This window comes from Aplidium turbinatum, chromosome 15 (genome assembly GCF_918807975.1).
Source record: "Aplidium turbinatum chromosome 15, kaAplTurb1.1, whole genome shotgun sequence".
NCBI lineage: Eukaryota > Metazoa > Chordata > Ascidiacea > Aplousobranchia > Polyclinidae > Aplidium > Aplidium turbinatum.
The window spans coordinates 18380640-18452457 of record NC_137486.1 but is presented as its reverse complement, the minus strand read 5'-3'; the positions used below and the strand labels follow the sequence as shown (position 1 = coordinate 18452457).

Genomic DNA, 71818 nt, shown 5'->3' with positions numbered 1-71818 from the left:
ACCGCATAACACTCACGATGGTAAGCGTGTTACCTGTCAGAACCAGGGGCGTATCCTTGGGAGGGCAATCGCCCCCCCAAAATTTTTTCTTTCCCCTGAAAAAAAAACTATATATTTTAAGTTTTTAACACCATTGTAATTCAAGTTGAATAACGTTTGCCTCCCCCCCCCCTAAAATTTTCTTTCTTGCTACGTCACTAGTAAGAACCGTTCTATCACGTACGGCGACCGTGAAAAATCATTCGTTGGGGGTGAAGAAAAGTAGACATACAATATATTAACAGCCACTTTTATCCATAAAAATTGTATATTAATATGAAGGTGAAGGAAGCCATAGTGGTTGCTGAAACTACAGCGTTGCTACTGCTGTATCCTCTAACACTGTCTGCTGCCATTTTGTAATGTTTTTGTATGTCATAGTAAATAGTAATGTCAAAACACATTATTATTGCATTGTGGTCAAATAGCGTTGAATCATTCACAAACTCGCTCCTAAAAAAACGTTAGTGAGAATGTTTGAACCATTGTTTTATTCTTACTTCGGTAGTAAACCAACCACTTTCTTATCAATTTTACATCTAATAACGTTGAAACGACATAAAAGTGGCAACTTTTGCTGCTCGGGTCTATTCCATATCGTGACATGTCAATGACAATTTATGTTGTCTTGAAGGAGTTGTAGAACGAGCGCGAAACGTCAGACGTGACTCTCGCGACCTCAAGGTGAAGGAGTACTTCTACGGACCCAGGAAGATGTATTTTCCTCACGCGTTTGACGTCAAGTTCAGTGAAGTGGAGATCTTCAAGATCGGAGCCCCGGCTTTGCCAGACTCATGCCTGCCATTAGGTAATCGTCTGACGAATGCACGATAACGAATTACTCGAGATGAGTGACTATGTTTTAAATTGATCATTTTCTTTGTAAAAAAAATGCTGTGCTTCGGCAAGCACAACCCGACAAGCGTAATTGTTGTTAGTTAGGGCAATATATGACAAAATATGACCTTACCCCAAAAAAATTGCAACAAAAGGTTTTTCAACTGATTTGATTAGTATTGGGTGTCAGTATTGACATATTCAAAATCTTAAGCGATCCAACTTCCGGAAAGTGGTTATTTTCAAGATGGCCGCCAAACCGTTAAAATAACGGTAAATTGACCATAACTCGGTCATCATATGACCAAAACATGGAGTTTTGGTGTCTATATCTAGGTTTTTATACCCTGTGAAGTCAATGAGACCATTCTCAGAATTTTTGAATTATCTGATAGCGTATAAATTGAATATGGCAATCCAAGATGGCCGCCAAACCAATAAAATAACAGTAAATTGACCATAACTCGGTCATCATATGACCAAAATATGTAGTTTTGGTGTCTATATCTAGGTTTTTATACCCTGTGAAGTCAATGAGACAATTCTCAGAATTGTTGAATTATCTGATAGCCTGTAAATTCAATATGACAATCCAAGATGGCTGCCAAACCAATAAAATAACAGTAAATTGACCATAACTCGGTCATCATATGACCAAAACATGGAGTTTTGGTGTCTATATCTAGGTTTTTATACCCTGTGAAGTCAATGAGACCATTCTCAGAATTGTTGAATTATCTGATAGCCTATAAATTGAATATGGCAATCCAAGATGGCCGCCAAACCAATAAAATAACAGTAAATTGACCATAACTCGGTCATCATATGACCAAAATATGTAGTTTTGGTGTCTATTGTAGTGAAACCATCTACAATTCCTCTATTAAGAAGTTTATTACGCTAAAATGCAACTAGGTTGTTCTGACGACATAAACTGCAAACTGAATTGAGACTGAAAATAAACACCAGTACAAAACGACAAAGGAACTTAAGGCAACGTAACAAAGCAATCAGCAACGAAGCAATCAGCAACAACGTAAATTACAATGCAACTTAAAGCAATAACACGTCATTCACCCCTTCCATAGATTATCAATAGGGATCAACAAAAATTAAAGGCGCTAATACATTAAATACATTTAATTAATTTACAAATCTGTTTGGCGGTCGCCTTGAACGAGATGAGCGCCGGGGCATGGGGCGCTCGCTGGAATCAGTCGGTATATGAGTTTCCGATGACGGGGCAGGTGCATCTTCATTGACAGACTCATTATTAGTTGTTATTTGTTCGGGAAATTCCACAGATGGATTGTTTATCCCTTCGTTTGGACTCCCGGGATCCGGCAAACTAAGAGTCGACTCGTCAAGGCCACCACGAGCAGTTGGAGCGATGTCACGAATTGACACTGTGGTTTCGCGTCCGTTCGCGAAACGAACGTGCGCGTAGTTCGGAGTTGCATGAGTCATTTCCACTTCTTCGACAAGCGGTTCATACTTGCTAGCACGAACGTGTCGTCTCAATAAAACCTTTTGAGGACATTTAACCCAAGTAGGTATGGAAAGACCTAGACTTGAACGACGCTGAAAATTAAAAAAATCGCTCGTGTGGCGTCACGTTTGTTGCAGTACATAATAAAGAGCGCATAGAATGTAAAACATCAGGTAGAACACACTCCCATTTAGAAATAGGAAGATCTCGAGTTTTCAAAGCAAGTTTTACAGAAGTCCAAATTACGTCGTTGTATCTTTCGCATTGGCCATTAGCCCGTGGATTGTATATAGAGGTTCTGCTGGTAGGAATACGCAAACTGTACATGTAAGACACAAAATCCTTAGACATAAACGATGCACCTCTATCCGAATGCACATAACCACATTTACCAAACATTGCAAAAAGACTAGACATGCACGAGATTACAGTTTCAGTGTCTACTTTACTACAAGGAAAGGCGAAAGGAAATCGAGAGTACTCATCTACTACAGTCAGAATGTATTTGTTATTCGTAGCAGAAGGTAAAGGTCCTTTGAAATCGATGCTTAAGCGCTCCATAGGTTGCGTAGCTTTTATCAATGGAATTTCAATTGGCTTGTAGAACTTAGGTTTCAACTCAGCACAAATTTCACAAGCGGATGTCATTTTACGGATGTCATCAATAGAATAAGGCAAATTCTTTGTTTTAACATAATGATGCATGCGAGTTACTCCAGGGTGGCATAAGGCCGCATGAATTTCATACAACGAATTGTCCATCATAGTTGCACAATACACTCTAGATAAAGTGTCGGGAGCAGTATTATACTTCCCTGCTCGATAAACAATTTCATAATCGTACTGTGATAGTTCCAGTCGCCATCTCAAAATTTTTGCGTTTTTTACCTTGCCATGGTTGTTGCTGTTGTACATGAATGCCACCGATTTTTGATCTGTGACAAGTTTGAATCGGCGTCCCGCTAGAAAATGACTCCATTTTCGAATGGCTTCGATAATTGCCGTCGCTTCTTTCTCTATGCTTGAGTGAACTTTTTCACTTTTGTTGAGTGTCCTGGAAAAAAAAGCAACGGGTCGCCCGTTCTGATTTAAAGTGGCTGAAATGACAATGTCAGATGCGTCAGTTTCTACAGTAAATGAAATTTCTTCATCTATCACCCCAAGCGTAACTTGAGCCAATTCAGCTTTCAACGTCGCGAAAGAGTTTAGGGCTGCATCATTCAGAGGAAAGGTAGTGTTTCGAATTAGAGGCTGAATCTTGTCAGAATAACGCGAAATCCATTGCGCATAATACGCAAATAAACCGACAATCCTCTGCTGTTGTTTACTACTTTTTGGAGGCGGAATTTTTAGTAAAGATTCCACTCTGTCGGGGTTAGGACTTAAAGTACCTTTAGAGATTCTATATCCAAGCAAGTCGATTGTATCTGCCGAATAAGTACTTTTTGCTTCATTGAAAGTTAGATTACATTCTCGAGCTACTGCAAGAAATTTTGATAAATTTTGATCGTGCTCTTCTTGGGTTTTCCCGCAAATGGTAATATTGTCAAGATAAGCGTACGTACCTTTGCACTCGTAGTCTTTGATAATGTTGTCCATTATCCGTTGAAAACCAGGTACTGCATTCGTTAGACCAAACGGCGTTCTCTTCCATTGCCACAAGCTTCCATCGGCTTCGAAAGCAGTGTAATTTCGATCTTGCAGAGGAACTTCTACCTGGTGGTACGCACTTTTTAAATCTAGCGTTGTATAGATGCTGTTCCTAGCAACATTGTTCACTACGTCTGACATAAGAGGTAAAGGATACGCGTCCAAACAAGTGAATTTGTTTATGGTTTGGCTAAAATCGATGACCATACGCTTTTTGTGATTTTCTTGAGTGACCACAAGAGGTTGTGCTCGCCATGGCGAACGACTCGGCTCGATTAAACCTTCCTTATAAAGTCGCTGCACCTCTGAAGAGATAAAACTTCTATCGGCTTGAGAATACTTTCTAGGCTTTGTAGCAATCGGATGGCACTCCTTCCTTAAGTGTTTGAAAAGCTGTATTGAAGTAGACGTTTTAATAGCTTCTAATGCTCCGATCTGTAACGTTGGCATAGGCCCTCCAAATTGAATGTTCACGCTTTTGTGCTGTTTCATAAAAGTTTGTCCGATAATTAGGTCGGTGAGCAAATTTTTCAAAACAGTGACTCCTACATTATCATACTCTTGTCCAAAAAGCGCGACTTTTACGTTACAGATTCCTAAACTTTGCGATGAACATCCTTTCACGGCTAAACCAATGCGGCATTCACTTTCTTCAAGATTTAGTTTTAGACGCTTTCTTAAACGGTCGCTCATGTGACAAAGGGTAGAGCCAGTGTCGATGAGAGCATTGGCTTGAACTCCGTTAACTGTAACAGGGACGTTGACCTTTGCGTGGGTGTCGAAAGATTCGGTTGTCATATTCATAATGACATCTCGTGGAGTAGAAGCAGATGAATAAATAGGTTTTCGATTTACCCTGGAAAGACGACAAACTTTTGAGAAATGACCTTTTTTAGAACATTTGAAACAAATAACTTCACGAGCAGGGCAATATCTTCTACTATGTCGCCTATTTCCGCAATAGTTACACTTTTCAACCAACGCGGCGCTAACATCTGAGCTTTCTTCCTTATCTGAAGAATCTTCAATTTTAAAGGTAGGACGTGTTTCAAAAGCTGTTGCGCCACAATCAAGTGAAGACGGAGTCTGGCTCGCAGTCATTTCGACACGATTGCAAAACGTTTGGGCATCATCTAAGGATCGAGCTTTATCAAAAGTTTGTTGTAGCGAAGCATTTTTGTCCTCTAGCAAGCGTTGTTTAATGTGATTTGACGAAATCCCAGCGATAAACGAGTCACGTATAGCTTCCTCTTTATGCGCAACTGCCGATACGGCCCGAAAGTCACAGGAGAGGCTCAATCGCTTTAAGGTCTGCATGTACTCGTCTAGTGATTCATCTGGCTTCTGCTTCCTAGTTTTTAAAACAAATCGAGAAAACATGGGGTTAGAAACCTTTTCAAAAAGGCGCTTCAGTTGTTCGATAGCTTCATCATAATTTGTTGTCTCGCACACCAGTTCATATATTGAAGCGTCTATATGATTTATAAGCCAATTCAACTTGTCTTCAGCTGAAACTTCTCCGAGCTTTTCTAGATAAATTGTAAAAGACTTGTACCAATGCACTCATTGTCGTTTAGCGTCTTTACTTTGCGGGTCCGCAGCTAAGAGTCTAGGGCGCAAGTCTTTTAGATCCATACTTTATTAGCGTAATAAAATGTAGTGAAACCATCTACAATTCCTCTATTAAGAAGTTTATTACGCTAAAATGCAACTAGGTTGTTCTGACGACATAAACTGCAAACTGAATTGAGACTGAAAATAAACACCAGTAAAAACGACAAAGGAACTTAAGGCAACGTAACAAAGCAATCAGCAACGAAGCAATCAGCAACAACGTAAATTACAATGCAACTTAAAGCAATAACACGTCATCTATATCTAGGTTTTTATACCCTGTGAAGTCAATGAGACAATTCTCAAAATTGTTGAATTATCTGATAGCCTGTAAATTGAATATGGCAATCCAAGATGGCTGCCAAATCAATAAAATAACAGTAAATTGACCATTACTCGGTCATCATATGACTAAAACATGTAGTTTTGGTGTCTATATCTAGGTTTTTATACCCTGTGAAGTCAATGAGACAATTCTCAGAATTGTTGAATTATCTGATAGCCTGTAAATTCAATATGGCAATCCAAGATGGCTGCCAAACCAATAAAATAACAGTAAATTGACCATAACTCGGTGATCATATGACCAAAACATGTAGTTTTGGTGTCTATATCTAGGTTTTTATACCCTGTGAAGTCAATGAGACCATTCTCAGAATTTTTGAATTATCTGATAGCCTATAAATTCAATATGGCAATCCAAGATGGCTGCCAAGCCAATAAAATAACAGTAAATTTACCATAACTCGGTCATCCTATGACCAAAACATGCAGTTTTGGTGTCTATATCTAGGTTTTTATACCCTGTGAAGTCAATGAGACCATTCTCAGAATTTTTAAATTATCTGATAGCCTATAAATTCAATATGGCAATCCAAGATGGCTGCCAAAACAATTAATAATGAACAATAACAATGTATTGGTAATGGTTATTAAAAAACCCGGTGAATTTCTATATATATTTGAGTAAACTAAGTAAGCATAAAGAGTTCATACGATGTGGTTATGTACAGTAGACTCTTGACATAATCAGCATAAAGAAAGCATATGGATCAAGTATTACTAATGCTCATCGCTGTCACTCTTGATGTCATCGTCTGTAATTATGTGATTGCTGTATGGGTTGACACATGAACCAGTTTGGCATGGTCCACATCCAGCATGGCATGGTAGCCCATATTTCCGGCAACTACAGTGAAGTGGACACGATATCAAAGATCCTTGACGTTTAATCACAACCGGTGAATGCATGAATGAAGAGGAGCTGTGAGCAATGAGCATAGGCTATATCTGGCCCGGTGATTGCCTTCAGTTTGTTGATGTCGTGTATCTTGGTTGAGTAAGCTTTGTCGGAGCGAAAGTAAAGGTCTTTAATGTGTGGGTCAGTGTTAGCATAGCATAGTAACAATATTAAAAGAGCCGTGTCTTCACCAATTAAAGTCGTGCCATGTCGATGAGGGCTGTCCATCTGCCGTCTTGGCGATGTCAACATCTGCATCACCTGGTGCGCTGATCACATTGCAGCTTTTATTCCTCAGTTGAGCAGAAATTAGAGAAATTAATCCTTCCTTGTTGGAAGCTCGAGACAAAAACTGCTCCTTCTTTCCAATGAACTTGGTGTCTGCAGTAAAGTGAACAACCCGGTGGACGTTCATGCCGCGTCTTTGATGGGTATTGTCTTTGATAGACGGACCACCATATGCATCAAAGACCACCGTTGCTAAGCGATAATGACGAATGGTATAATCTGCATACGACTGTACAATAGACCCACAGCTGTCTCCAGCTTCCCATAGCACTCGATGCAACAAGAACCCCCCATCAAGAACGTAGTGATCGGTTTTCGGGGCAGATTTTTTCACTACTTCATAATCGCCTGACGTCACACTGCTGGCATGTTCTGTGATGGCGGGAGCTATTTGAGACTTATCGGCTTCTCGGAAAAAATGTCTAGCTTCAAACAAGGCGGGTTGGCATGTACTGAGCTCGTGCTTTATCACTTCCTGCATGGAGAGATCACCTGTTTGATTAAGGATCTTGGAAACAAAGCTATGATCGTTATGTTTGGCAACGATGGCAGTAGTAACCTGGAAACACAGCGCTGCAATACATTGGTCAAGAAAATTACAACATTCAAGTCCTTTGTTCACCCTGAACATTTTCCACCTACACCATCCTCTACCAAATTCCACTGCCTCAGAGTTTACTACCAGATTATGGTCTGGATGGGTAAGCTACTGACGATCGTGTGGATGCTCTAGACTGGGGATGGAAAGTAGACAATAATCAGATGGTTCCAATCATGACGGACATGAAAGCTGCCCCGGACAACCTACTGAAAATGATACACTGCAATTGCGAATCGTGTCCACCTCACTGCAGTTGCCGGAGGTATGGGCTACCATGTCATGCTGAATGTGGACCATGCCAAACTGGTTCATGTGTCAACCCATACAGCAATCACATAATTACAGGCGATGACAAGGAGAGTGACAGCAATGAGATTTAGTAATACTTGACTCATGTGCTTTATTTACGCTGATTATGTCAAGAGTCTACTGATGTACATGACCACATCGTATGAACTCTTTACGCTTGCTTAGTTTTCCCAAATATGTATAGAAATTCACCGGGTTTTTAATAACCAATACATTGTTATTGTTCATTTTTAATTGTTTTGCCAGCCATCTTGGATTGCCATATTGAATTTACAGGCTATCAGATAATTCAACAATTCTGAGAATGGTCTCATTGACTTCACAGGGTATAAAAACCTAGATATAGACACCAAAACTACATGTTTTGGTCATATGATGACCGAGTTATGGTCAATTTACTGTTATTTTATTGGTTTGGCGGCCATCTTGGATTGCTATATATTGAATTTATAGGCTCTCAGATAATTCAACAATTATGAGAATGGTCTCATTGACTTCACAGGGTACAAACACCTAGGTATAGACACCAAAACTACATGTTTTGGTCATATTATGATCGTGTAATGGTCAATTTACTGTTATTTTGTTGATTTGGCGGCCATCTTGGATTGCCATATTCAATTTATACGCTATCAGATAATTCAACAACTCTGAAAATGGTCTCATTGACTTCACAGGGTACAAACACCTAGATATAGACACCAAAACTCCATGTTTTGGTCATATGATGACCGAGTTATGGTCAATTTCCTGTTATTTTAATGGTTTGGCGGCCATCTTGAAAATAACCACTTTCCGGAAGTTGGATCGCTTAAGAGTTTGAATATGTCAATACTGATACCCAAAACTAATCAAATCAGTTGAAAAACCTTTTGTTGCAATTTTTTTGGGGTCAAACCATATATTGCCCTAACTATGTACCTGATATTGGCAGATAATTCTCAATTGATTATTGTTTCTTTACCCAATTGTTCTTGAAGATATGCTACTGTACGTACATTTGTAAGAATGCAAAACTACATATTGCATGTTATGGCTTAACACGCTTAACATTGTTATATACTTTATGTCAAAACAGAGAAAAAAGGTAATACTGTAATTAAGAATCAGCGAGAGATATTTCGTTACTTTTTCGCTTGTAGGGATGGAGCAAGAAGATACTCACACAAAGTTGGTCCCGGTAACGCCTGGCATAGACATGGCTCATCACATCCTAAGTCTAAGCATGGCTGAGTCCTTAGCGGAGAACCTGGTTGAAACCAATGTTGCCGGCTTTGTGGTTGTGACCAATGTCGACGCAGAGAAGCAGGTACTTTCTAAGAAATGGTCAATGAAAACTTGTTTTTGAATACGAACACGTGATTTCTTACCGAAAACTGTGTCAGACTTGATTTTAAGTTATTCACATGTGCACTCATTCGTTTGGCTTAGCAGATAGAGTTTCTGCTGTTCTACAGATGAATGGTGATTTTGATATTCTGACTTAGACCAAAAACGAACAACTACACCCAAATTGAAAAAAGGAACGAGTCAATTTGACAAGTTTGCGATTCCAATTTGCTTTCAGCTATAAGTTTTGTATGTTTGATTTGTTTATATTTTTCAGATTTTCAGTGTCCTGTCTCCTGCGCCTCGCCCGCTGCCGCGAAGATATTTCCTCATCATGGATATTCGCTTTATCGACATCAACAAATAATTTTCTAGCGCCCCTGACGTCATGTTTTGGAAGGATAATTCAACACTGTCCCTGGTTTTGCGCCTTGAACTTAGGCCCACGGTGCCGAGGAGAAGTATTTCTTTTCTGCTGCAGAATCAAGAAGTGGTTCTGACAAAGGAAAAAGGGGATATAAAAGAACGTTGTAAACTCATACTTTTGCAGTCTTGTTTGCACGCAAGCTGTAGGCCTACAGCTGCTGTGGTTGGAATGCTTGAAGCCATGCAGTTACCACTGTGATGTCACTTGTAACCATCCGTCGTGCCGGAGTAATTTTGATGTGGCTCATATTTGCTTGTCTTGCACAAGCATTAGTAATAATTTTAAGTGTAAAGGCATTGCGGAGACTTATTTCTGGTGAATGACAGTAGTTTTTCATTTCATTAAAACGTACAATGCAGTGCTGCCTTTAGGCGTAAGCGACTTCTGCATTTGAAAGTTTCGTTAATCGAAATCATCCAACGCTTTGTTGCAATGTACATCATTGCGCTGACAACTGAGTTTGTTATTTTTTTTGATCATTTTCATAAACACGAGATGTGGTAGTATCTCATTACCTATTTTAGCAATGCCAAGAAATAGGGGTCTGGTCAAATGACTTTATTTTCTTACTTTCCCCTACGACCCGTTTTCCCAACCTATTTACAAGCGTCATGATATCTGAACAGCCCCAAAGCTATAAGCGTGACGTCATTGCCAGCCAATATGCCTAAATCCTTCATATAAACTAGTGAAGTGCTCTCCTTAAAAAGCTTCGATAGATTTCAGCTGTTATTCCAATGGTGTAATGCAGGCGCCCCCTAAGTTTTTTTCTTGTATAACCCCTGGCCTTGAGATCAATCTTGATTGAAAACCTTATTTGAGAATTTTTTTTCATTTGAGTCTCACCAATGCAAACTAGTCTACGTCGGATTACTGACGTTGCGACCGTAGTTTGATGACCGTTGGTGCAAAGCTGTGTCACGCAGCTTCACAAGAAACCGGTTCTCTTCATCGGCTATGCTTCCATGCACACTCATAAAAAAAGGACCCAGTTGTGACATTATATCGTTTTCTTTTACAATAAAAACACAAGTTTACATGAAACATATTTTTTTGTCTTTTTTTTCCTGAAAGAAGACAGCAGTAAGGTTTTATTCCGATAAAAGTAGGCTTCTGTATTGCTAAAATGTAAGAACTGCTGTTCTGTTTGTATCGCAGCGTGGTCCACAGCAGACGTAAGAAATGGTTCCTCTTGCCACCGCGAAGCAGTAAGGTAATTTTTGACAAGCAAGTCCGACGTGAGCACGTAAATCTCATTTGCTGACTTGGCTGTAGCTGAAATGTATTTGCTGACTTGTCGCATGCCGAGTAGTTCGACGACCTTTTGGCCCAGGCCTGGGAAGTTAAAGAAAGGCCTCTATGGTACTTTATCCACTGTGCATTTTTTACTGATATCTTGTTTTACTTGCCCCGAGTTAGTCTTCCAACAGCCCACTTGAAAAAACACCTTTCAAGCTTTTATTTGCATTGGAAAATTGAACATAGAAAGCTTAATCCTGCACTTTTCTCCCAAGTAAGCAGGTCAAGTCACCAGGAATGACAACGTGCAGTTTCGCATGTAATTGATGTGTTGTTTGTAAGTTATCATTTTTCTGAATGAAGAGGCGTGTCAAGTAGAGATCTTTTATTGCGGAGAATGTTGTCTTGGGATTGAACAGTTCATTTGAAGACTTGGAGTTGGTTTTGAATCTTTATCCTCGTACTGACAAAGCCTTGACCCTTGATACGTTATTGCTGGTAGTTTCACATACTTGTAGACAATGCTGTATTCGTAAAAAAAGCACAGGGTATACTGTCTCAGATTTGATAAAATGATAAATACACAACTTGCAAAATACTAATCTTTCTTCTACCATAACATGAACTATCAATATTGAACGAGAGGTACAAAATTGTTTATTTTTTATGAATAGGCGTACATTCCAAACAGCCTGCCGAGAAGAATCTACATCGGTGGTTTGGCAGCCAGGATCTTACACATTTTTTAGCAGTAAATTGAGCCACAGGTGGTCCATTGCAATTAAGTTTAGTAAACGTCCAACAGCCCACATTATCAATAAGCAAAGACGCTCTTGAACCTGTGATAATATCGTTCAATAAACTGAAACCACGTTCACATTCTGCTGTAGAACAAGGAAAGTTGAAATAGCTGTCAAGAGAGGCTTCAAACTATTGGGCACAATTTCAACTTTTTCACTAAAGTCTCTTAACCCTTGGATTGACTGTATTTCATCAATGTCAAAGCGTCTACAAATTCTTCTCACCTCTGCTTCTCCATGACGCAAATTTCCTTCTATCATTTTTTCAGGTTGCAAAGTTAGCAATATCAACCAGCAGCTGACCATTGTTAGTGTCGGCATTAGCACAAAGTCTCATTTGCATTCTGCATTTGCATCCTGTCTGTTGTAGATTCTAGTTATGGTGCCATTTTATTTGCATTGTCTATATTTTGTACCGTATACTTTTCTCGCAACAGACAAAATAAAAGGTTTCTCTCTCTCTCTCTCTCTAACAATGCTCTGAATGAAATGATTGAATGATAAAACTCTCAGAACGGGTTCATGGTACACCCATGTACCATTGTACACCCGTATACCATTGGTCCTCAAAGGGTTAAGTAGCCTAGTTAGTTACATAGTTAGTAGTTGTCAAGAATCAGTAGCCTAAGGATAGCATAGGCACTCTAGCCTATATGGAAAACCAGAGGGTATACTATAATCGCTCGAAAAAGCAGAGAGTAGGCTATACTGCGTATACCGCCGCCGTATAGGCTATCCTACGAATACAGCCACTGCTTGTAGATACATAGAATGTAGAGGCTTTTGACGCAGGGGTGGTTACCGAGATTGACAGAGTGAAATTTCCGATTGTTAAAGACTTTGTTGCCGGGGAATTGTTCCATCCATTTGGTGCCGCTGAATGGAGAACAGTCCTTAGAATGCGTTGCTCAAGCGCACACCTCGAGACTCGACCAGCGCCGCAGCCGCCGCTTGGTCTTGAAGCTTCTTCGTTTACGAGGTCACGCGCTAATCAACTGACCTATCAGGTATCATAGAATAGAGACCTGCCCTTGTATAAGTACAAGCACACACTTTGAATGTTGAGCCAGCGTTGCTGAATCTTATTTTTTCTCAAGCCAAGTCGAAAATTCACTCACCGTATTATTTGTGCTGCTGTTGCTATTTTAAAACATAACGCTTATCGTCAAGCAATATAGGCCAACGCAATAAATCCCCTTCTCAAAAGTTTTGTATGAATGATATATGAACACGTTTTGACAATCCACCAGCAATGAAAGTCATTCATAAATAAAACTTTATTTTTCTGGCGTTGGCAACACTTTTAGTAATACAAGATGATGCAATAAAGGCGCCTAAAATAGGCCTCTGTGACCATTAGCGATTTAACGTCACTGGTCACATGACGTATTTGGTCGATGAAGCGTGTGAAAGGGTGTCTGTTGACGACATGATTTTCATACAGCGAGTCTGGAACTGTTACCCACACGAAGAATGCTGTTTTTCCGTATTACTGAACTTGAGGAAGATCCAAACAATTGTTTTTGTGGCTAAAACAACTTCGGCGAAATGCTCATTATCACCTTATTAACATTTAAATACCCAGAAGCTTCTATGGTATCAGTTCTTTTTGTCTCAACACTCAATGAATAATGAGATTTGGTTAGGTCTAATATGTTTGGTAAAGCTGATCGTTTTATGTAGTTTTGGAACTTAATTATGAGGTGGTAGGAAACCAGTACAGGGTTATACCAATTAGATATTATGTAGTGATCCATGAATTAAAATCAATGGTCAGGTAAACATTCTACGTCAAGAATTGAAGAAGCCTGTTTGACTTCAGTCTGTATTTCTCTTGTGATTATGTTAAAAATGATAGCTTTAAAAGTACAGGTGTAACTTGTAAGTATGGGTATGGTAGTTTTTATGTTATAATGTATTTTCACTAAAGTAAACTTGTGCAGTAGATCACTTCATATTGGCCGAAAGTTCAGAAAAGTTATTTCATTTTTTGTGTTTGCTTATGTTTTGTTACGGAAAGTAGTTTTATATGGATGCAACCTAATTCGTACCCTGAACAAATCGTACCCTCATTCCGTACCATAAAAGAATCAAGAAAAAAAATTAAAAAAGCCAAAATAGCACACGGATCGGAGTTTCCGCTTAACCCTACCCCTAACTTTAAATTTTTGCGGAAACACCTTTAGCGACTTCGACTTTGTTGTGATCTTCGGCTTTGTGCTATTTTTTCTCTCGATCTTTTCAGGGTACGAATTAGGTTGCACCCGTTTTATACGGTATATGATTTTCTTAGTTACTACAATTAATTACAAGATTTAGTTAATAACTTTCTGATTAGCAGATTAAATAGCAACTTCTATAAGTGGAAACTTATTTATAGGTTTTTGGCGTTTGCCAGCTAGTACTGTATAATACGGTACTTAAGCTGTAGCCTACTAAGCCTTTATCTGATGCTGTTGTGAATATTGTGTATGCCTAGTGTCAATGTTAGTTTAATTAAATGTTATATTTAGTTTGCATTATATCATTTTTAGATACAAGAAATACACATACACATTTTCGGAAAACTTTATTTTACGTGTTCAATGTTACTGTGACTTATAATTATGTCGACAAACTGTCAAACAACTCAAGAAGACGTACAGCTTATGTTATCTTTTGGTGAGTATGATGTTGCATTTTATATTGTTAAATAACACAAAGACTTCAAATTCTAATCTAAACTACAGTATAAGAATTTATAACAGTATCTGACAGGTAAAGTGATGCCAAATTGTTATCATAAAGTGGTATTCAGTTACTGTTTGTTTATGAAAATTATATATAACAAATATGTTTAAGTTGGATCATCATCATAATCCATCGTCGGTTTGTTCCCCACTAGTGGGGGTGGCCGATTGTTTCCGCGCAGCAATTGTTTTAATCCCTTTTCTCCATTTCACCCTGTCCCTTGCATCTTCCTCCTTCAGTCCGACTTTTTTAAATTCATCCTTCACTTGTTGTTTCCACGTTCTTCTTGGACGTCCGCGTTTCCTCTTCCCATCCACCTTTAGATCTAGTGCCTTTCTAAGAAAACTTCCTTCCTCCCTCCTTATCACATGTCCATACCATCTTACTCCATTTGCCCTTGCCAGTTGGTCTATGGTCTCTCTCATCTCTAGCATATCCAACAATTCTTCAGTCCTTTTTTCCCTTCTCGTTTTCACCCCACACATTGCTCTCACCATTGACCTTTCCGTTCTTCTCAGGATTGCCAGTTCACTCTCTCTCAATATCCATGTCTCGCTACCATATAGCATTGCAGGCCGCACACAGCTCCGATATACTTTCCCTTTCATCCTTAGTGAGAATTTTCTGCCATACAACATTTCCCCACATTCCCTGAACTTTGCCCAGCCCAATCTTGCCCTTGTTGTCACCGCTGCTTCACATCCACCACTTCCATTTATCCGATCACCCAGATAACAGAAGTCTGTCACTGTTTCGATGCCATGGCAGAACTCATCATCATGGCCTTCCACTTCATTCCTTCCTTTACTGCATTTCCCACAAACAAAACACTTCGCCAATCTTGTTGCGGCTCTCTTGACATTAGCACATCTTGCATGTACCCACTCTTGCATGTACCCACTCTTGCATGTACCCACTCTTGCATGTACCCACATGGATGTTCACTGCTATTCATTTAGATAAACTTGGCATTGAAATCAAATATAAAACCAGCAAAGTTTGTAGGTATGATGGTTTATTGAAGCATGTAAAATATCTTTAAGCTTGGTTATAAAATCATCTTAATTGTCAAGTAAAAGCATATATATTTAAAAGAATCATATATAATTTTGATGAACTCTTAAACAAAACGTTATATTCCAAAACAAAACTTTGTTATTAAACTTTTCATCAAACCTTATGATTTATGTTATATCATATATATATACTGTATATACTTGTTATACTTGATTAAAGTTATATACTTGGTAATTCATGCTTTTTATTTACAGAAAAAATCAACAAAGACTCTTCTCTCTGGCATTACATGGTTGTGATTTGCATTCTCAATATTATTTGCACCAAAAAAGTTTGTTTTAATACCTCAACGTATCAAAAAACTGTTTATCTACCTTTGGATTTGTCTGAAAACGTTGAAAGAATTCCTTTAAAGTCAGCCATAGAATCATGGCGTGTTATGCATCGATCTAAGAACCATAGTCTTGTTCTAGCTTTGTGAAAGTGATTCTATAAAAAGGTTTTGCGGAGAAACATGTCTAATCCCAACAACAGCAGAAGTTGGTTGTCCAGTAAATTTTGGCCTGTCTCAGCTGCTCATTCTAAAAACTTTACTGCTGACTCACAGCAAAGCACAATTACTGCAAAGAGTCTCGCTGGAGGCAGCTTTTCTACAAGACCTGTTGATATTAAAAGCATTTCACTTGAAGCAATTGCGCAAGTTAAAAATTGCTCTTATAACCAAACTAATACATTCTCCTTGCGCAAACTTGAGAGATTGGACAGTGTTGGTGGTTCAGAATCTGAACCCGTTCGTTTTTCTTATCCCCCTTGCAGAACTTTAGATAAAAGCAATTTGTCTGATTATATGATGGGAAATCAGTTACAAAAAATGTGGCTTTGTGATGGTCTGTCAAAGATAAATGGAATTGACATTCAAAGCTCCAATATTGTCACACCAGAGAAAACTGGTCCTACAAGCGGTATTGCAAGAGTTGGGTCATATTTGCGCTCCTCACTTCAAAACTTAACCAGCAAATTTAACAGCAATTTGAGTTATATTTCTACAGCAGGTTCTGCAAACCGAGTTGACCATTTTAGCACATCTATGCTTGGGGAACAGACAACACACGATTTTGTTCCAGACAAGACAGAAAAATCTGTAGGTGCTTTTCCTATTCCTCATATGGCTCAAATTACTGTTAGTTGTGAGAGTGAAGGCTGCTTATGCCCAAACATGCAAGTTATGTCCTGTATTCAAACCACATTACCTAATAGTGACTGCACTGAGGTAACACTCATGAGTCCAGAGTGCTTCAAAGAAATGCAAATGACTTCTGCTATAAAAGATTTTTTACCTCAAGACTGTGTTAATAGCCAGTCAGATCAAGTGTCGGATGTTACGCCTAAATCAAATAATTTTTCTGCTGATGCTAACAACTCGGAAATCCAATGTAATCAAAAGCCCATTGGCCCAATGCCATGCAAAAATCCATACATTGCAAATATTTTAGGTTTTGAACATGATAATGACTCTGATTGTAGCTTTGAGTCTACTCCACTTGAAAACGATACAGGTGAATGCTGCTATTCATCATCTTGTGAAGAGTCTTCAGACAGTGATGATGAACAGTCCGTGTCCAGTGGCTGTGACAACTACCCAGAAAATTGTCAGTTTAGTGATACTGATGACAATCTTTCTGATGATGACATGAGTAGTACTGATGATGATAGCAGCTCTGATGATGAACTGTGCCCATGGCAACAGGTCCTTTCATCAAGAATCTCCTGGACTGCTCGACGCAAAAGAAGGTCTAATCGCCACAAGCATTCAACAAAAACTGATATTAAGTCGATGTCTGGTGATGATTCTGATAAACCTATCCATGCAGTTTCAGAAATTGACTCTGGTGGCTTTCAATTTGAGCCTTCTGTTTCAAATATGAAAACAAAAAACACTGTGCAACGACCTACGTGTACTAACTCAAATATTTCATACATTCTCGGGGATTCAAAAGATGGTGATGAATCTGATTGTGGAGTAAATAATCTCTCATGTTCTGATTCAGAAAATTGTTGGTCAGTTGAAGAGAATACCTCGTCAGCTCCAGAATGTGATAGTCAAATCAGTTTAAAAGCACCAAGTGATTCTTGCGAGTTGTGGAATTACTTTGTAAAATGTCAAAGCGCTTTCATGGATATATGTTCGACTGAAGTTAACAAGCCTATGCAGTGTAGTTCTAGCTTTTCTTCATCTCGAAAAGAACATAAAGCAACTGTCCTAACATGTAACCAAGCCTCTGGAAACAAGGAAGATATAATCTCGATGAAGAAATCACCAACAAAGGTATGCTAACCTCAAAACCTGTTTTTTATTATGTTTTTGTTTATCTCAACTTTATAATTTGTGCAAGGACACCAAATTTTTGCAATTAAGCCCCATAGTTCATAGATCATCTATTGTACCACTTTTGAGTAGATGTGTCGATTGTTTGAGGATGTAACTCTGTGTATACTACTTGTGATTGAAGAGGACAGTAACCTGCAGCAGTTTTGCAAAGTAAAAGTATGTGAAGTGCTGTTGAAAAAAGAGGTTTGCATAACTACTTGAAGTACTATGGTCCCATGGCGTTAACATTCAAAGTCATGTGGATGGCTAAGTGTTGAAGTGAGGTATTTTAAAGTGCTGAATATCGCCACAGCATCTGTACCAACACTTTACATCACAAAACAAACAGACATCGCTGGTTAGTGACGAACGTGGCATTTGGTCGGATTACTGATTACTGAAGCTTCGATTTCATTAGATCTGCCCACTGGCAAAATTGTTAACACCAGCTTGTTTCCTTCCTTCTGTGTGTCAAAGCTGTTGAGACACTGATTTCAAACCTTTGCTGTTCAACCACTTTGTCTCCTTGGTATTGCCTAGATCATTATGAGATTTTTTGACAATCTTATTTTCAACGTTTCGTCAACCAGACACAAATCGTTATTTGCTAAAATTCAAAATCTACCAGGTACTGGGAGTATTTTGATGACCACAAATGCATTTATGCTTGTATTCATTTGAAACACTTTAAATTTACTTGACCTTCTTTGTTTTTATCAGCCGTTTGTTGTCTTGCTCGCGTTGGTCCAATCGCTGTGTTTCCGTGTATTTTGGTTTCGTTGTGTGTAGTAAGACTAAGGCTATGTTGTATCTAGTGGATTGCTGAAATTTCGTGATGAACAGAACTTTTTATAGAGTACATTAAATTGGTCATGCGAGTGGTCAAGTAAACTCAACTCTCGAGAAATTAATTATGTCATGTGCTTTGTTTGTAAAAGCTATTAATATTAAGTTCTTGTTATGAAGGAATAAGTACTTTCATTATATATGTACATTGTACATACTATTTGTTTTCAGAGTGTCTTCATTGTGAACATTTCAATGCAATATGCTATGATGTTGGCAAATAAGCTAACTCGTTTGGCAAATTCAAGTAAAAGAATTTGTTTTTCTGAATTCAAATGAAACATTGACGGGCATTCAGCAATAACAATGACTTCCGTTCTTTTCAGGTTCGCTTTGATGACAACGTTGTTGTCCATCGGATGGTAACATGGTCCTTCGCATACCGCCAAGCTAGGAAGGGATCCTGGGATGCCTTCTCCAGGGACCAGGTCAGGTTCCGAAAGAGAATATCAAACATAGAGAAAGACATTGCTTGGTGTTTCGTACCTGAGCACAGAGAAAAAGTTTTTAAGCTTTCAGTTTCTATGCGCGGTTGATTGTGTTGTTTGTGTTGATGTGGCTTATAAACAACGTTCTTCACAAACCTGAGAGTACCATATTTGAACTTTACCAATTTACCAAACATGGTGAGGCTTTTCAGCTCAATTCTGCTGATTCATTTGGCTTGGATGCATTTGCCACTGAATGTCAGCAATACAATTACACTGTACAAGTGCGCTCGTGGACAACGCTTCTCATATAAACAATAAGATTCTATAAATATTTACTGATACAAAATAAACAAATTGTCATAAACATCACTCTTGGATCAACGCACCAGACACACATACCTACGTAACAAGTAAATAACCATTTGAGCCTTGGTGATACTGTCAGGGTCGTATTTGTCTTTGTGGTGTTGCTTCGAATGTCATCATTCAGAATGTGTGAGCTTGTATTGGGTTTCTACGCCACCGCTTCATGATGATATCACGTGCAATCATTCTACAATCGTCTTTGTTTCCTGTGGCCACACGCTGGGTAATGTTGGTATGTCCTTTCAAAATAACTTTTACCGAAACGAAGTTGCACAAGAACAGTTTTCAGAAAAATCACCCCTTCGTTAATCTTGCTCTCAAGTGTTATTGTTTAAGAGTGTACGCTTTCGCGTTGAACAAAAGATTTGTTTACCATCTGAGAGGTTTGTAATTGGCGGTCACGCTTTCAATCAAACCGTCAGTTGCACTCAGCCTGCTTACGTCATTTATTGTCAGCGCGTCGTTTCTCCTAGCGCAACATGATGCACGTCAGACGTTGAAATTCACGTCTTTGTAAGGCGGATGAATACGTAATATTTATTTATTTCAGGAGCGTAACTGCAAATTTGAAGACCAGAGAAACCACAACCCAGAAAGCAAATTGGTCGATAAACGGCTGATTTGTTGTCTGGAAACATGGTGTAAATCGCATTGCAACACTTTCGTTTAAGAATTGGCACTTGTAGAATTTACTTTCTCGTTGCACTCATCGGGGCATTGGTTGTGGCATTTGGCAGTGGTCGAAGGGTTTTATTTAGTTTTTTTTACAGTTTGCTTTGTCCACAGCTGTGCAAAGCATGAGTCAAGGTTGTGTTATTTTATTTAAAGCTTAACAAGCTGTGAATCTGTTTTATCGCGGATTAACTCTTGCGTTAATCAGTGCACCTTAGCTCACCGTGTTTTTTTTTAAAGAAGCGATATGAAATGTTGAAATTATGGTTTCATTCTGACAATTACAACTGGGATTGGTAAGTGCTGACTCCTCAGATACGCACGTTATGTCACGTATGTTGTTTGCTGAGGATGGAAAATTAAATCAAAAAGTTATAATTATTAGTTGTTCTTCGTAGTCGTAACTCGTATTGTTTTGATGTATTGCTTCACACTTTGTTTCGCTGTCATTTTTTCTGCTTGACGCATGCCATACTGTCTCGGACCTTTTATTGGTGAAATATTTACTTGTCCTAAAGACCTTTGACTCTTTGAAGAATCGAAGCTACGTTTCTGCTTCCCTGGTGTACTGTGTTGTTATTCGTTAAAATAAACGCGTATAAAAAAAATTTGGTTTGGTTTGAATTCGTACCCTCGGACTGAGAAAGCTTTGAGAGCTTAATCGTAACAGTTTTAACCACTGCTGCAGGCCCGGTTACCGAGTTTGGCAGAGTGAAGTCTTGTTTTGTTAGGGGATCGAACCAAAAAAATTAGTTTGAGTGTTTATCTTCTGGCTGAGAAAGCTTTAAAAAGGTAACTGGGATTCCTGGCAGTTTCGCATACTTGTAGACAGACGCAGGCCCGATCACCTAGAATCATATAATCCACTTAACTAGGTATAATCGAATGGCGCAGTCCCTTAAAATGCGTTGCTCAAGCCCACATCCCGAGATTCGGACGAGCGCCACTTGATCTTGCGGTTTCTCGTGCATAGAGTTGAGCGCTAGCTATCTGGGCGACGATGGTACCCGGAAGGGGGCCGCCCGACATTTTACCATCTTACGCCTGAAGTGGCTGTTTTAACCTCTAAGGGAACGTTCAAATATTACGTAACGCCTTCGAGGGGGAGGGGGTTCAAGCAAAACGTTACGTAACGCTTTCGAGTACGGAATGGTATTTTTTTGTGCTGAATTTGTAGTGAAAAAGCGTTACGAAGGGGGGGATTGAAAAAGCGTTACGTTGGCGTTGCATGGGGGAGGGGGGGTCAAAAATTCGGAAAAAAAGCGTTACGTAATATTTGATCGTTCCCTAATGGCAATTCCTTTTGATCTGATTATACTGTATTAAGATCTTGATAATGTTTGAAGTCCTGGGAAATCTTTTGAATCCGGGGCCCCTAAATATTCCGGGTCTAAAAGTACCACCTACAACGCCCCTGAATACAAGACATAGACAACAATTCAACAAGCGGCGCTTCACTCTGTCAATCTCGGAAACCAGGCCTACGTGAGTAAAGTTAAACTCCATGCAAGAACACGAAACTGCCAGGATTAAGCAACCATAGAAGCTTTCTCAGTCCGAAGATAAACATTCCCACAATCAATACCAGTGGGTCGTAGCGTTGACAGGGGAGTTCAGGGAGTACTTTTAAAACCCGAGATGAATTTAGAAGTCCGTAACCTTTCTAAGAGACCCGGCAACTTAGAAGCCAATGCGTATTCATGGGATTTTGTACGTTTTTCTTTAACGTGTCTTCAGTTGGAGCACAAGAATCTCATTGATACCGGGCCCAAATTATTCCATCAACGGCCCTGCCGGTGGGGCTACAAAGTCAAACAAATCTGGGTTTACAAGACGTTCTCCAAACGGTACACAGAAATGAAGCAAAGTGTTAAGTTTATTCGTTTTCGAAGTGGCACCAGTAAACAATTCATTCGAAGATTCTTAAGAGATTTTTAATCGTTTGCCACATGTGCTACGCATCTAGAGAATTAACCTACCAAAGTACAAACAGAAGGCGTTAGTAGACAGCCTACGTTCATATTGCCTTCCGTAACCCATGGCCACCTGAACATGCGGCCTGATTTGTCACATTTTGCAGATTTTGATTACTGCTAGTGTTTGACTGACATTTTCTGAGAATTTTTTACTTTTTGGTGTCTCCTAATGATATAAACGTTTTTGTTGCCTTGGGGAAGCAATAGCAAATGAGTAAAAGTAAGTTGAAAAACGCTAAATCATACTGTTATTGAAAAATTAACAGTCTGACCAAAATCTTCGAAATCAAATTTTCTTTGTTTTTCAACATGTGAGGATGTTACAACCTATTGTGTCATCTGGGAAAAGCAGTAAAGAAAGCGTAAAAATATAATTTTCAGAAAAATTCATTCAAACATTCGCAGAAAGTTAGCAAAATCTGGAAATTTCAGAAAAATGTGACAAATCCGGCCGTATCTTTAGGTAGCCATTCGTAACCTAATGAAACAGTTGTACAAAATATAGGCTATGCGACTTTAATCACGAAGATACACAGAAAAACGATACAACATGAAGAAAAATGCAATACACACGTAGAGAAAATATGAATGATTTGACTTTTTCATAAAAAAGTCTTTGAGCATAGATATAGGGGACCCGAAAGGATAGGGGTCCAGTAAATTGAAGAAACTACAGCGTATTTTTTAGATATATATATTAGAGTGCCACATCTAAATGACGTCATGATGGAATAAAAATTACATTTTTCAAATCAGTGTCGAAAATCCCATCATACGCAAACCCGAACGTTTTTAATGTCGAAAGTGTGGAAAAAATGAAACACATTATATATATGGTGCTTGCTTCCAATCTATCCTTTTTGGATACAACTTTTGCTTTTTGAGGAAACCGCTTCTTTCCTCGAATTTAACTTGTATTTTCAGAGGTGTCGGAATTTGGGGATCCAGGAGTAGCATTCTCCTTGCGTTTTAGTTGAATTTCTCTCGTTGGACACCGGGGCCGAGGGTTTATCCTTTTATCACCCCAAGTGCCCTGTGAGTTGCGGTTTCTGATTGTTGCCATTCGCTTCATAAATTTGAACTACCAGGACTCACCACGAGGAGGTTGGCAACATGAGTCCCGGAATAGCATTGATGCCACGTCCAAATTATCCTCTCAGCGGCTATGTATGGCACACTGCATAACAGCGATTCTCAATTGGAAGACCATGACCCACAAAACAATTTAAAGCTTTAACGGACTTCATAGTCTGTAAGCGTATGTGCAAATTGATGTTAAGCGCAGTCAAACTGATGTTGTCCGTTAGAAAATGATTCAATATCACATTCGTTGAATCTTACAATTGTCTTGTGATGCCAATTCGTACGCCGAATTGAACTAACTTACACAAAAGATTGAATAGAACAGTTTAGGTTAATTTTTAGAAAAATAATCCTAGCTTTGTTTAAAAATCAAATCTTCAAAAATCAAATTTTTTATTTTATACGCGTTTATTTTAACGAATAACAACACAGTACACCAGGGAAGCAGAAACGTAGCTTCGATTCTTCAAAGAGTCAAAGGTCTTTAGGACAAGTAAATATTTCACGAATAAAAGGTCCGAGACAGTATGGCATGCGTCAAGCAGAAAAAATGACAGCGAAACAAAGTGTGAAGCAATACATCAAAACAATACGAGTTACGACTACGAAGAACAACTAATAATTATAACTTTTTGCTTTTGATTTAATTTTCCATCCTCAGCAAATGAATCAACAACATATGTGAGATAACGTGCGTATCTGAGGAGTCAGCACTTACCAATCCCAGTTGTAATTGTCAGAATGAAACCATAATTTCAACATTTCATATCGCTTCTTTAAAAAAAAACACGGTAAGCTAAGGTGCACTGATTAACGCAAGAGTTAATCCGCGATAAAACAGATTCACAGCTTGTTAAGCTTTAAATAAAATAACACAACCTTGACCCATGCTTTGCACAGCTGTGGACAAAGCAAACTGTAAAAAACTAAATAAAACCCTTCGGCCACTGCCAAATGCCACAACCAATGCCCCGATGAGTGCAACGAGAAAGTATATAAATTCTAGAAGTGCCAATTCTTAAACGAAAGTGTTGCAATGCGATTTACACCATGTTTCCAGACAACAAATCAGCCGTTTTTCGACCAATTTGCTTTCTGGGTTGTGGTTTCTCTGGTCTTCAAATTTACAGTTATGCTCCTGAAATAAATAAATATTACGTATTCATCCGCCTTACAAAGACGTGACACTTCAACGTCTGACGTCAAGCCCACATTCGTACCCTCGGACTGAGAAAGCTTTGAGAGCTTAATCGTAACAGTTTTAACCTGGGGTTTTTTTTTCGGTCATTGGCCGATTTTTTAGCAAAATGACCGAAAAAAATATAGTCAATTCGGTCAATATGTCCGAAAAAATAGATAGTCAATTGACTATATTTGACCAAAAATGATCGAAATAAATAAAAAGTGACCGAAATTTTTCAAGTCATTTCGGACAAATGACCGAAAAGTCTCAGCGAAAAAATAAACCCAGGTTTTAACCACTGCTGCAGGCCCGGTTACCGAGTTTGGCAGAGTGAAGTCTTGTTTGTTAGGGGATCGAACCAAAAAATTAGTTTGAGTTTTTATCTTCTGGCTGAGAAAGCTTTAAAAAGGTAACTGGGATTCCTGGCAGTATCGCATACTTGTAGACGCTTTGACCACAGACGCAGGCCCGATCACCTAGAATCATATAATCCACTTAACTAGGTAATTGAATGGCGCAGTCCCTTAAAATGCGTTGCTCAAGCCCACATCCCGAGATTCGGACGAGCGCCACTTGATCTTGCGGTTTCCCTCGTGCATGGAGTTGAGCGCTAGCTATCTGGGCGACGATGGTACCCGGAAGGGGGCCGCCCGGTACTTTACCATCTGACGGCTGAAGTGGCTGTTTTAACCTCTAATGGCATTTCCTTTCGATCTGATTATATTAAGATCTTGATAATGTTTGAAGTCTCGGGAAATCTTTTGAATCCAGGGCCCCTAAATATTCCGGGTCTAAAAATGCCACCTACAACGCCCCTGAATACAAGACATAGACAACAATTCAACAAGCGGCGCTTCACTCTGTCAATCTCGGAAACCAGGCCTACGTGAGTAAAGTTAAACTCCATGCAAGAATACGAAACTGCCAGGATTAAGCAACCATAGAAGCTTTCTCAGTCCGAAGATAAACATTCCCACAATCAATACCAGTGGGTCGTAGCGTTGACAGGGGAGTTCAGGGAGTACTTTTAAAACCCGAGATGAATTTAGAAGTCCGTAACCTTTCTAAGAGACCCGGCAACTTAGAAGCCAATGCGTATTCATGGGATTTTGTACGTTTTTCTTTAAAGTGTCTTTAGTTGGAGCACAAGAATCTCATTGATACCGGGCCCAAAATACTCCATCAATGGCCCTGCCGGTGGGGCTACAAAGTCAAACAAATCTGGGTTTACAAGACGTTCTCCAAACGGTACACAGAAATGAAGCAAAGTGTTAAGTTTATTCGTTTTCGAAGTGGCACCAGTAAACAATTCATTCGAAGATTCTTAAGAGATTTTTAATCGTTTGCCACATGTGCTACGCATCTAGAGAATTAACCTACCAAAGTACAAACAGAAGGCGTTAGTAGACAGCCTACGTTCATATTGGCTTCCGTAACCCATGGCCCCCTGAAGATGCGGCCTGATTTGTCACATTTTGCAGATTTTGATTACTGCTAGTGTTTGACTGACATTTTCTGAGAATTTTTTACTTCTTGGTGTCTCCTAATGATATAAAAGTTTTTTGTTGCCTTGGGGAAGCAATAGCAAATGAGTAAAAGTAAGTTGAAAAACGCTAAATCAGACTGTTATTGAAAAATTAACAGTCTGACCAAAATCTTCGAAATCAAATTTTCTTTGTTTTTCAACATGTAAGGATGTTACAACCTATTGTGTCATCTGGGAAAAGCAGTAAAGAAAGCGTAAAAATATAATTTTCAGAAAAATTCATTCAAACATTCGCCAAAAGTTAGCAAAATCTGGAAATTTCAGCAAAATGTGACAAATCCGGCCGTATCTTTAGGTAGCCATTCGTAACCTAATGAAACAGTTGTACAAGATATATGCGACTTTAATCACGAAGCTACACAGAAAAACGATAGGCCTACAGCATGAAGAAAAATGCAATACACACGTAGAGAAAATATGAATGATTTGACTTTGAGGTTTTCATAAAAAAGTCTTTGAGCATAGATAGGGGAGACTGGGGTAAAGTGTGCAATGGGGTAAGATAATCAACCCCTGTTTTTGGAAAAACGAGTCGGCGGAATTTATTTTTTTTTATTCTGGATATATCACTCATAATACCACTTCATTCAATGTATTTGTTATGTCCACTGCGAGTTGCATTTTACAATGGCATGCAATTATATTGTTTATGTCGAAAAATCGAAATTTTTATTTTTTTGCCAAAAACTGAATAACTTTATTGTTACACTATGTAAATCAAATCTGTTTTTTTGTATTAGTAAGTATAAAGTGTGAGGATATTCAATAAAACGTTTAGGTTGGTTAGTCTTGTAGTTTTTTAAATATTTGTAATTTTGTCAGAAAAATCCGGGTGGGGTAAAATGTGCAATGCTAGTTGACGTATCTTGGAGCAGTTGCTCAACTTACCCCAAAAGAAATAGCCTTAGCTTATTTTATGTTTGAACTGCTGAATTTGTGTCTTTTTAGGTTCGTATTGGATAAAAAAAACAGTGTTGTTGTGAAGCATAATGCCTCGCAATTATACAAACAAACTGGCAGGGGAATGCTTCAACTTAATCGAATTGCTCAACTTACCCCAGGTCATTGCTCAATTTACCCCATACAATTTATGCCGGGGTAAGTTGAGCAACACGCAAATAAGTATCAATATAAAAAAATTTAAAAATCGCAAGGTGATAAAACTCAATCTAAAATGTAGCTGATTCATTAGTGCTTTAAGTTCACCTTATTAAAATTTTCCAAAACAAACCGCTCTTTTGAAAAAGCGACTTAAGCAAAAAGCTGCTCATCTTACCCCACCCTCCCCTATAGGGGACCCGAAATCTTTTGAGGGGGTCCAGTAAATTGAAGAAACTACAGCGTATTTTTTAGATATTTATATTAAAGTGCCACATCTAAATGACGTCATGATGGAATACAAATTACATTTTTCAAATCAGTGTTAAAAATCCCATCATACGCAAACCCGAACGTTTTTAATGTCGAAAGTGTAGAAAAAATGAAACACATTATATATGGTGCTTGCTTCCAATCTATGCTTTTTGGATACAACTTTTGCTTTTTGAGGAAACCGCTTCTTTCCTCGAATTTTACTTGTATTTTCAGAGGTGTCGGAATTTGGGGATCCAGGAGTAGCATTCTCCTTGCGTTTTAGTTGAATTTCTCTCGTTGGACACCAGGGCGAGGGTTTATCCTTTTTACCACCCCAAGTGCCCTGTGAGTTGCGGTTTCTGATTGTTGCCATTCGCTTCATAAATTTGAACTACCAGGACTCACCACGAGGAGGTTGGCAACATGAGTCCCGGAATAGCATTGATACCACGTCCAAATTATCCTCTCAGCGGCTATGTATGGCACACTGCATAACAGCGATTCTCAATTGGAAGACCATGACCCACAAAACAATTTAAAGTTTTAACGGACTTCATAGTCTGTAAGCGTATGTGCAAATTGATGTTAAGCGCAGTCAAACTGATGTTGTCCGTTAGAAAATGATTCAATATCACATTCGTTGAATCTTACAATTGTCTTGTGATGCCAATTCGTTCGCCGAATTGGACTAACTTACACAAAAGATTGAATAGAACAGTTTAGGTTAATTCTTAGAAAAATAATCCTAGCTTTGTTTAAAAATCAAATCTTCCTTCACAGTGTGGAATGATTTAGTTAAAAGGTGCACACTGTACACACCGCACAGCTTTCATTTTTCATAACGGGTCGTGAAAACAAATAGCTTGGAAATCAATGACCTAAAGCAGAGTAAGCTACAATGGCGGCATTTATGAAAAAAAATTCTGGTAGGCTAACATACCAGAAGTTTCACCTTGCTGTGGTGGCAAACCACACTGAACGTAGACTTACCGGTACAATATGGACAAATTTGAAAGTTTAGCAATGATGGTTATTTAGACTTAGCTAGCGATCGAACGGCAAAACAAATATATTAGATAAATAATAACCATAGAAGTTAGGTGCTTTGGTTAATTCAAAGTATCTGTGCGAGCGATAAGTCCAAAAAAGCACCAGTATTGAAACACAGTAAAACAGTGCAAAAGTTTGAGTTTTTCGAAGCAATATTGATTTGGTTTAGTTTTATTGAAAAAAAGCCAATTTCGCTTTGTTATGAATTCAAAAGGTAACCACCGCTCTTTTTTGTTTCAGCTCACGTACGTTCGATACAGGGTTCGAAACAAGTTTCGCTTTAACAAAAATAATTTGTTTCGAACGGCTTTGGGAGCAATACCGACATTTTTTAAATATCGGCTGTTTAACGGCGTAAACGCAATACCCTTTCATGGAAACTTTCTGAACCAAAAAATCTTAAAACTAGCAATTGTAAAGATCCCAACGCTTATCTATCAATGTCCAAATACACCGACCTCAGTACAGGTATGTGGACCTTACAACGATCGATAAACACACAATCCATTGGATACAACGCCTGGATATGACGAGACATGCGGCGGCCTTACACGCAAGAACGAAATATAAAAGTAACATCTTCCAACGCAGTAGATAGAGCAAATGAGAATGAAAAACGTCTTCAGAGCAAATATCCACTACTTGGTCCAGTGAAATTGAGTATCACAAGTTTAACAGTGGAGAACAGTAACAAATTGTGCGATAAAAAGTTACATACAATAATTAAAATGGTTCAGGTGCACTACCAAAATGTCTCTTTCTCCAACACTCCCTGTATGCTGTCGGCAAGTGACAGCAACTTAAAGGGAGCATGGGTTGATATTTCTGTTGCGTGTGGAAGAGAGTCTGTTATCCAAAACGTGGAGAAGTTTGGATCACCTTTAAGAAAATAATAAGTCGTATTCTAGACAGCAAATCAGTCGTTTTTTACATTGATTCAACGTCTGCAGCTGGGTTTTTTTTCGCTGAGACTTTTCGGTCATTTGTCCGAAACGACTTGAAACAATTCGGTCATTTTTTATTTATTTTGGTCATTTTTTCTGATGAAAATATTTCCTTTTAAGTAGCTGATACAAACCAAATTTTGTACTTCCTGACTACAGTAGCTACAACATTAAGTTTCGCTGAGAAACGTTTTTTTTCGGACATTTTGACCGAATCGACTATATATTTTTTCGGACATTTTGACCAAATTGACTATATTTTTTTTGGACATTTTGCTAAAAAATTGGTCAATGACCGACAAATGACCGAAAAAAAAAAGGTCTGCAGACGTTAAATGTAAAAACGACTGATTTGCTGTCTGGGATACTGTTGTGCATAAATGATACAAAGCCTCCACCATAAAACATCTCTTGCACTCTGTCAATAAATTGATTGATAAATCATATTATTATATTTTTGTTCATTAACATGTCCAGAACGAAAAAGAGAGAAGTAGCTACACTAATCGATAACATCTCGTCAATGAGCGGAAACGGTAGCAACGCCTTGATAGATTTAAGATGTGCCTGAACAGTAGTTCATGTAGGACGGCTTATGCATGTAGCTAGCACGGCCACAGAATGTAAGACAAGCCAGGTAGGCATAATGTTGCCGAGGGGAGCACAAACAACCCAAGCATAAACTCAACCAACATTTCTTCAACACTTATGAATAGCAATTAGTACACCAACGTCCTAGCCTTAAAAGCACAAGAATACAGTCAAACACCACTGAAGTGGAACAAATCTTTTCCTATGAAGTTTATGAAAAGTTCAATTGCGAACAAAATCTAAGGCTCTTAATAGAAGGAAGCTTTCACAATTTTCTCACTTGTAAATTTTTTCCATGATTGCTGCGGGAAAACTGCATGTGTTGTGTAGGCACTGACTTTAACGGCACCTTCCTTGAGCAACGTCTGCGCACATTCCAGCATCGTGCCTCCAGTCATGACTAGATCATCAACAATAACGACATGTTTCTGGCTAGGATTTCCGTCAACTATTGTCACTTCTCTGCGACAACAAAACACTGCAGATTAGGTGGAAGCCATTTGTCCACGTTAAATACATGGACAAGTTCAGTTCTGATACCAATCGTACTCGCACTATCCAAAAATGGGCTACCGATGCTTAACTTTGGTAGCAAAGCAGACTTTTGCAGCCCATAAAGCACAATTTTAAACTTGCATTTCAGCAATAACGATTTTGCTTAAAAATTTCTCAACATTTAAGACTACATAGCCTACCTGCAACAAAATTGGATGAGAGAAACGAACAAATCGTGTATTAAATCTGGAGTACAGCAATAGTGTAGTTGCGATAAAGTAGTAAAATTCACTTTAGTAAACTTTACTCAACAAAAGTGAACCCTTTGCACCAATTGATGTGTTAGTGTTATACTACATCCTTTGAAAAGGTTAAGCAGGCGTCAAGTAAGCTAACTCGCTCAATGTTTAGTTTGGTTGAATATTTATCTTCGGAGTGAAAAAGCCCCTGAAAGATTATTATTTCTAGTAGTTTCGCATACTTGTCGCAGCTTTAAGCCACTGGCGCAGGGCCTGTTACCAAGATTGGTAGATTGATTTTTTTTTCGTTTGTTGAAGAGTCCTTGCAATGAACTACCCCATCCACTGGGGGTCGCTGATGGAGAGCTGTCCTTAAAATGCGCTGCTTAAGCGCGCGTTCCCAGAATTGAACCAGTGGGCCATGTCGTTTTAGCAACGTCCGGCTATTTATGCAAGAGTTATAGGGGGGGGAGGGGGCGGACTGTTAGTTCAAGTCGAGTTCGCAATTTGTTAGTTAAGTTCGAGGTTTCTAGCTTTCACGTTTTGCAAAGACACAGCACTTCAAGCTTGCAGCTTCGCGAGACAGCAGATGCCACACGTTATTGTTCATACCTTTTCATTCCGTGGCGCCTTTTGATGCATCGGATAGTGGGAAAATTAGCAAAGTGAGGATGGAACCGCTTGTGAGCGCCCTCATCTGGAAAAGCGATAGTGACGGGACCCTTTGTAGCAAGCTCTTTCAGAAATCGTGGCATGGCGGAAACAAGCCGAGGCAGGACATTGTCGGAAAAAAAGAAGCGTTCCTGCAGCAAATGGACTTTCTTATAATGCTGTGGCAGAACGTATTCTTCTAAAATTGACAGAAAGCTGATACAAAATCAAATTCCCGTGCAGTGTGCAGAACATGTTTAAAACTTTAAATAAAAAACAAGTAAAAAATTGACCCAAAAGTCACCACAATGTGTACAATTCAACTAATTTTTTTCAGTTCCGTAATTTATTGTACATTGAGGCTATTGTAGAAAAAAATTGCAAACTTTCATTTGAAACACTCCATGTTTTACGTTCAGCACTTGTAGGCCTATTGATGCATCTTGGTGAAAAATCGAAAGCAGCGCAACATATTCCTAAAATGGAGATGCCATTTACTATATGACAACTGATGTACACTCACAGTCATGCATCCAGCAAGAGTTTTTTTTCAAAAACGGTTAAATCGTTAAAAACTTGAGCATAGAATAGGCCTAGTGATCTTGCGTACAACCGCGTAAGCTTCGCACTCGCACATTCTGTGAGAGGCTGCTATCATCAATGTCATTGTGCGTCCGTGACGTAAGCGCCGCAAAGACGTTCGTAAGCATGTAGGTTTGAACCCTATCGAAGGCACTCAGTTTTTTTTTGGCAAAACATACAAAATATGGTTGATAGGCTTTCTTGCTTTTCCTCCATTTTAAGCCTTCACGAACTGGCCAATAACCCAGACAGCAAATCAGCCGTTTTTTACGTTTGATTTAGCTGACTGGGAGCCTAAGTGCCACTTGCCAACCCACCTGCAACGCGTGAATATCAAAGATCATTATCTTAGCTGGCCCCATGGCGGACAGTGGGATAGCGGATAACATTCTTGCCATGGTCATCGCTGTAGCGACTTGACCTTCTGTGTCAATACGTTCCATGGTGCCAGTGGGAAAGTAAGGAAGAACAAAGGTCAGTGATCTGTTAACCAGTTTATAGTCTTTCAAGTTGTCAACACATTAGCAACATTATCATATACAAATCATTTGGCATAGTGGATTAGATCAACCATAAGAAACAATAGAAGACAAAGATGAACGCTCAATTAACTGTTTGCAAACTCGAATCAATAATTTCCATATCCAGCTTGATTATGAAAATCTAAATTACTAGAATCTACGCATATAGAATCAAACACACTTTTCATTTAATGTGAAAGAATAAGCAGTAAAATAAACGAAACTTAAATATCGCAAACAAATCCATTACTCATTTTATTTGTCGGCTGCATAGCCGAGTGGTGAGGGCCTTGGAACGGCAATCGAAAGGTCGCCGGTTCGCATATTATTCCAATTCAAAGATTGCATAGATACTTCACACACCTTATGGAAGATCTTGGTAAGGCATATACCAAGGAAACCTGCTCAAAGACAACCTTGGGAGAATGGAAGCTTCCCAAAAATACAACATTCTTTCCAACACAGTTCTGTAAATTCTGAAAAAATACCAAATCGTTTAATTTACTGTCGCTTTAGTGCTAACTGCTTGTCTGTGTACTGTATATGCACATTGCGCATGCACAATGCACATCTATGACACAAAAATGATGACTTTAATGAATCTAAATAAACAAAAACCCTTAACATAAAATACAGAATCCACTTACAAAGCATATATCAAATATAGATATGGACCTAGAATCCTAGATATATATATTATAATCTAGTATAATTTAGTACAGTATATCTATAATATAGATTCTATATATACTGTATAATATTGTATATTTCAAGTGAAATGACTTAAGCAGGTTACATTTTTCTCTAAATGCTGTTTTTATAAACTATATACAACACCATACCCTTGTGCTTGATAATACACTAAATACCGTACAATTGAATCTTGTGTGAGGTAGCCTAGTTGTTTTTTTTCATTGTGGTTCAAAATCGTCTCACAAGCATTCAGACATTGGCAAAAAATTAAAAAAGTTAACCATGCATCTCCACGAACAACAGTTGCTTTTTTGAAAATCACCCTAATCACAACACAACTACTTCAATGCATTACCATCTACCATCTTATACATCAAAATCCTTTGTTTTTCACATGTAAAACTTTAAGCACAGACCTGTATAAATAGATTAGGGAATTCATCGGGAAACTTGTTCCATAAGACATCTTCACAAAAGACTATTTTCACTGTACTGTTGGACTTCTCTGCAAAAATAGATCTACAAAGATATGAAATCAGGTAACATCACGAAGCTTGGTGCAGTATTATTATGCAACACACAAATATACAAAAATGTAAATCAAGCATTTAGCAACTGCATGGAACCTTCAACAAAATTTAAATATATGTGATACACAAAAGTTAAAATCGCCAATCGGAAAGCTCTTTTGCTGTGCTAACATAAGTTTGGTGGTAGATCATTGATTCATTAGGCTATGTAATGTACGGTATGTATCTTTTCACTGATGTCTTCATGATAATTTAGTGGGCTTTGCATGAAATTTAATGAAAATCCGATTATGCTTCGTTTAACATATCACCTCAGAGCATCTCTCTCTCTATATGAGTTTAAACTTAACTTAACACGGACAAAAAAAAATCCTAACATATCTAAAAAATGGTACATATTATTGTGGTACCAATTGGACATGTAATGAAAGTCCTCTAATTTTGGTCCTTTATTTCACATGCTCAATCAGTTCATATGCAAATGAGTATTTGAAGATGCTATTAGCCTACTATAGAGAAATCGATTCTTAATAAATTACACTAAGATTGTTGTGCAAATGCAAGCATTTGATGAATGCAAAATAACAATTCAATTTATTTTTTAGCAGTAAAGAGTAGGTTATTTGGTTATGTTTAGTGTATACACCACAATTGATTTTTATAGTGTTACAGTATATATTAGTTAATGTTTACTCGGTGTATATAATAATGCCCTATTTACCCTAATGCCTATAATGCCCTATTCACCCTATTTAAATACCGTTATTGTGTGAGGTTGAATTATGTCATATATACATATGAAGAGCTTGTTTCCAAAACCGCTTAGGCGCCACTTTTACAAAATTGAGTTTAGAGTGTCATTAGGTAGAGTATTACCATAGGTACCTACTATCTATTCCTTTTTTTCCAAAACCTTCTCTTTCTGCTTCAAATTCAACACTAAAAATTACGTTTTCTTCCAAAACCACTTACGCGCATATAAACGTTTTTTGTGGTTTTCTCGAAATCACGAAAGTGGATGTAAGTGGTTTTGGAAACAAGCTCTTCTTATATACTGTAGAAAATGCTCAACCCGGCAGCTGAAGGGATGTTGAAAAAGGTATCGAGGCGACGCGTCAAGTTAAGTATTTTCATGATTTTTTTTTAAATTGTGCTTGAGAGAAATAATTTACTAAATACAAGGATTTTAGAACTTTGCAGCATCTTGCAAAATTTAAAAATTGAAGCAAATATGAAACTGTAAAAAAATCACAAATTGGTGTTTATAGGTCAGAAAAAATACACAAAACAAAAACTTGATAGACAATGGCTATGTTAGTCAGTATTAAAAGTGTTGGTGGTCAACATTGGGGACACAGCTCTTGATACATTTGGCTTAGCTCTTCTGGAAGAGCAAAGTATATATTATATGTAAAGAAAACTCCGCAAAATATATCCTGTCATGGGCAAAGCCATTTTAAAACACACCAGGCCTTCCAAGATATACAAAATGTGACGATAGGTATACTCCAACATTCCAAAATATTAAAGCAAATTCAGCGACAACATAGTACGGTAAACCATCTGGTAAGTATCAAGCTAGTTACATCAAAATACCATAAAAACATCATTGTCTATGGGATATTGATGATAATGATTTTGTGCCTGATCTAATTCAGACGTTGGCGATCATGATCTTACAAACCTCTCTGCCATTTGATATCTGTATGAAATCATATAAGATGGCATATAAAAGCTGTCAATAATACATGATCAGCAAAAAATGGTTCACCTGACAGTTTAGCAATTTGTTTTGCAAGGCATTCTGTGCTTGAATGAGAGAATAAGATAATTTCTTTGACTTCACCCATGTTTCAACGACTTGCAAACAAGGCACAAATTAAATGCGAAAAATTAACTATCATTCAAATGCAACCTGCAAATATTTAAAAAGAAGGATTTAGATTAAATGAATGACAATATTTCAACAATTGGAAACTTCAATCTCTCAATCTTGGTGACCGGGCCTGCGTCAGTGATTCAAAAGCCTCTACAAGTATGCAAAACTGCCAGGATTAAGTTCTCCAAGAAGCATTCTCAGTCCCAGAAACCAGAATATAAATTTAATCAATCAAACTTCAAAGAATCAAAACTGACATTAGTGCATTCGAAAGAGCGTTTACAAGTTTGGGGAAATCCCTAACAAGTGAAAGACCTATTATCAGAAATAGGCGTTTCATTGAAACTTGCGTTGACATGAAACACGATGATATAAAATTCCAGCATTGCTTGCTAAGCAATTTTCAAATCTGGTTCGGCTCTAGGAGTGTGCGCTTGACCAACGTATCTCAAGAACTGCTCTTCATTCAGCGATACCTAGTAAATGCATTATGCAACAATTCTTCAGCAACAACAGTTCAACAATCGGAAAACTTCACTCTGCCAATCTCGGTAACCGGCCCTGCGCTAAAAGCCTCTATAAGTATGCCAAACTGCCAGGAATATCAAAAGCTTTGTCAGTCCGAAGATAAAGATTCAAAACCAAACCAATTATCACACTGCTTTCTGTTTTGATTTGCACAACTTTTTAAGTTTTTATGGAAACACTTTTCTGTTATTTCAACTCAGGTTGAAAGTGTCAAAGTGAGGTCTCGACTTGCGAGTCACCAGCAAAAAACAAAAAAGTAAACATCTTCGTAACGTCTCTTGCTTTGAAAAGTTCTTCTAGGTTGCTGCTATTTTCTAAGCTCCGCTTCAAAGTGTTAATGCTGTGAAAAAATGAGTTTACTTTCGTGCAACCTACCGTTCGAACGCTGAAGGTTAACTAACAGTAGGCTATCTTGTATAGGTACGCACATTCTGTATTATAGCGCAATTCATTAGGCCTATATATCATTTTATTTCTCGTCATCAACGCGTTTGGAACGAAAAGAGATTTATCATTATGATTAGACCAGCTAAAAGAATTATATCAGGAGTCAGCACATTAGATTAATAAAAAGGTACGGTAAGAGGGCAAAATCATGAAAGGTACCGTACCGTACGCTGACTCGAGGAGCAGCTGACTCGAAGACTATATGTCACTTCGCTGCTTCCTGTCGTCTGTTGTATCGCAGTGTACTGTATGTTATCGCAATAGGCGCAAATAAAAGCATGATTATTATTATTATTATAAAGGTTTAAATTGTGCTGAATAATTGTTCATGCAGGTTGAGCATAGCCTGTCTGCATTCAGCAGAGCCACAAAAAACAAACAGCGATCATAAAACAAAAGGCTCATATGCAGTAGCCTATAGAACTATGTAGCCTAGCCTACTGGAAGGTGATTTGGACAGAATTTCATGGATTTGACCAGTTCCAATAGCCTATTGGTGTCACAATGGTGTGGATGAGCATTGAGCAGGCATCATCATCGGATCAATTGAGAAGGGCCACACAACAGACAGGAAGAAGAGAAATGCTATGATCTATGACAGTAGCTACACCTACACCCATTTTTGCAAAGTTAATAGGCTAATGTGATTAACTGCAGTTGCTTCCCATGTTCACTAGGGAGGCCAGTGGCGCTTGTAGATTTTAAGCTGCTCGTGCCCGATAGTCAGCAACGTCTCTCCTGTATTTCTTTCTCATAATATTGCAGATGGCCTAAAACCTTGAAGCCCCAGGCCAAGTCCTATGGGTGCAACCTATTTCGTCCCTTATTTAGGTGTGTGGGTACAAGTAGCACCTTTGAACCCTGGGCAGTCGCCATGGATTGTTACACCATGGGTCTCGGGGAACACTGGTCTTGATCACACACCAAACTAACAAGTGGGTCCACGTCCCACCTCATGGGCAACAACCTCGACTGGTTGGCTAAAACTTGTTAGAAATCCTGCTGCCTTGCAGGAAATACTTTTTTAAGTAAAGGCTAGGCCCACCGCCAATAACTGTGGTTAGCGTCAGGAAGGGCATCCGGCTGGAAAATCTTTGCTCCAAAATATTAATCGGCCACCCCCACTAGTGGGGAACAAACCGACGATGGATTATGATGATTTTCATCCTATCGTGTAAAAAAAAAAGAAAGTTGTATGTGTTATTGGTAGATGTAATGCTTGGCTGAAAGCAGCGGAATAGGCTACTCCACTAATTACCAAGACGGGTTGTTTCACTCAGTGAAAGTAGTGTTCATCAGAATCCCACATGAAAATCACTAAACTAGGCTTCAATTCATTGAGTAACATCAACATGATCAACGCCTGACCCAATGCAACAGGCTAAAAAGTTGTAAGACGTTTCCATAAAGTCCTACATATACAGGATAAATACTAACAGTAATGTAGTAAAATTTTGAATTGACTTTTTGTAGCAACATGGATAATTGGATATTTGAACGTTTCGTTTTGCACTGTGTTGAGATGTATTGTGTCGGAACTGTATTGTTACAGCTAGCTTATATGAGTACTGAGTAAGTTAAGTATAACTTTATTTTAGTCACTAGTGTTATTGTTTGGAACATAGATTGATGCAAATAAATTTCATCATCATCATCATCATCAGCCGGTCATGCCACTGCTGGCAGATGGCCTCCACATATGTTTCCACACCCATAGGCGCCTAACCCGTGGGGGCGTGGGGGCCCGGCCCCCACGCATATTTCTCCGTGGGGGCAAATTTTATGCTGTATTGATACATAAAACAATAGATAAACTAGCGATCGGCAGCAGGAAAACATTTTTTAAATGCAAACCGCAACAGCTTCGCGATAAATAATCACCAGAACGAGCAGCTATGCTACAATCCCACACCAGACAATAAAATCTGTCATTTTACATTGATTTAACGTCTGCAGACGCACCCAAAAACAAAACAATTTGCTACGTAGACACGGAGCGTGCGTTTAGCTTTATGCACTTGCAAACAGACTTGATGCGTTGCTCGATGTCGCTTTCGAAAGTCGAAACCTCTGCAGTGAATCGCTCGCTGTGAAAATGAACTTGAAGTCTCTGCCCGAGGTAACCACTAACATTAACCAACGCAACAAGGGCTGGTACAAACCGCATTGCGCACACACGGCCGTTGCCATAGAAACCCGATCAAAGGCAGGAATATGTGCATCTTTTGTTTCATCTACAACACGAAAACCGGCGTTTTACAGCGAATTGAAAGCAGATCAGTCATAAGTTGCGACATTGTAGTGAAAAGGGAGAAATGTCAAGTGGAAAACTTAATCAAACGTCTCTCCGTAACTATTTTCAAGGGCTGTTTACGGATGTCAGCAACTTCTAAATTTATTCAAGGTGACGTGCTGTCATAGGCGTAGCCAGGGGGGGGCGAAAGGCGCCATGGCCCCCCAAATTTTCAAAGCTTGCATTCCGAAGTTGAACCCTTTGTTGAAAATGTAATAAAATTTGTAGAAATTTATAACGTTTTCCAAGACATCTGGCTATTACACCCCAAGGACTTGTTTTAGACACACAGAAAGACACCAATAAATTTTGCAAATCGTAAATCGCGCAAAATTTACTCGATTTACGTTTCTTTGAACTAATTTGTGGAAGCAATTTCAGAATGGCTTACTCTGTTGGGTTTTTGTGTACCTGAGTTTTTGGTGTTCTCTAATGTTAGCCGCAGATTTTGCCCGTTCGTGTGTAAGAGCTACCTTTAATAAGTTAATAGCTGTTTATCTGCTAAAAAATTTTATACTAATATTATCCTAAAAGTGTTTCCAGAAAGCGCTATAATCCATTATTTGAGTGTAATTTTGCAAAAATTTTCCGGGGGAGCATGCACCCGGACCCCCCTAGAATACACATGCCTTCGGCATGCTCTAACCCCCACCAGTTTCATTGCTTCCCATTGCTCAACCCACCAGGATACGCCACTGCACATCAGGTGGCGATGTCTTAAATCAAACACTTTGTCGTTCTCTTCAATGCATCAAATATTTGGCCCCCCCCCAAATTTTTGTCCTGGCTACGCCACTGCGTGCTGTTGAATTGAAGTAAACATGAATGATTTTACTTTCAACAGGTATATTTTCAAGCGCATGATCAAGTTAGTATTTGCATTCCATTTTCAAAACATTGTCATTCCATTAATACAGTATACCTTTTACTAAACCTTTTCGTCTCGTGTTTCATGCTAATAAATCTAGTTCGTTGCTGAACTTTATGTTGTGCTTAGCTTAAAGAGTCGCAGTCCATCAACCGCTAGCAGACGCATGGCATGACTTGGCATGTGTTTGCTTAAGCGAAGTGATCGAGTTTTGTTTATAATAATTAACGATAGGTCGAACGTAGCGATAACTCCGAGTGTGGCAATAAAAGCAATCCTAGTGTGACGGCATAATTACGTCATCGATCTGCGTGACATTTTGCTGAATTTACGTTGCTGCTGATGAAACACGCTTTCGCCCCCACGGTCAAAAAAATAGTTAGGCGCCTATGTCCACACCATTCTGTCTTTTGCTGTTCTCATCCAGGTGATGCCAATCTTTTCTTTTAAATTTAAAATAAATTTAAATATTTATTATCAGTACATTAGTGCAGTGCTCCGCAACCGGTGTATCGCGGCACACCACTGTGCCGCGAGGCGATGCTAGGTGTGCCGCGGGATAACTATCATCAGAACATACTTTTTGAAAAGAAAGGAGTTTTTATGTTTTAAAAATTCTCGCTTTACCACTGCAAGACAACTCAAACTCTAGCTAGACTTCCCACAGAGCATTTATGATGTTTTTTTGCCTCACATTTGAAGTTTTTGCAATGGGAAGGCTGCCCTAGTTTTAAAAAAGGCTGGTTAACGTGGTTAGTGTGTTTTTAGAAGTCAGGCTAGGTCATTTTGAATTGTCAGTCAGCAGTGTTTAATGAAAAATTTTGTAATATTGAAAGCACAGAGCTCTATTAACTGTAGTAGGCAACGTTTTGTCAATGGCGAGTCCATAACAAACGAGTATTTATTTTGCAAAGAACTTCCAGAACGAACAACTGGCCAGGAAATTTTTAGAGTGACCAACTAGTCTTTCATAACCCATGGCATCCATTGGAATAACTGCATCAACGTTTGCACAGATGGTGCTTCAGCAATGGTGGGCGGAGGAAGAGGTTTAGCTGCATGGGTAAAACGTCAAAATCCAGCCATTCAACTTTTGTATTGCTGCTTACACAGGGAAGCTTTGATGATCAAACATTTGACAAGGGAGCTGACAGAAACAATGAATGACTGTATCCAAATTATTAACTTTATTAAAGCAAGAGCTTTGAATTCAAGAACTTTTTCATTGCTATGCGAAGAAATGGGATCAGAACATCAATGCTATTTTACACTTCAGTGCGTTGGCTTTCTCGGAGAAAAGTTCTTGCAAGGCCTTTCCAGCTACGGCATGAAATAAGTCAATTCTTATTAAATCAAAACAACTATGATTTGTATAAACATCTTGAAGATAATCATTGAATTTCCAAACTTGCATGCATGGCCGACTTATTTGAATACTTGAATGAACTCAATATCAAAATGCAAGGCAAAGGTGAAAACATACTGACATGTTCTGACAAGATAAGAGGATTTAAAGAGAAAGTAGTAGCCTACTCTGGAAAAACGAGTTAAGAAGGGGATCACTGAAAAGATTTCCCAGAAACAACCTAAATAGTATTGATAAAGAATTGGTGTTTGATTTGGCCAAAGAGCACTTAAATTTGTTACATGAGAAATGTGACCATTACTTTTTCACAATTAACACGGAACAATATGATTGAATTCGAAATCCTTTTGCGGCTAATGCTAAAATATCAACGCAAGACTTGACTTTGCCTGACAGAGAAAACTTTCTTGAACTACAAAATGACAGAACTTTGAGATTAAAATATAGCGATGTTCAACTTTATGAGTTTTGGATTTCCATTGAAGAAGAATATAAGCAAATTTTGCACGCTGCTATTAAAATTCTACTCCAGTTTTGCACCACTTATTTGTGTGAACAAAGTTTTTCCATAGAAGATCCGACAAGAAATTGATGGTGAACTTCGAGTTGTTCTTTCAAATATTGAGCCGAACATACAGCGACTGTGCTCATTGAAACAAGTGCAAATATCTCATTAAAAAAGATCATAGTTATTTTTTACATTTTGAAAATGTGTCGGCCGAATTGTGCCGCAGAATTTTAAATAGTTTTTAAGTGTGCCGTGAGTAAATAAAGGTTGCGGAGCACTGCATTAGTGTATAAATTAAGTTCCGACTTGCAGTCTGTATTTTCGGGTCCACGTCTTTTAGGCGCAGACAGTTAGGCGCCGGTCAAATAGGCGCGCACACTGTGTCATCAGGATATTTAGGTGCGGAGCACTGTGGCGCCCGTTCATTTAGGTGCTATTCCTAGTAAAGTCTGCGGATTGTATCAGCTCATCTTTGGCAAAACCTAGTCGGGGTTTTGGCGGAAAAGTAAGTTACTCTTCACTCAAGCCACCCGCTTGAATATAGGCTACAGTATATTTTTTACTGATGTTTAGTGTAGTTATTATTTGACATAACTAAAAGTGAACTCAGTCATGTTCGGAAACTTGAATAATTTATTGACAAAGCTTCCGCTGACGCAAACCTGGGCTAACAACAAATAAATGCCGAACACGCGCATTAAAAAAACAATATATTTTTCTGTTCAATATAACATTTTGTGTGAAAAGCATTGCCGGTTTAAGCAGCTTAACTCATGGAAGCCAAGACATATTTTTTTGTTCAATACAACATTTTGTGTGAAAAGCATTGCCGGATAAAGCAGCTTCACTCACTGAAGCCATGAGTAACAACAAATAAATGCACGCGCATTAACAAAACAACATATTTTTCTGTTCAATATAACATTTTGTGAAAAGCACTGCCCCACCTGCCAAGCTGATACAATGCGCCTATTTGACCGGCGCCTAACTGTCTGCGCCTAAAAGACTTGCTCCCGTATTTTCTGTACAATTAGCACTAGTCAAACTACTTTGCCACCAAATTAACATAAATATATTTTTTGTGAAGATAGACAACATATAAATACTTTTTGAGTTATTTTAACTCTGTTTTGCATCTTCTAACATTATCATAAGTTTGAATAATTGCTTTGTTTTAGACAATTGGCTGTAGCATTCATAGTTGCTTAATTTATTTTACACAATCTGAGACTTACAAAAGATTGCACAATGGCAATAAAACTGCATGAAGGTGGTTATGCGCTTCATCAAAAACCGTCAAAGAAAACTGTTCTGCATGTGAAGCTTACAGATTCAGCACTTCGTGCCATAGAAGATTATCATAGTAAACTGGTAAGTTTATGTCATTGTCAGAAGAAAAATTTCTCCTGGAACTTGAATTAAGTTTGTGTACAAAAGATCTTGACAACCCATTTCTGATTGATGCTGGAACCTGTATTAGTTTATCTGTGACAACAACCACAGAAGTAGCTATGTAGTGTACACCCATATAAGGTAGGCCTATGGAACTTGATGGTATGTTATCACATGGATTAATTTTCACAGTTAACACTCATAGCTCAGTCAAATGTTGGTCAAAGATTTTGGAAGTAAAGTTAATCATTCATTTGTGTTAATGTTCTCTGTTAGCTCAGTGGTTAAGCGCTCGACTCATCTGGCGGTGCTGGTACGGTTCTCGGGGTGTGTGCTTGAACAGCGCATTTTTAGGAGTGCTTTCCATTTATCTGCACCTAACGGGTGGAATAGCTCGACAACAACTATGGAATCTTCACTCTGCTAATCTTTGTCAACGACCTTGCATCAGTGGGTCAAAGCCTCTACATTAAAGTATGTGAAATTGCCAGGAATAACTTATCAAAGGCTTTGTTCGTCCGAGGATAAAAATTCAAAAACCAAACAAAAACAGATTTACACATCTCTTTAATGATACTAATCACTCACAAACCATGATTGCTGTTTTTTTTCACAGTTTTTATGCATTTACTAATACTAGTGTCCTGAGATACCATGAGTACATTGCATGTTTTATGTTGTCATGTAGCACATGGTTTTAAGATATTTAGAGACAATAAATGATGTGATGGTAATCTTTAAGAATGGTTCCATATGTGCAGTAGACAAATGTTTGACGCAGAAACAAAAGTTATATATAATTTAGAATAATTAGTTTTCCAACATGAAAACCACACTGCATCTTCCAATGCTGTCGCATGGGTATCATTCATGGCGATCTATACTACTGGCCTTCCCAACGTGGGAACAGCCAAATAATGTGGGGGCCTATACGAAAATTCAATTTACCAACTGAGATAAGTGTTACAACATAATAATCAGCAATTTTCATTGGCCAAGTAATGTTTTTTAGCCTAAAAATTGTAAATACAGCGCCAAAACGTAATTAAGATGTAATATTATTAAATAAGTGGCAAGAAAGCAGGACAATAGCTACATGTTAAGAATACCATGAGAATCAAGATATCAACAGAATCAAGGTACACGAAATCAAGAGTGACCCAACTTTCAAAATACTCAGTATGTTAAAAAATTCGTTTTCTAATCCAGAAGTATTTGTTTGTTAGTAATAATTCATGCAAAGACACCTTTTTTACGCCTAATACCTGTTAGTTGCCGAAACTTAATAGCCCCCCCCCCACATTATTTGGCTGTTGCCACGTTGGGAAGGCCAGTAGTATAGAGTTGCCACGTTGGGAATGCCAGTGGTATCATTCCAATATCATAATCCATCGTTGGTTTGTTCCCCACTAGTGGGGGTGGCCGATTGTTTCCGCGCAGCAATTGTCTTAATCCCTTTTCTCCATTTCACCCTGTCCCTTGCATCTTCCTCCTTCAGTCCGACTTTTTTAAACTCATCTTTCACTTGTTGTTTCCACGTTCTTCTTGGACGACCGCGTTTCCTCTTCCCATCCACCTTTAGATCTAGTGCCTTTCTAAGAAAACTTCCTTCCTCCCTCCTTATCACATGTCCATACCATCTTACTCCATTTGCCCTTGCCAGTTGGTCTATGGTCTCTCTCATCTCTAGCATATCCAACAATTCTTCAGTCCTTTTTTCCCTTCTCGTTTTCACCCCACACATTGCTCTCACCATTGACCTTTCCGTTCTTCTCAGGATTGCCAGTTCACTCTCTCTCAATACCCATGTCTCGCTACCATATAGCATTGCAGGCCGCACACAGCTCCGATATACTTTTCCTTTCATCCTTTGTGAAAATTTTCTGCCATGCAACATTTCCCCACATTCCCTGAACTTTGCCCAGCCCAATCTTGCCCTTGTTGTCACCGCTGCTTCACATCCACCACTTCCATTTATCCGATCACCCAGATAACAGAAGTCTGTCACTGTTTCGATGCCATGGAAGAACTCATCATCATGGCCTTCCACTTCATTCCTTCCTTTACTGCATTTCCCACAAACAAAACACTTCGCCAATCTTGTTGCGGCTCTCTTGACATTAGCACATCTTGCATGTACCCACTTTCCACATATGATTGTGTCTAGAAGTGATTGTGTCAAAATATGATTGTGTCAAAAAGTTGTTTTCTATTTCATGCGGTTAGACTGATTTGCATATACTGTATTTTGCCATTGCATTTGAAATATGAAAGTGGATGTGTTAAAAATTTGCCACAGCAATGTCAGCTCAGTGAATGCCTGGTATGTGTGTCGCTGTTTTTTGATTCCATATGTATATTACAGACTGTGTGCTTTATCACTTGACTTTGAGACAAATTTATCAAGCACAAAGTAATAATGTACCCTATCACAGTCCACGCATATTGAATTACTCATACACGAAAAAAGAAGCATAAGTGTATTAATCAAATACTACTATCTACCAAGTTACAGTTAATAATTCCAAAAACCTTGATTTTGATGTTCATGATTTAGTGAGTTGTGAAATTTTTGTTTGTTGCATGATTTATCAGGAAGGACAATGTGGGAATCCATCCATAAGATTTTCTGGCAAGCAAGGGGTAAGTTGAAGTTAATCTTTTTTTAATCGATGCACTGAATTTTAAAGATATAGGTCTACTGTAAGTGTAATAGCATTGCTGTTTGAATGTAGCACTTCGGCTTCCAGTACCCTATCGGTGACCAAAGCCTTGATATAGTTCATTCACAAATAAAGTACTGTACTTGAAAAAACTGAAAATGGAGGTAGTTGATAACAGTTAACTTTTATCTTGACACTGCTGCAAGGTACTGTAACTCAAGTTGTGGTAGTGACAATATGGATTTGGATTATTGAAGGATTGAATAGTATTTTTGTTTTGCTGTGAATCATCATATCAAGCAATCTTGTGGACATAATTTTGCACATTGCTTGATCATAATATGTAGGCTATCATTTTGTCAATATATAATTATAATTACCTTTTGTTTGTCATGGAATTTTGCTGACGTCAATGGAAAGTATTGATTTTATTTAAGTGATCTATGTTTCACTGCCTGTGTTGGGGCATTGTTTGCATTGTCGAGTCAGCGACCGGCGTGCAAAGCCGCAGCTGCTTTTTTTCTTTTGAAGCAAGCTTAAAAATAGTTTTAATGTTTGATAAGATATGTAAAAATATACCAGACGTCGTGGAGAGCCAACCCCTAAACGATGATGTTTGTCTTGCTTTGTCTCCATCTGCTGGGTTATGTGATACTATCTCACATGAACCACGACCTTGTTTTGGGTTTACCTCATTACGCCCCAAACAGCAAATCAGTCGCTTTTTACATTGATTTAACGTCTGTAAACGCTACGTAAAAGTGACTAATTTGCTGTCTGGGGCAGTCTCTTATGTCTGATGTTACGTTGTAAAAGAAACTTTGCTTATATTTATTGAAGTTGGGTCGTCTTTCCAGAGGTTTCAGTGTCACAAATTTTAGTTTTTTGTTTTCAGGTTTTGCAAATTCCAACGAGGGATGGAAAAGGAGTCGAAACTTTCACATTCCTGTTAGCGGCAGACAAATCGGCTGCAGTTGATTGCTTGGAGCAGTACCGCACTCGGTAGGCTAAGTTCAGTTTATTTGTTTTGTTAGCGAAAAAACAAAAGTATTCTAAACACAGTAAACATAAATAATTCGCACAACAAGGATGGCAGCAAAAGACCAAAAGGTCACCAGAGTAAGCTACCACTCAATCGATTAAACAAACAGCACCAACACCTAAACGGGTTGGAACTATTTTATCTACTGCTAGCTTCTATCGAAATTGACTACTTTTAAATATGGACCGAATTTTCGTGCGTGTTGTTTTGCTCACAGTGTATTGAACTGTGCGTTGCACTGTAGTCCACACGGAAGCTTGTTTTGGTGTTTCCAATTCGGCTCTTTTAGCAATCGGGGAAGTTTTTATACAAGTGCCCATAGGCTACTATTACTAGCAATGTCTGTCCTTTTACATTAATTCAACGTCTAAGATTAAAAACTGAATTATTTTTCATCACTTTTGTCAATTTCAATGTTCAAGCCATCAGTAAAATATTAAAAGAGCAGGAATTGTAGCTTTGATTGTCTTCAGATACATACTTCAATTTAGAAAACGTTTATCTGTATTGCAATGCGAATTCTGCTTGATTATAACGGTAACCACTTTGCAACTCAGTGTTGAGGTCTTGTTGAAGAAAGACGCATTCCAGACAGCAAATCAATGCAAAAAACGACTGATTTGCTATTTGGGACGTTTTCTTACTAATCGGGTATTGTTTGCTCCCAGAGAACCGACTGGAAGAGTGGCAGTACTTGGTGAGATCCGGCAGAAGATAACAATCAACGCCAATGATGATTCTTATGGCGCCACGAGGAAGCGTATGGAGATTGCAAAGGAGCTTGAAAAAAACATCAGGTAGGGAAATGAACACCGAAATCGACAGACGATGCAGAATTTACGTATTTGTATTTGTGAATTTTCTGCACTTTTTGCTACGCTAAAACCTACATCTTATTTCTTTCTGGCGATTGCTTCAACATTTTTATGGCAGAAGTTATTTTTTTTACGATTTTTTTATACAATACTCTTGTTTGTTCTGCATAATAGTGCATATGTTTATAGTTTTTACGGTCATCAGTGCAAAAACTGGTTGACCTTAGGACCAAACGAGCGTAACGTGATCTTTCAACCGTGACTATGTAATGCTTTTGACATTTGCGATCTTGTGCTCTGCATTTGGTTGCTGCCGCTCATATGTCTCTTCAGTCTAAGTAAGGCGAGTTTAACTACAATATCTTTTTTTTGTACTGTCTTTGAAAACATACTGTGAGTCAAGTAAAAATGTTTCTTAAAAGTATTTCTGGTCGGAGGCCAGACCATCTCGGAGGACATTGCAGGGGTATTTTTAAAAGTTTCATTTTTTAAAGAATATATTGCCATGACAAGTATCATCCAACAAGCTATGCATTATTCCAAATAGCACTATAAGACAGTTTACGATTACGTTATTGCTTTGCGATGCAATAAACAACTCATTTCCACAGCTTGAAATTTTGAGGTTAAATAAATTTTAAAAAAGCACTATTTTTTCAGATTTGATCACATGTTGGTATTACACGTACGAGCATCATACTTTTATTACGAGATGTTGTAACAACATTAAGCAAAATAATTTGTTGGCCGGCTGAAACTCATGCACTTCGAAATATTTGCATTCTTCCCCGTGTCGACTGCTTTTGTACGCTTGCATATTTGTTGCCAGGCACCTTTCTTCACCTAATTAGGGTTTTCCGTTGGTTCAATGTTACTTATTGTCAAATCAATTCAAAACACGCTTTTTCCATCACCAGCCTCGAAACTTATTTATCTTTGCCAAGCAATTGTGAAACTAACACTCTTGTTAGGTTTGTCGTCTTAATCACATTCATGAAAGGATGACGTCAAATTGGTTTGTTCCATGGCCTACTAAATTATACGACCTAGACACCGTGCACAAGCCTTCATAACTGAAGGCTGAAGTCGATTGCAGATAAAAGTATCCTTGAAGAAACATTTTAGCGAGATGTAGAACCAAGTACACTTTTATTTGCAATCGACTTCAGCCTTCAGTTCTAAAGGCTTGCGCATAGTGTCTAGGCGTATATTTTCGTAGGCCATGATTTGGCATAAAACTCGCGATTTTATTTTTGCAGCACTAAAGTGATCAAGCAACCTCCAGGTTCGAGGCTAGGTAAGCGCAGTCCCAGATAACAAACGTTGCACTTTTTACGTTGTTTTAACGTCATCAGCTTGGTTAAATTGTTGATTGTTTCTCTGTTTACACAACCAGTGAAAACTCGTTTGCAGACGTTGAATCGATGTAAAAAGAAAAACGGTTGATTTGCTATCTGAGAATAATCTCTTTGCAAAACGTATTAATTGCGGTAGCCACTTTAACAAGTCGAAATTCTGCCACTAAACTTGACTAGAATGAAACCGCCAACCAATCATAAGCTACGGTTTAAGTGACGTAAAAAATGGCGAAAAGAAGATGATAGAAAGCAAATTAAGTGATGGATTTTTTGTCAGCTGGTTGGCTTAGGGGTTAGGGCTAGAAAGTAGTCATTTCATTGACGCGGGTTCGATTCCCACCACTGCTATTGCTCTTTTTCTTCTGTAATTACCAAATAAAGTTCAAAACAAGCATAAACTCTCTGGGTGAGTGCTAGAACGGTCACAACTGGACGGTAGCCTCTTATAACATGTTCTGATTGGTTGGCGGTTGCATTGTAGTCATTCGCAGTGGCAAAATTTCAACTTGTTAAAGTGGCTACCATTAATTGCAACGGCAGCAGTAATGGCAGAGTTGCCATTTCTTTTTCGTCTTATCTCTAATGATGACGTGCTGTGTAGTAGGTGTGGTGAAATAAATTGTGTAAGAGAGGTGAAGACTCAGTAACTACTTTTGAATCGCTACGTTAACACAAACGAAGTGATTAAGAAGTCTGCTTTTCTAGGTGGGTGCTAATAAAATAGTATATTTATGCGAGTAAATTAGTTAATTTACTGGATTGCAGGGTTGATCCAACCTGGTTTAAACCGGGCAGTTTTGACCACCTATTACTGGTCAAAACCCCTTTAGTGTATGAATCAAGTTGCTTTTCAATTGAATTAAAAATATTATCCTCCATGTTTAGTGATGATGTTCAACTAGATTTTGTTTTGATCAACAAACCTAAATACTGGATTTGGAACAAAAAATATTCAATTTCTCTGTTTATTTTTGATATATCAATCAGTTGGTTATTTTAATTATCGAGAAAATTCAAATTCTAAAAATAAGTTTCTGATGAACCAAAAAATGCTTGGTAGAACGATGAGCCATTTGCACAGCCAACTGAAGTACAAGAATTTTTCCAACAAATTTTTTTTTTATGAAAAACATTTGCGATCAATTTTGCCATAAAATTTGCGCAACATTTTCCCTCCCGTTGCGTAGCACATAAGACGTAGCTCGACATGTAATTAAGGTAGTAGTTTTAACACTGTTTGATGTCTTGTTTTTGGCGGCGCTGAAACAAGAGAAACATCCAAGATAAATATAATCTTTCGTACGAATTTTACAGGCAGTCATCGGCGGCCATTAATGACAGTTCAGTCAGTCATGGCGCCAGCTATTTCGAGGCCTGCATATCAAAATGGTCACAACTCATTATTGCTTTTATATTTCCTAAATAGCCCATAGCCCAGGTAGCCGACCATTCACTACATGAAAATATTTTTCTGGGTTTTGACCGGTTTAAACCTAGTTTTCACCGGTTAAAACCAGGTTTAAACCGCTTGGTGGTCAAAACCAGTTTTGACCACTTAGAGATCAACCCTGCTGAATTGATTTAACCTGTTGATGGCGTGATTGAGAAAATTGCCATAGCTCAGTGTGGAAAGACTTTGTTAGCGCTTAGCAATGATAGCAAGAGCAACACAAATTTTGTTGAGCAACGTTAACAGCACTGATCATCTCATTTACAAAAACTGAGGTTCATGGTCTTTTGACTGACACCTCACTTAGACTGGTATTTTGACATCAAAATCAAGTTCCCGACTAGAAAATCGGTCCCCGACCATTTGATTCAACATTTGCGGACGTTGAATTAATGTAAAAGAGAGTGATTTTGATTGCTGGAATGAACCTAAACCTTAGTTTTATTTTTGATCCCCATTGTGCAGGAAAGAAGAAATCACTTCACAAATCTGTCTTGTCATCACATTCGTCATCTCTCGCTGCTGGAAAGACCTCCACAGCCAACTCTGGAAGATCATCCCATTCCTTTGTTCGGTTAGTCAGCTTTGCTCCTCCTGTAACTCTTGCATCAAGATCGTATCTACTGTAGTTAGAGTCTTTTAAACCCTTGTATTTCTGTGAGTTCTCCAAATTTTGTATTTTGGGACAGCAAGACACTCCAAAGCTTTTTGAACTTGACTAGAAATGATGCCACAGCAACTCAGTGACCGACGCCGGTTGTCGAGGTTACAGATCCTTATCACCTCGTTCGTTTTGGCGAGCTACTGAGCCATTCCTTTGGAACTGTGTTGTTTTCAGTGTATCGCAAACCTTTTCGTTTAAACTGAACGGTTTTGTAGGTCCTCCTCCCCTATAACTCCCGCTCCAATACGCTCTGTATCGCCAGCATCTGGACTTGATCTGGCTGGGGTCAGGAACAAGACCAAGCCTGTGTTGTCATCACTCTCGTCCACCACAACCAGCCAATCAAACGCCACCACTGGTAGACCTTTGAAGTAAGTTTTCTGAACATGATTTTTTGCTGTTACGTCATTGGTCGTTGAGTAATATTCTTTCTGTGCCAAATACCTTGCTTTCTCTGGAAACGCATATTTTTCAAATCAAGTTGAAATGTTTACACAAGTGATTCGCATTTACTTATATACAGTTTTACGAGTTTGATGCTGGCGTATTGTTGCAGTGGTTTATTGTCGAGTGACGTTTAGAATGAGAGAAGGATAAGATGATATTTTGAACAAATCACTGGCAAAACCCATTCTCGCACAGAAAACGCATAATATAAATCAGTAGTCAGTTGATTCTTAATTTCTGAAATTGATGCGAAAAAAATGCTGTTTTATTAACAAGTGCTGGCATTGTGTTTTATTCAATCAAAACCTTTAATTACTTTTGCGTCCAGAATGTCTGATACGTTTCTAACATCCCACTGCATTGGCGTCGTTCATGTTTGCAGCCTCCTCTCAGTATGATTCATCGTGTTCCACCTCCGCGCAGACTTAATGTCTGACATTGCAGCTACTCGCCAAATCAGCGACCTGATGTTTGCAGAGAAGTTTGCACAGCAACCGATCTGTTAATCGTCGCTTGGTGCATTTGTAACAAATCTTGTTAAATACGTTTCTCCACCCAGCTAATTTGCTCTTTTTTTGCATCGATTGAACGTCTGCAAACGTGGAATCAATGTAAAAATAACTGATTTTTTACTGTGAGCCGTTTAGCAACATCCCAGACTGCAAATCAACCGTTTTTTACATTGATTCAACGTCTGCAGATGCAGAATCTATGACGTTGAATCAATGTAAAAAAACGGTTGATTTGCTGTCTGCGATGGAGTAGTGACTTACCATTTCACATTACTCACTGGTTGATTTCTTTAGCGAAAGAGTTCTTCATTTTGTTGCCATGAAGCCAATAGGCTTGCAGGAACTCACTTCCAAGCTGAAACGAGAAGGGACTTGCCCGGATAGGTCAACGCTTCAATCCGCTCTGCAACAGGTAACTCCAAACAGCTATTTTTATGAGTGACAAAGAAGTACATTTTTGTTGTTTTCAACCACTTAAGCTAAATACAAGCAAATACTAAGATGCATATATGGTATACAGCACAAACAAACACTCAACTGCATTAGTCCGAACAAGTTATAAAAAAGTTGTGGTTACTTTGTAATGGAGCATCTTTTTAATGATATTAAGGTGCATCCATACCATATCTTTCTGTAATGTAATAATAGCAACTTTTTTGAGTAGCAAGCCGTAAATATTTTCTATGCACGTATCCTAAGCATCAGAAAGTAACTGCTACCCATGTTTGTTCATACCAGGTGGCCACCCCTCGAACAGTCAGTCCAGGTGTAGTTGAGTACACGCTGAAGCCAGGCCTCTACAGTGATGTCAGTGCTGATTGGCCCGGATACACCGATGACGAACGATCTGCTTTGAGAAGGTGCGGAAACCTTGGTTTTGCCTTGAGTTGTTTGCAACTTTTTAATGTGTTTTAGATAAGAAAGTTGTTTTTCATACTCACATGCTTCGCATTTCAAAACTAAAGCGTTCTTCCCATGCTTTGTTGTCATTTTTAGGAGACAAGCTGAGATCACATTTCGAGAGAGCAGAAAACGAGCCACCGAAGCATCCTGCTCATCTCCCAAAACCTCCTCCAGTCCGACATCTTCCCAGACGACATTGGAGGAAGGGAGCTATAGCAACCCTGTGCGAAAAAAAGCGCGAGTGTCCCTGTACAGCAAACCCAACTCCGTCTTGCCCCAACCTCGCTCAGTTTCCCCTCTCGATAGGATCATGCCCCTCGACACGTCATCAGTGACGTCATCGCCACGTAACATTAGCTGTCAAGTGAAGTCTGACGACATGGAAAGTGACAGGGTGGAGACGTCGAATAATAACTTCTCACGTGATCCCAGCCCCAAGCGACCCTTGAGCGCCCATGGCCGAATAGGGAAATCGAGTCCCACTCCCGTCCCTCCGTCAAATGAAGTCTCCCCCTCATCATCCAGTTTTAACGCTGTAAACTCTCGACATAATGACGATGTACACCCGGACTGCTTCAAAAGTTCCGACATTAAAAAGCGCGCGAAAGACTCGTCGAAACGGGCGAAGAAACGTAAAAATGATTTCAGCAACTCACAAGACTTTAAAAGAGTTGATACCTCCGATCATGGTGACACTGCATTGCTGGATGACCTGAATGGATCTGGTGAGTGGATTCTAATTAGTGCTGTATTGCAACCTGCTCGTTAGTAAGCGCCCCAATCTCGTAATATTACAATCCCATGCTGTAAATCAACTGTTTTTTGTATTGCAGACATTGAATCAATGTATAAAAAACGGTTGATTTCCTTTCTGGGATATTACTGAAATGTAACATTCTTTGGAAAGCACAAGTTGTGAATGTGGATAGGAGCAAACGATGCAATATCTCCTCGAATGCCCTGCCCTAAAAGCAAGATGCTCTGCACAGGATTTAGCCGAGTTCAACGATAGAGCAAGAGCTTGCGTGATGCTCTGGGCTACGGCCGTGTGACACACGATGAAGAAGAGTGAAATGTAGTTGGATTGAGCAGATAAATTACACGATTTACTACTTTCACTAAATAGGATCGTAAAAAATGCCTGTGATATTTATGAAATTTGTGCTGGCACAATATTTAACATGATTCTAGCAGCCAGATTTGTAACCGGCCCGTCTTTTTATTCTTAGACCCGAGCCGTCCAACGTCAGCGCCAGGCAATGACGAGTTTATCAGGTTTGTTCATGAAGTTGTATAAATCCATTTTAAACTGTGGTTTACATAGTAATCCTAGCAATGTTTTGCGGCCAGTGCATTTTTAGATATCTACCCAGACAGGAAAATCCGTCATTTGTACATTGATTCAACGTCTGCAGACGAATGTAAAAACAACGGGTTTTCTTGTCTGGGTAGTCACCTGCTTTGCGTGTTCACTGTTCAATGTTCATACTTCCTTGAAATCAGGTTTTGGGAAGGTCCTCCGACCTCCTTGCATTATCAACCTGTTCGAAATGCTTTCTCCAAGTTATATACTGTAACTTAAAATCTTCACAAACATTGAGATCTGATTCTGGACGCGTTAGTTGTGGCGCTGTGATGTTTTGTTAAATATTGCAAAGGAATTGATTCTCACACGAATCAGTTCGATCATAAATAAAATCGATTTGGATCAGCTAGCGATCAGCCTGTTCATATCAAGCATTGTTGTGGATTTGACACCTGTCAGGAGATATTTCATTTTCTTGATTTGTTAAATATTTCATTGACTTGTTGCAGAAAGTACACTTCAATCCAAGAGCCCAGGAAACGTGACGAGTACAAAAACGATTTCAACGCCGAGTACGAGGAATATCGCAAGCTACATGGAAAAGTTAGTCTTCCATACTTTCACCAGCTCTGTGTGCCAGTATCCTGGAAATGTGGAATGAAGTTTGGACATAATTTATGCCAATCATCATCATCATTTAATTATGGTTTGGGTTCTACTACTGGGGGGTGGCCGATTTTTCCATGCAACAATAAAGTACTCAATTCTTTTGACCTCTTAAGGTCTCACACATGTGTCAGACAAATTAGCATTAGTCAACCCTGCTTAATGCGACCACATTGGTAGCAAGCCAAATTGATCTGATTAAGCGAATGATTTCACTGATCGGGGTAAGTTGTGCTTTTTGTCATATCCAAGCATACGCCTGGTGGTTGAAGACTTGGATTAAGTAAACTGGAAAGCAAGGAATCCAATCTTCGTGATCATCTGCAAGCATGCCTTCAAGTGTCTTGCCAAAGACACAGCCGCATGTTCATGAGCGGTATCGAACCAGCGCCCTTTCGAGTGCCGTGCCTGGGCTCTTACCACTTGGCTTACCACGACTGAAATCTCCGATTTAGTCGTTCTGTGGCGACTTAAATTGTGTTGGTATGAGTGACTTTACACCATTTGTGGAAGGTGGTGGGTTAATTAGGTTAGAAAATTTGCCTATTGCAAGTCATTGCAAATATTTAACATTCAGGTTTGAATTTTTTTCACATCTACTTCTCTTCTACTTTTCACTTCAACATACACATCTACTTCTTTTAATTCATTGTTTGCGCATTTGTTAAGCGTTTGCATGAAAATCCTTTGCTCCCTTGCAATGAGGTCGCAGACATTGTCATAAAACATGAACTATTATGTCACTTCAATCTGGCAACAACTTTACAGATAGCCACCCACTCGAAGAAGTTTGCCGATTGGCGCCGCGAATTGGGCAAGCATGTCAAACACACTGATACCTACAAGCGAATCGCAAAGCAAGTCTACAAGGAATACCAGCTACTCCAGCAGGTGAATGTCTTTGATGTACAAAGTTCCCAGACAGCAAATCAAGTGTTTTTTACATTGATTTAACGTCTGCAGACTTTGAATCAATGTAAAAAATGGTTAATTTGCTGTCTGGATTTATGTACACTTTGTACAGTAAAGTACGTAGGCGAATGGTGAAGAAACAAAGCTATTAGTGATCACAATCTAGCTAAAGTTCTTCTGATGATCAGCTGGTTCCTTGAAATACGGAGATGAGCAACACCCCCTCTCTATTGGACACAGTGCTATGCCGATGAGAGAAAGTAAATTGGTGAAATTTTCTTTCTGGTGTATGAAATTCTAGTTCTGTGTTTATAATTTTTATTGAACTTTTCCTATCCTAACCTTGTTCACACTCCATTGGTTTATTTCAGGACAAAGAGTTTATCAAAGAGCGCGACCGCATGCGCTACCTCCACCGCAAGCTCAAACACATCAAGGATCTAGTTCTAGAATTTGACGTCAAGCGAAACGCAACCAGCCGTGACTTTCAACGCACGGTTTTGGTGTGACGTTCGCCCATCCTTCTTCAAAAGGAAAATGGCGTTGGCCCTGCCGTCGAGGTGTTCGTTGTTCACTAAGTGAATCTTGCGCCTGGTTGTTGGCAACGGATTGAAGATGTTCTCGCTTTGTTTCGAGTTGTGTATAATTAAAATGGACGGAGGTGGCAAAATGCCTTTCAGAAAGTTGTTCAGCGTTGTAATTCTATGTTGCACTTGCTGCAATTCATGCTAACGCCTTTAGACGATTGCCGTTACAACACCCATGTCAAACTCCGCGAAGATTCTTCTCTCATTTTTATTCTCCATTGAGGGGACTTCCCTCATCCTTCTCCTTTCAACCTCAGTTCGTTTTGCACATTCAGAGAATGCAAAGTGTTTTTTAGAGAACGATTCTGTGTGCAGCGTTGAAACCAAGTACTTCGATTTCAAGGTACCCGGTCATTTGGTCGACAGGACGTTAGGTCGACAGAACGATTCATTTTAGGGTTAGGGTTAGTTAACTAACCTTAACCCTAACCCTAAAATGAATCGTTCTGTCGACCTAACGTCCTGTCGACCAAACGACCGTACACCGATTTCAAAGGCAATACATTCACTTTGTTTTTATCACCCGCAAGCATGAAAAACAATATTGTCATGAAGCTATATATGATGGAGTTGTTTAAGATGATTGAGTGGATGAATCATTGCGCTATCGTTATAAGTCTCTACTGTCAGCGGTAGTTTGTGATGTCATAAACATACCATTCCACAGTGTTTCATTTTCTGTGGAGTTAAAACTGTCATTAGAAATGTTATTTATTTTAATTTCAGGCCGGCAGGCAATCCTGTTTTGCCTCACAATTTTCTAGACAACAAAATCCATCGTTTTTACGGTGAAGACGTTGAATCATGGTAAAAAATGGCAAGTTTTATTGTCTAGGTTGGGGATCTTACAACGAAGTCCTGCGTTGTTAGTGTCATCTTTAATTTTTCAAAGTTTTTTCCTATTCAAATTCTTTTGAGAAATGTTTTCGGCGAGGTCTGTACCCAGACGTCGAATCAATGTAAAAATGACGGATTTTGCTGTCTGGTTATTATTGAGCTCATGCAAGCTCGCTGTCATTTGGAGAAGGATGCGCTGTATTCATTTTCTTCAGAAACATTTTCTAATGTTGCAACAATCGAGTAGACGCGACCGGTATCAATCTAATTGTGGCGATGTTTATGAGATTCTTCTTCGTTTGAACCTTCTTCGCTACTTCAGGGGTCGAGGGCTCTGCCTTTTACCATCCTTGGGCAGTGGCGGCGACTCGGTCTAGATGTTTGGAAAGGTGTCGAGCAGCCACCGAACAGATTTGTCATCTAGTTCACGCAGACCACCCACACCGTTTGGCGCATGGTAAATGGCTCAGTTACAGACGATGTGGTCTGCGATTTGTTCCTCCTGTGGTCCTACAAAAAAAATCCTTGCCACACTCACAGATCGAGCCATCCCCCATTTGTGCATGTTGGAACGGGGTAGTCCGACGCCAGTACGCAGGCGGTTGAACCGCACCCAAACTTTCCTTGGCAAACGCATTCGGTGGGGGCCGGTTTCGGAGATAAAACTTTGGAGTCTTGAGGAGTTCTTCTTCCACTCCGAGCTCCATTGGTGGTCCGCCCAGGTAGTCACACTGATAGATTGGTCTTCAGCGTATTTATGAGATTAAATGTAGCTTTTAAAGTTGGCATTTTATCTATTCTGTAATATTTTTACTAATGATCTCATACGTAAAATTGTAAAGTATATGCATGGCGCATCATTTTTGTATTTTCTTTTCTTTTACTGCAAACTGACACACTAATTCTTTTTTAAGCGTTAAAATCTCAACTGTCTTCTGAAACACAAATTGGTCCACCATCTGCTAAAGAGTTGGCATGTAGTTGTTTTTTATTGGTTTTAAGACAAATGCAAACTTGGAAGACGCCCGTAGAAAATACGCTTCCAGCCACTGCCTGTTGAAGCAATGCTTTGTCACGACAATTGTTCCACTTTGGAACGAAAACTTAACTTTATGTTTGCTCAGCACCTGCTGCGTTCAATTGAAGCAACTGAATGAACTCGGGTTAGTTCATCCAAAGCATCTTTTAACACTCGATCAGCTTTTGCTCAGGAGCTTTAATTCTAGCGTTATTTTCTGTGTGTATAAGTAATTTTTCAAAGGATAATAATGAAACCGTTGTTTGGTTGCGACTCCCCCCTTAACCCATATTATCAAACATATTCCCTTCAACTCAACCTTGACCGGAATCCTAAGTTACGCTTCAAATTGTTCCATGCTAGCTTTCCTCCCATCGTGCAGGAATCCTCATTGTACACCCAAGACATGGCACTATGCAAATTGTAAATATTTTTTCTAGCCGAAATTCATGCATCTGAGCATTATTATTTATTGAACACAAAAAGTTGTTAAAAGCGATTGCATTCGAAACTTTGGTTTAAAAAGTCGCGCTCGGTTTCGGCGTCAGCAATAGAGCTATTTGTATTATGAATGGAACTTTGTTGAGCTTTTATTTTGCGAGTGGATTACCAACCAATCTTTGTAACATGAATAAAAAATAAAACATTTTCTTGGAAGGGAGGTGCTTTCATTTGGCCTACACCCTTTTCGTAAGCACAGGTAGTAGCTACAATGCTAAGTTACATGGAATAATTTACAAACACATCGAGCAGAAACTTCAGTCTGTCAAGTAGGTGACCACTGACCAGGCCTGCGTCAGTGGTTCAAACCCTCTACAGGTATGCGAAACTGTCAGGATTAAGCTCTCAAAGAAGCTTTCTCTGTCCGAAGACTCCCACAATTAATATTGATAGATGCATTTTGCTTGAACTCTCACCAGTAATATTTTACATACCGTAGTGACCAAACAAGTATTCACTAATCGTAGTAAAATGAAGAACTCTCAACTCTTTTGTTGCAGGCTACCCCGCAGCTTACGCTCAATGTTAAACATTTAGATTACCCTCATTTAGTTATACCCTTAAATCATTTAGATTACCCTCATTTAGTTATACCCTTAAATCATTTAGATTACCCTCATTTAGTTATACCCTTAAATCATTTAGATTACCCTCATTTAGTTATACCCTTAAATCATTTAGATTACCCTCATTTAGTTATACCCTTAAATCATTTAGATTACCGGTACCCTCTATGAGAAGCTTATGCATGAAATGCTTAAATACGAAGAAATTTTCGAGCTTTCTTTTGAGGATCAATGAAGAGTTTTCGCCTATTGACGTGAGAAAAACTTAGCCTACTGTTTTTATGGCAACGAACGAGGATTATTATCCTCGACAGCGCTGGGTGGTTTGAAGATTCCTGACTGAGCGGACGGAAATGAAACCAAACCTTTGTTTCGCCCTTCACGCATGCTTTTAAGTGTCCTAGAGTAGACACAGCTGCCTGTGTGCGGTGTCGAATAGGGGCCTCTTCAAGTGTCGCACCAATGTGCTCACCACTTAGACAATGTGGCAGGTTGCTCTCGCGATGATGCGTTTCAAGTACTTTTAGCAAAGTTATTAATTTATTTACGTTGCTTTAAACGATACTCCGCAAGCAAGTACAATGAAGTGCCAAAAATAGAAAGCACCAACAGAAGAACGACCATAACGAAAGGCGGTGTCAAGCTTGCAAGCGCAAAGGAAGTTGCTGATCCCAGTGGGTCCCATACAAACAGAAGAGCTGAACTTGATTCCTTGTCTCGAAAAAAACGACTGTAAACGCTTGCCAGTTGCCCAGCTTGTGCGCTGTGGCAAACCGCGATCCCCATGGATATGAGGAAGTATGACCATGCTGAAGAGCCTTTTTCGGGCTGCCAGAACAGCAAAAAAACTAAAAGCGAGATTTCTAACAAAGCAATGGAAATGAAGAGTTTCGCATGAGTCCAACACTTCATCAGGTGGCCAAAAAACAATGATCCCATTGACAAGACAATACCATACGTCACTGTTGTATAAGCCACATATTTTACTCCTGCAATAAAATGGAAATTAGGCTACTTGCTTCTCATACATGTGAATAGCTTACAGTTATATAAAAATAGTATCTGCCAGTCACAGAACCAAAGCATCCGGTGTAGGTGAGCCTAAATAATGCTTGTATGAAGTAGCAGAGCCCTCCATTTGTGTAGACCTAATTAGATATTTACGCCATGTGAAACTTTTAAGAGGTTCCAAAGAGACTTTCACCTTGAGCACAAATGTTCTTTATCAATCAATGAAATTACATCGGCATAGCAAGGTAGGCTATGAACTTTAAGGTAGATCACGTAAAGGGGTAGGCTACAAAACTAGTTAGCCTACTTTTGTGATAAAACAAAATTTTGCAATAAAATGTATTTTACACCTACCTAACGAACATGTAATCCATGAAGTATTGAAAAACCCGGGTAAGAAGCTCTCTATGAGTCCGTAGTGAAAAGTGAATGGAATGAGGAATATTGCCGATAGATCGCTTTTCAAAAGACGAACAGTTGATACAATTTTTCTAGTTAAATAGTTGCTTGGTGTATCAGTTTGTTCAGGTTTTATTTCCGTCTCCTGACGATCAAGAGTTTTTTCTTCATTGCAATATTTTTTGATGTCTTGAAGATTTTCTAGATGAGGTAAGTTGTCCAAAAACAGCATCATAATAAAAGATACAACTTCAAAGAACAGAAAAATGCTTAACAAAATATACAAAGTCATGTCGTTGAGCGCTTTGGTTGTGACGTCAGGATGATGATGAAACAGACCACATTGTACAGACGAATCATTGTGTAAGTCCCAATAATTAACTTCAGAAGAATTTAACGAAGTCGCTTCTTGCGTTGTGTTCATGTTTTTGTCTAACTGCACAATGACTGACATGCAAACTCCACCAAATGTGTAGCTTAGGTTTAGAATTGTATAAAACAACCCAAGATAAACAGAAACTGTCTTCGATTTGTCCCAGTCAGAGTCTGCACTAGTTTTGCTCCCCATGGTAGCTAGGCAATTGACATAATATGCCATGCATGGATACAAAAACCCAGATCCAACTCCAGTTAATATCCCAGCCGGGATCATGGTATACACTCTCGGATAAAAATTTGCTGAAAAACAGATTAATATCATCAGTTTGTATCTTCAAATCGATTGTGAGAATTGAAATAATAATTAATGTGTGTGTTTTATATCTGTAGGCTATATCTGTATCTATATATCTTCAGGCCGATCCATCGCAGATATGCGTTGTTCTTCAGCCATTTACAAAGCAAAGCAAGCGATACTCTTCTGTCTAAAACCCCAGGAAAGTAAAGTTAATGGAAAGATAAAAATAGGCAGACCACCAAACCGATGGAATAACATTATCCAGGCATGGACAGAACTCACTGTGACCACACTGGGTGAGCTTGCTAAAAACAGCGACTCATGGAAACAGATAACCCATGTTGATGCGCAATCTGCTTCAAGCGGAGATGGCGATTGAATAGTCCATATATCTCTGGATGAGAAAACTCTCATTTGAACAATTAATTATTGGAACATGGCTGGTAGGCTCTATGTCAAGTACAAGCAGTTATTTTACTTACCAATCGGGTAAGTCATATGACACAATGTTGAAAATGTCATCACGTTTTTGCAGCCAAACATATTGATCATCAGTGGTGCTAGAAAGAATGCTGATATCAACATGCTTGTGTACATGAAGCTCAATGACAGCATCCCAAGTGCCTCGTTTAGGCTTCCTTGTATACCTGTAAATATTCTTCGTCAAAACATAGCTTGTAGTAAAAGCGAGCAGGTGAAAGAAAGCAAAACTAAAAGTATAAAACTGCCATAAACTAAACATGATTGTAATCTTTGGAACAGTTCTAATGGTTTACTTTATTTGAGTACTTTTACGAAGAACTTATGTGTCGGTTACTCTTTAAAATATCGTAATCTGCACATGATTAAATACACAAAAAACAAAAAAAAATTGCACAATTTTCCTGGGGTTGCATGCCCCCAGACCTCCCTACACTGGCTATGACCTTCTCTCGTCATTTTAAAATATATACTACAACAACAATAAATTAATCACAAATTTGACTTACTGGCTAGCAATTTGTATGCTGAAAATGTAAAAAAGAAAGCCATGGAGAGTAAAAGCAAATTCCGCCTTCTGTGCACCTCCATTGCACAAATCAATTTGTTGCCTAAAACATTTGAGTACCACCTTAGGCTAAAACAGCCACTGTCAACCAGCCAGTAAATCCAACCGTTTTTACATTGATTCAACGTCAAAAACGTTGAATCAATGCAAAAAAGGACTGATTTACTGGCAAGCTATGCGCAACCCAGACAGCAAAATCCCTCATTTTAACATTGATTCAACGGCAGACGTTGAACCAATGTTAAAATGACGGATTTTGCTGTCTGGGAAGACATACAGCAAACGAGGCAACCTATATCAATTTAGATAACATGAAACCAAGGAACTTTCAGAAATCATTAGTTAAACTACCATTCAACGTTTTATAGGCAGAGAAAACTTTTTCTCGAACCGTAGAAAATTTCATTGTCAGATCACCGATCACCGCTTCAATGCTTCAATTACCTTACTAAATAAACTTATGATGACTGACCTGACAGCTAACAACTTCAACGCATTGACATTTTATTTTAGCAATCCAGAAAATTAAATAACTTCTGACCTTTGCATTTATTTTAGCAATTATGTTTTAGTATTTGACACAATAATGTGACATTTTTGTTATACGCATCTCCAGTTTCATCAATTTGCAAGTGAAATTATTGGATCACTGAATATTCAGTTCAGCACTTGATTGTTTCTAGTAGACAGAAAACGATTCAACAAAAATTTGATAATGTTTCTCATTTTGTAACTGCTTGATAAAATGTTTTCCAACAAACTGTTTTCCTCACTACCCATTGCAAACTACAGTGAGTATTTCTAACTGCAAATGGCTTGGAATTGGCCTACCGTTGATGAATTTCGTTTTCAAAATGTCGTCGCTAATTTAAAAAAAGCTGAATGTCAAGCTTCACTTGATTGAGCAGCAATCTTCGAATCCCATGTTAATGGCCTCATACCGAACTTAACCACTCAAAGTCAAACTTGCAACTGCTTTCTTTTCCACATGAGCAAAATTGTAAATTCTTTTAAAATTATCTTTGAAACTACAGTAGAAAAATGTCAGGTGGGTCGCTTCTTCTACACTTTAGTTACCTGTGGTATCTTTGAATAGCCTACTCTCTGATTCTATTTTGCTCTGCTCTGATTCATGCCGCTAGCTTCAAGCTGACGCACTTAGGAAAGCTCAAGTCTATTTTGTTTAGCTTGTGATGAAACCGGTGCTCGTTTTTAAATGGAGAAAAAAAATAGTTTACAATGGGAGTCGAAAACTGACAAATCTTCGAAAGATTAATCGGTATCATTTTAATAAGAAATAAGAGTCGGTCTGCAATAACACAGCCTGATAAAAAGCTTGCTTACAAATTAGTGGAAGGTTTGCCTTCTTCATTTTTTTCAGCAGAATCGCTACTGCTAAAAAGTCTGTCGTTGGAAGCCAGCAAGCCGGCAAGTGCCCCAATCAAACATTGCGTTTTTGATGACGTTATCCGGCCAACCAGATCTTTACATTTTACCTAGCAGACTTGTAGCTTAGGCCATGATAGCGACGTCCATGGTTAAGTCCGCCCTTTGTTCTTGTTGTGTATTTACAAATTAGTAGGCTATCTACTGTAATAACGTTTAATTTATATAGTTTAAAGTAAACCATTATTTCTGGTTTTCACAATGTTTTTGTTTAGTAGGCTATTTTAGTTTTAGGCTTATTGCCTATTTTAATGTGGCCACATTTTTTCTCTTTGCTTTAACAACATTCTAAACCAACTCAGTGGTCGAGAGGTTATTGCCTTCCACTGTAGTGCTGATAAATTTCATATCGATTCCTGGCAATCTTGCATATCGCTTCATATCGATTCCAAAGTTTTTAAAAACGGTTATTCTTTCTTGCATAACGCAATAAGGATATGTCAGTGGATAATAATGTGATGACATCCAAAAAATGAAAAAAGGTAACAATAAGCCTTGTTGCTAAAAGACCTTAGCAGTTGTATAGCCACGATAAATAAATCATAACATTATTTATCTATAGGTCTACGCATGGCCACCTGGAGATGCGGCCTGATTTGTCACATTTTGCAGATTGTGATTACAGCTACGTGCTTGACCGACATTTTTTGAGATGTTTTTACTTTTTGCGGTTTCCTAATGACAAAAAACTTTTTTGTTGCTTTGGGGAAGCAGTAGCAAATGAGAAAAAGTATAAGTTGAAAAACGCAAAATCAGACTGTTATCGAAAATTAACAGTCTGACTAAAATCTACAAAATCAAATTTTCTTTGTTTTTCAACATGTGAGGATGTTAAAACCTATTGTGTCATCTGGGGAAAAGATTAAAGAAAGCGTAAAAATCTAATTTTTAGAAAAATTTATTTGAACGTTCGCCCAAAGTTAGAAAAACCTGGAAATTTCTGCAAAATGTGACAAATCAGGCCGTAGCTTCAGGTGGCCATGGTCTACGGCATTCTAATACCGTGCTGCGTTACTTTTGTAAGTTAGCTAGGCATTCTCATTTCGGTAATTTAGTTAGTAGCTGCAGAGTACAAAGACCACTTTGTTTAATAGCTCGTTGACTGACGTATGGACACACAACAGAAGGCTACTTGAAGGCAGGGGCGTAGCCACGAAGGGCTTGGGGGAGCAATTGCTCTCCCAAAAATTTATCTTTCCTCCCAAATAGCAATAATTTGCAACGTTTTAATGAAATTGTATTACATGTTGATTACATTTATTAAAGTAGGCCTAGCTATGTTTTTAAACAAACTCTTTATCTCAAATATTAAAATATTTGCCTCCCCATTTCCTTTTGCCCCTCTAAACTTTTCTTTCTAACCGCGTCACTGCTTGAAGCAAGTGGATATCTTAGATTGAAGTAATTTCACGACATAACACAACTATTACCTTATTATTAATGCTGTAAGCTTACTTGCTATACCTAGCCCACTCTGTTGTCATTATCTGGTAGGTAGGCTATATTTAAAACGAACTTCTGCAGTAGGCCTAACCCTCAATCCCTGCTAACCCTCCCACTAAATCGAAACAAAAATCTGAACAATAAAATTTGCATCGAAATAACATGATGGTCAGTCGTAATCTTCAGTAGGCTATCGGTAATCTGTTTCGTTTTAAAATAAAATCAAAACAACGACTTTTGTGTCGAAAGGAATATTTTTGCTTCGCGCAGAACCAGCAGCCACATTTTAGTGCCAACCTACAATGCAGTCAGTTCAGCTTCGTAACCTGTTACACAGCAACCTGCAACTTGATATGACCGATGTAGGCTAAGCCTGGATACTGGTACAACAACGGTCAATAGCGATGCATGTAGAGTCCAGAAACAGCGCAAAATGAACCCTGCACAATTTCACATGACTCATCAAAATCGCTGCACCCGGTATATCTTTGCTGCGTTAGGTATCTCTTTCACTTTGCCCACGCTGTCTAAATAGCACTACACAGCAACCAGCAGATAACCTATTTTTCTTGGCGGTTGCCATACTAACCCTCAATGGCCTTATCTGAACCTTTGTGTTTGTTTTCAATGTTTATTTAAGTTTTGTACCATTCACTTTCAACCTGTCTGAGTTTGACCGTAGCGATATTTCATTGCCATTTGCAAGCAGTGCGGGTCTTGTAAATTTTCAGCTTAAATTACGATTGGAGCACAAATTGAAACTAATTTAAATGCTGTTTTATGTTGAATTACTGTAATTTTTTTCGCTTTCTTGTTTTCATTGAATAATGTTACTTTTCGGTTACTTTTTCGCAAAATTAAAGTCACTTTTTTGAGTTTTTTAGGTTACAAAAAAATCGCCCTAGTAGGCTATTTATCACACGTCACAGCACGGGAAAAAAACTGTGTCTCAGGTCCTTCTTCTTCAATTGCCTTGCCTGAGCTATAGGCATCGACGAGACGACGACCTCGGATGAATAGGAAAACCAAGTAGCCTAGTCTATTCTTGTGATATGTTGCATGAATGATTGTTTCTGCCTTGTCGTTAAATTGTTTCAGATGAGCTTGTCTTTGTTTGCCAGGTGCCCGCTTTCCAAAAATTTTACTAGTTATAGCGAGATGCTCCAGTTTTTGCTTTCTTATTACATGGCCGAGAAATTTATATTGTCTTGTTTTGTTTTAATATTTTTGAAGAAAGATCTGGTTTGGTTGGGCAGTCATAAAAACGTGACTTAAAATCGGAGATTCACAAGGCTACAGCGTGTGGTCTCATGGTCATATTTATCAAGCCCCGTCGGCTGAGTCTCGGCTACTGCAAAAGGCGATGACATTGCTACAGGCTCAATTTTAGCAGGATTATTCCCAAACCCCATCTATTAAAACTTGAAAGTGTTTTTGATCTCTTTTGAGTTTAGTTTTTGTCACGGAAACAACCATTCAGAAAAACTTAAGAACTGCACCTAGGCTACTCTTGGTTGGAGCTAGAGATGTAAAAAAACGTTTTTTTTTTGTTTTGAAAAAAAACGAGCTCGTTTTTTTTGTTTTTTTTTGTTTTTTATTCGTTTTTTTTGTTTTTTTACCTATTTTGACATTAAATGTCACAATATGTAGCAATTAAGGTAAACTCATTGCAATAACACAACAGATTATTCATCTGAGGACTTTGATCTTGCATTAGTTTCATTAAATTTGTTTTTGTTCCCAAATAAAATAAGTTTTCATCTTTGATGTTTGTTTTGTATCTTTTTCCTGCATTGCGGGAATATGGGTAAAACTTTATACTTGTCAGGAAAAGTATTATGAAGCATTTATTCACTCTGTGAACACTGAGCAGTGCTGAATAACTCCACTTTAAAGGAAAAATTTCTTCATTCAGGGTTGTTAGTTACTAGCAATAGTCAACATGGGTGGTGGGTATTTGAAAGGAACACTAACCTAAACCTTTTCTGACAAATGCACTTACTTCTGACAGCTAAAAATATCAGTGATAAGATCTCTTGCATTATGTCACAAATGATCTGCAAGAAGCATCAATGACAAAGTGTCTAAGACCTTACAACACACGAAAGGAATACTTCTGTTTCAACATTTATATATAAAGCATATACATCGTCGCTAAGCTATCAGTTAAAAAAAATGTTTAAACAAGCTATTGGCAATAGCTTGCATTAGTAAATTACCACAAACAAGGTAATGTGTGTTCTGAATACTGCCATCCAGCGGCGTAGCCAAAGGGGGGTTTGGGGGTTTCAACCCGCCCTTTGGCACGTGTGTGACCTCACGATATTGAGAATGATGCTTTCAGTCTCTTTATGTCTCTAAAACAAAGTTTGTGTAATTTTAAACGAAACTGCATTAAAAGAGCGAGTTTTGCCAATACCAAACATTCAAATATCAGAAGAAAACATAGAGACTTAGCTTTATTTCCGAAAAATGCCGAAGAAAACATGATCTTATCTTTTTGCTATGCCACCGGACAGCACTATTGTACAGGAATATTCAAACCCACAGTTTTGTTGAAAATGCTCTCAGAATGCACCAAATTCAAAGTAATTTTTCAAAATGTTCTGGGGGAGGCCCCCCAGACCCCCCACCGCTGGGTGTGGTCTTAGAGGAACACGCCGGCGGGCTTCGCCCGCCGGCCGTCAAACCCTCCCCTTTAAAAATTCCTGGCTACGCCACTGCAATGTCATCTTGTTTTGCCAAATTTTCGTCAACCCATTAAGTGTGTACAAACTTATAACAAGTACCGGTAGGCTTAAAGCCTACTAACACCGTAGGCTACCTTCCATAAAGGGCACTTCCATAAAAGGAAAAAGAAATTAACTCATGTGCATTATGTCATGTATCAAATTGCATTAATTCAATGTTTGTCAGGTCTACTGCCATAGCCCACAACACATGCCTGAGAATGAAGAAGAAAGTGAAACAACTTAGGGCTATGGGAACGTTCAAATACTACGTAACTTCTTCGAGGGGGAGGGGGGTTATGCAAAGCGTTGCGTTAGCGTCACATCGGGAGGGAGGGGGTTCAAGCAAAACGTTACGTAACGCTTTCGAGTACGGAATGGTGGTTTATTGTGCTGAATTCGTAGTGAAAAAGCGTTACATGGGGGAGGGGGGGTTGAAAAAAACGTTACGTTGGCGTTACATGGGGGTGGGGGAGGGTCAAAAATTCGGAAAAAGGGCGTTACATAATATTTGAACGTTCCTTATGCAGAAAACATATGTTGCTGCCAAGCACAAACACTTAGGAATTTCACCACACCAATAAAACCATTTTTACTAGTTTAGTGTTTTTCAAGAGCACTATAATGAAACTAAGCTGCAAATTGTAAAAAATTTGCAACTTTTCCAGAAAAATATGAAAAAAAAACAAAAAAAAAACAATAAAAACAAAAAAACGCGTGTTTTTTTGGCCCAAGCTTTTTTTGAAAAAAACACGTTTTTTAAAAAAAACGGTTCGTTTTTTTTGCATTTACAACTCTAGTTGGAGCACCATGATTTACAAAACCCAAGTTTTTGCCAAGTTACTGCCCTCAATGCATAGCTTAAGAACTAACTACACTCCGTAAGGGGCCGTCCATAAAAAACGTCCACAGGCAAGGGGAAAGGGAGTTTGCAAATTGCGAAGTTTTGTGAACAAGGGGAAGGTTTCCTGGGGTGCGGACGTCCTTTTTGTCGTAATCTACAAACAACAAAATCATTTTACCGTCAACTGATTCCTGTGTTCCTTTACCGATTTCACAATCACCTGGTTTTGCGTCTCACTGCGAAATCTGGAGCCCGGTGGAGTGGTTCACAGTCACACAAGTGCAAAATCAACAACCTAGTAGGGAGATGTCTGTTTCAGAATAACGGATCTCTTAGAAACGGTTCTGAATTTGAACCAGATCAAAATTATGGAACCTGAATAAGATACTCGTCACATGCCTGTCGCTGCTGCGTCGCACTCTTGCTCTGATTACACAACTTTTTTGTGCGTAAATTCGATGCGTGTGTGCAAAGTGAGAGGAAACTTGCCACGTATCTTAATCTTTACAAGCCTCAACTTCGCAGTGCGAAGTTTGTATGAGGAAGATCTTTGTTTTTACCACTCAATTTGTTTTTACCACGAAATTGTTTTTTACACTCACAGCAGCCATTGCAGGTCAAGCGTGCAAAGAGCAGTGGCGGCTCGTGACTTTTGACCATGGGGGTGCTGTAAATGGTGATGTTAAGTATGACGTCATGAAGTGACAGGAACGGACGAGCGCCGAAGGCGCGAGCCTCCTAGGGGGGTCTGGGGGCATGCCCCCCCAGAAAATTTTGCACTTTTATATGCTCTAAAATGCCATTCCTGGTGTTTTCAGGACAAAAAATAAAAATTTTAAGCAGTTGAAAATGTGGATTTTTAGAACTTTGAAACAAAAAAAATGTTTTTTCGTAATACTTTAGCTGCCAGCGTTTTGAAAAAGTGAGAGGAGTTTTCCTCTTCCTCTTGTTGCCATGGTATTGAAAAAATAGGTTGCCAAACTATTGAAACGCACTTTGAAATTTCGGAGCAAATCGGTGTTGCAATTGATCGGCGAAATGACAATTGCATTTACAAGCGCCGCGCCAGTCAGCAAATCAGTTTTTTTTTACATTGAATCAACTTGTTAGGCCAATTGGTTGATTCAACGTATTCAGACGTTGAACCAATGTAAATACGAACTGTTAGGCTAATTGGGTTCTTTGAACAAATCCAATGGCTTTAGTAAATGTTTCTCAATTAAAACCTGTACCTAGTCAGCAAAGTTCCCTTTTGTACATGATTTCAACGTCTGGCGATGTGAAATGATACAAAAATGAAAAAATTTGCAGGCCAAGTGCCAGGGACGTTGCACTTGGCCTGTTGCACCTATAGGCTACCATGTTTGGTTTGCCTCTACATGACATACATTCAAAAGTTTTGTTGACATCAAAAATTCTTTGACTGTTTTGAGTTACAGCATCTTTTTGTGAAAAAGGTTGTTTTGATATAAAGCAATTATTTTGAAGAGTCTGTTCAAACTACTAACTTACAGGCTGAAGGCACTCAAAAGCAAACAGTGGATGAGATATATTTCAAATATCATATTTTTATTACTATTTATTTGCTTCAGACAAAGCTGTCCATATCCAAAACAACAAAATAATACACAAAATGCAAATGCACAAAGGTCACAGAGAGCCACTTTGGATGCAGTCGGTTTAAAAGCTCACTAAATAGGCTATCTACTGTTACAAATTTACATACAATGAGCGTTGGAAGAATTGAAAGTATTCAGAACGATAAAAACAATCAGATGACATCAGGCCTGATATAAAGCAATTTGAGGAGTGAATACAACGGAGTGAATGCAATGCATAAAATCATCAAATAACTTATTTAAAAAATGAACATATTATTACCATAAAAATGTAGGACTAGCAGTAAAAATTGCCTTTGAACATTGATTTTGTTGTGATTTGCAGTAAGCAACTACCCTGACAGCAAAATCTGCCATTTTTACATTGATTCAACATCTGCAGACGTTGAATCAATGTAAAAATGGTGGATTTTGCTGTCTGGGCAGTCATTAAACATTGAGAGCTATAAGCCTTATTGTTACTTAACGCAAAAAGAAAGTTTACTAGCTGGACGCATATTGGACATATGTGTCTAAATGCCACTTGTACTATGAGACAACTTTTCTTCCTCCTGATCAAGACATCTTTCCCAACAGCTTTTCCTCTGACTGTTTATGTCAAATACCGTGATATCTTCTTCAGCTCTCTTCTTTTATTCCCGCATCTACATGAGTTTAAAATATACTAGGCTATTGTCTTTTTCATTTTTAGGTAAAAATTTTCACAAAAGTTGCAGTACTTGTTTGCATAAATACGAGCAGTTTCCTTTACAGTACAGTAGGCTATACTATTATCAGGTACTCGTACCATGTAAAACATTGTAATCTTAATGTTAAGCAACAGAAAGCAAGGTTGTTAAAACTAACATTTAAATTGGGTGATCATTTATTTTTTCTCACCTCATATTCTACTTGACTTTCACTTTCATATCCAAAATTACTTGTCTCTGCCAAAATACTTATATATGGTTTGACAAATCAATGTTGGACAACACATTTTATAGATTGGAAAGTTTCAAATTAACTTATTTACAACCTAATTCAATAACGCAAATCTGCAATTTATATATACCATTAAGGTTTGATCTGGCATTATGGATTTGATGTTTCATACAGTAGGCTATGCAGTTTAAAGATTCATAGCCTATTCACTGTTGGCATATACCGGTAGTTCAGTTTATTTTTCATCATTAAAGTGTCTGGAATGAAAATGGTTGTGAAAGCTACAATATAGACCTAACATCAATACGGTATACGAACATGCCAATAAACAGGAAAAGGTACCGGTAACCAGTTAATGCTATGCATAGTTCTATCTATACTGAGAAATGTTAAAGAAAATAAATGTAGCCTATGCTGTAAGCATC

At 38.6% G+C, this 71818-nt stretch overlaps 5 protein-coding genes across 5 annotated transcripts in view; 3 read left to right on the top strand and 2 right to left on the bottom strand.

Annotated features, from left to right (window-relative positions):
* The window catches only part of LOC145784119 (polyribonucleotide 5'-hydroxyl-kinase Clp1-like), a 19915-nt gene extending 9070 nt beyond the window's left edge, over positions 1 to 10845 (top strand). The window contains exons 7-9 of the mRNA XM_082595875.1: positions 674 to 847; positions 9210 to 9376; positions 9674 to 10845. Coding sequence (XP_082452001.1) covers positions 674 to 847; positions 9210 to 9376; positions 9674 to 9763 — 431 coding nt within the window. The 3' untranslated portion in view covers positions 9764 to 10845. The remainder of the gene's footprint in view (positions 1 to 673; positions 848 to 9209; positions 9377 to 9673) is intronic.
* Positions 10846 to 13944: 3099 nt separating this feature from the next.
* Positions 13945 to 20891, top strand: LOC145784445 (uncharacterized). The gene is made up of 3 exons (XM_082596261.1): positions 13945 to 14523; positions 15864 to 17935; positions 19150 to 20891. The coding sequence occupies exons 2-3, from the start codon at positions 16124 to 16126 to the stop codon at positions 19357 to 19359; spliced, it is 2022 nt and encodes a 673-aa protein (XP_082452387.1). The 5' UTR covers positions 13945 to 14523; positions 15864 to 16123; the 3' UTR covers positions 19360 to 20891.
* A 4767-nt stretch (positions 20892 to 25658) lies between these two features.
* On the bottom strand, positions 25659 to 35614 carry LOC145784462 (uncharacterized). The gene is made up of 7 exons (XM_082596280.1): positions 35501 to 35614; positions 33616 to 33704; positions 32870 to 32982; positions 32303 to 32468; positions 31365 to 31555; positions 30299 to 30480; positions 25659 to 29362 (listed from the first exon to the last, which is right to left on the bottom strand). Exons 1-7 carry the CDS (start codon positions 35577 to 35579, stop codon positions 29226 to 29228), a joined length of 957 nt encoding a protein of 318 aa, XP_082452406.1. The 5' UTR covers positions 35580 to 35614; the 3' UTR covers positions 25659 to 29225.
* A 7191-nt stretch (positions 35615 to 42805) lies between these two features.
* Positions 42806 to 58841, top strand: LOC145784223 (RNA polymerase II elongation factor ELL-like). The gene is made up of 14 exons (XM_082596003.1): positions 42806 to 42989; positions 45606 to 45653; positions 46569 to 46675; positions 47384 to 47512; positions 48790 to 48827; positions 50804 to 50912; positions 51218 to 51373; positions 52256 to 52373; positions 52700 to 52821; positions 52958 to 53589; positions 54094 to 54139; positions 54680 to 54773; positions 55605 to 55727; positions 56120 to 58841. The coding sequence occupies exons 1-14, from the start codon at positions 42867 to 42869 to the stop codon at positions 56255 to 56257; spliced, it is 1983 nt and encodes a 660-aa protein (XP_082452129.1). The 5' UTR covers positions 42806 to 42866; the 3' UTR covers positions 56258 to 58841.
* A 955-nt stretch (positions 58842 to 59796) lies between these two features.
* Positions 59797 to 62455, bottom strand: LOC145784025 (protein unc-93 homolog A-like). Its single transcript, XM_082595782.1, has 4 exons — positions 62333 to 62455; positions 61826 to 61990; positions 60623 to 61345; positions 59797 to 60246 (listed from the first exon to the last, which is right to left on the bottom strand). Exons 1-4 carry the CDS (start codon positions 62412 to 62414, stop codon positions 59798 to 59800), a joined length of 1419 nt encoding a protein of 472 aa, XP_082451908.1. The 5' UTR covers positions 62415 to 62455; the 3' UTR covers position 59797.
* Positions 62456 to 71818: the final 9363 nt, after the last annotated feature.

Excerpts from the sequence above, each read along its gene's own strand:
- LOC145784445 (XM_082596261.1), top strand. The coding sequence starts at position 16,124 with ATGTCTAATCCCAACAACAGCAGAAGTTGGTTGTCCAGTAAATTTTGG. Across the intron at positions 17,936-19,149 it reads TGAAGAAATCACCAACAAAG|GTTCGCTTTGATGACAACGT; the intron begins GTATGCTAACCT and ends CGTTCTTTTCAG.
- LOC145784462 (XM_082596280.1), bottom strand. The coding sequence starts at position 35,579 with ATGGGTGAAGTCAAAGAAATTATCTTATTCTCTCATTCAAGCACAGAA. Across the intron at positions 32,983-33,615 it reads TCCCTAATCTATTTATACAG|AATTTACAGAACTGTGTTGG; the intron begins GTCTGTGCTTAA and ends GTATTTTTTCAG. Across the intron at positions 32,469-32,869 it reads TTACCAAGATCTTCCATAAG|ATCACTGACCTTTGTTCTTC; the intron begins GTGTGTGAAGTA and ends ACTGGTTAACAG.
- LOC145784223 (XM_082596003.1), top strand. The coding sequence starts at position 42,867 with ATGGCAATAAAACTGCATGAAGGTGGTTATGCGCTTCATCAAAAACCG. Across the intron at positions 47,513-48,789 it reads GAGCTTGAAAAAAACATCAG|CACTAAAGTGATCAAGCAAC; the intron begins GTAGGGAAATGA and ends TTATTTTTGCAG. Across the intron at positions 55,728-56,119 it reads AATACCAGCTACTCCAGCAG|GACAAAGAGTTTATCAAAGA; the intron begins GTGAATGTCTTT and ends GGTTTATTTCAG.
- LOC145784025 (XM_082595782.1), bottom strand. The coding sequence starts at position 62,414 with ATGGAGGTGCACAGAAGGCGGAATTTGCTTTTACTCTCCATGGCTTTC. Across the intron at positions 61,346-61,825 it reads TCATATGACTTACCCGATTG|CAAATTTTTATCCGAGAGTG; the intron begins GTAAGTAAAATA and ends TCTGTTTTTCAG. Across the intron at positions 60,247-60,622 it reads ATGGATTACATGTTCGTTAG|GAGTAAAATATGTGGCTTAT; the intron begins GTAGGTGTAAAA and ends ATTTTATTGCAG.